The 72089-nt window shown below is 33.9% G+C and overlaps 1 pseudogene; it reads left to right on the top strand.

Annotated features, from left to right (window-relative positions):
• Positions 1 to 53325: 53325 nt before the first annotated feature.
• Positions 53326 to 53426, top strand: LOC126028580 (uncharacterized; annotated as a pseudogene).
• Positions 53427 to 72089: the final 18663 nt, after the last annotated feature.

The following is a 72089-nucleotide window of genomic DNA, read 5'->3' as shown; positions in this document are numbered from 1 at the left end:
CTGTACCAAATCATAAAACCAATAAATATAGATGTATTTTTATTTATTAATTTATTTTAAATTTTATTTAGCATTAGTAAAATAGATAAACACACGCATATAACATACATATATACAACATGTACATAGAATACATATGCATAGAAAGCTAGTCTTTGGATATATAATTTAAAATTATAGATCATATCAATCTAATACAAATACTGATAAATGATATAAATTGTAATTTTTTCTAAAAAGATGTAAAATGTTGGTGTTAGCACATGAATTAGATATTATATGTATTTTCATTTATATGCTTCCTAATAACATCTACCTATTTTACTTTTCATAATACTGGGTATGTAAGTTATTTCTATAACATGTAAAATATTTTCATTGACTATATTTTTGTTTGTTTTTTAGAATATATTCAGTGGTGGAATGGAGTAATATATGAAATGCCAGGAATTGAACCTAGATTGGCAGAGTGCAAGGCAATGAGGAGCGATGGCCAGCGGTAGGGTTTTTGCTTTACACACAGCTAACCTAGGTTGGACAGCTGTTCGAAACGCCAGTGTCCCATATAGTCCCTGAGCCAGGAGTGATTTCTTTTTTTTTTTTTTTTTTTTTTTTTTTTTTGGTTTTTGGGCCACACCTGGTGATGCTCAGGGGTTACTCCTGGCTATGCGCTAAGAAGTCGCTCCTGGCTTGGGGGACCATATGGGACGCCGGGGGATCGAACCGCGGTCCGTCCTAGGCTAGCGCAGGCAAGGCAGGCACCTTACCTCTAGCGCCACCGTCCGGCCCCCAGGAGTGATTTCTGAACGCAGAGCCAGGAGTAACAACTGTGCATCACTTGGTGTGGCCCAACTCCCCCCAAAAGTTCAAGGCAACGGCCCTACTTTCTGTATTATTGCTCTGGCCCCTATAAATATAAATTTATATGTATGTATATATATATATATATATATTCTAATACTATATATCAACAACAGGGTATAAGTAATGATCACCTTTTTAAAAAAAAAATAGACAATACAGGGGCCGGAGAGATAGCATGGAGATTCGAATCCGGGCATCCCATATGGTTCCCTGAGCCTGCCAGGAGCGATTTCTGAGCGTAAAGCCAGGAGTAACCCTATGCAATGCTGGCGTCACCAAAAACCAAAAACCAAAAAAAAAAAAGAATATTCATTAAGAAGAATGCAGCTAAGCTGATACACATCATGGGTGCTGGAGAGATAACATGGAGGTAAGGCGTTTGCTTTGCACGTGGAAAGTCGGTGGTTCAAATTCCGGCTTTCCATATGGTCCTCTGAGGCTGCCAGAAGCAATTTCTGAGCATAGAGCCAGGAATTACCCCTGAGCGCTGCTGAGTGTGACCCAAAAACAGAAACAAAAAACAAAAAAAAATAGTACTACAATTTAGAAGTCTCAATTCTCAGTCTAGAATTGACAATTTAACAAAGAATATATTGAATAAAACAAGTAAATATATAACATGAGATTTTAATTTAATTTTTGATTGACAGAAGTTTCCTTTCACTTTCTCTTATTTTAAACAAGACTTTTGAAACCTTTTATTCTCAATATTTTGTTAATATTTAGAAGTCCTCCTTTCTTTGTTATACTTTCTGACATATGGCTATTATGTCTAAGATCAGTGGAGATGTGTGGGAGGACACGCAAAGCAAAGGTTCTATTCCAGTAAAACATCAGTTACATACAAACTACAAAAAAAGGAAAAAGAAGATAGCTACTTGCAATTCCATTTTCTGCTGCTCAGTCAGGCAAACCAAAGGTAGTTTCTGGTTGTGAAAGCATCCTCTAGTCATTGCACAGAGTCACTTTGAAGGAATCACCTCTGGGGGAAAAAAAAGAGCAAAGCAAATATGTGTTAGTTGCTCACTCTCTGTATATATTTATGTAACAAATGTATATATGTGTATACATACATATATGAATTATTTAAAATTATATACTTTTTGAGTATAAATGTATATAATAAATATTATTTTATAAAAACTATAGCAATTAATGTTTTAGAACTGTTTATATATAACTAAAAGCAATGATATATGTAGGTAAAATATTTTAAATAGATGAAATAATCAGAGCTAGCTGTAATAAATGTAGTTGCTTCTCTTTCTCTGCTGGAGTTCTAGCAAATCCTTTACTATGCATTTCTCATTTCTATTATTATTCATTACTTTTCCTATGCTGACTTTTCTAACCCTAAAACAGAAAATTTCTGATAGACCTTGACATATTTTCACTTTCATTTAAAAGAGCATAAATGCTCCCGCATGCACACTGATGGAAATTAATTTCACCTAAATGCTCTTAGTCTATCTATCTGGAAATGTAAATACTCCTAACTGTAAATTTTGTTGCCAAAGGTATTTCATTACTGAAACAGCTCTACCAAATTGTGAAAAGGCATCAAAGTTCTGATGAAAAACTAGTAATTTGCTCTTTGTCAAATTATCTATGAGTATCAAATGTACCATTGCATTATTTGGAAAATTTATCCACTTCCTACATAGTTTTCCTCTGTAGCATTGCAGTAATGTTAAATGATGGAAAGATGATCGTATCTGATGAGTAAAATTAAGCCCCAGAATATGCTTTATGAATGGTGATGAGCATTATGAATTTAGAAAGGAATTCGTGATTGCAACTATGAACTTTAAACATCATTCACTCACACACTGAAAACAAAAAATTACATATTAATTAAATATTTTAATACTTAAACTTTCATTTCCTCTCTATATTTATATATTATTTTATATACTATTATATGCTATTATATATATATATATATATATATATATATATATATATATATCTTTGGGTCACACCCGGCAGTGCTTAGGGATTCCTCCTGGCTTTATGCTCAAAAATCGCTCCTGGCAGGTTCGGGGGACCATATGGGATGCCAGGACTTGAACCACCGTCCTTCTGCAAGAAAGGCAAATGCCTTATCTCTACACTATCTCTCTGGCCCATCTTAATATATTTTAATTTTAAGGATATATTTTGCTATTTAGCACTTATTTTTAAATTTAACCCTTAGTTTATTTTAATATATATTATTGATATAATAGTTATGTTCAATAATATATGGCAGTTTCTCTGAATATTGAAGTTTGATAAGTATATAGGCATGGCAACTATCACAAGTATTTTATTGATATGGCTATACACACAACTAATTAATACACAAGTATCTACTCTTCCACAGTGAAGCTAGTCTGTCAACTCAGGCATCTACTATACTGTTTTCTTCCACTATCAGTTTTCTTTTTTGTCTTTTTGTTTTTTGGAGCACACCTGGCTGCACCTAGAACTTACTCCTGACTCTCCACTCTGAGTATATTCTTAGTGAATACTGGGGATCAAATCATTGCATGGAAAACATGCTATACTGTCTCCAACCCCAATTTTCATTTTTAAATAACGTTCACTTTTTTGAGCACTTTATATAAATCAAAATATACTGTATAAAGTGTTTTCTTATAACTATCACAATGTTTTAAAATTTTTTAAAATACCTATAAGATTTATTGTGTTCATATTACTAATTTGTTCTAACATTTAAATACAAATGTGATGTTTGTCCATTTATTTCTTCGGAAGCATTTACAATATTTTCAGATTACTATTAACATGAAGAAAGTCATTGCAATTTATGTGTGACTTATATAAAGTAGACACAGTTTTTCATTTTCCCAGGGTAAATATGGAGTCATTGAGCCATGCTGCAAAAGTAAATTCATCTTTATACATTGTGAAAATGATTTTTCAAAAGGAATCCTGGTAATCAGTAACAGTTGTAAAACACTTACACTTTTCAGACATTTAAGAAATGTTATGAAGGGGCCAGAGCGGTGGTGCAAGAAGTAAGACATCTGCCTTGCCTGCTCTAGCCTAGGATGGACTTCGGTTTGATTACCCAGCGTCCATATGGTATCCCAAAACAGGAGCGATTTCTGAGCATGTAACCAGGACTAATCCCTGAGCATCACTGGGTGTGACCCAAAAACCAAAAAAAAAAATTATGTATAGGTGCCAGAGAGATAGTATGGTAGCCAGGAGTAAGCCCTGAGCATCATCAGGTGTGGCGCCTCCCCACCCCCCAAAAAAAAGAATTAAAAAAAAAAATTACACCATATTCTAAGGATATAGTTAATTCTAAATCTTAGATCCTAACACCACTACCACAAAACACTGCAGGGTGTGAACCCTATAAAAGATAGCAAATAAACAACCTCATTTTACAAATACATATAATACTTTGATCACTGTAAAATTTTATTTGTAACCTCTGAATAAACTTTAAAGTACAATAACCTAACAATTGTAGAATTCATATACTATTTATTGCTCTCATAGATAAATAAATATTTTATCTAAATATATTGCTCTCATCTTTCCTGAATACTCATGATCCTGTCTTTTTTTGTTTGTATTTTTTTTGTTTGTTTTTGGGTCACACTGGTGATGCTCAAGGGTTATTCTTGGCTTGCTATGTGCTCAGAAATCTCTCCTAGCTGGGGACCATGTGGTACGCTAGGCTATTGAACCATAGTTCATCCTAGGTAAGCCATGTGCAAGGCAAATGCTCTCCACTGCACCACTGCTCTGGCCTCGATCCTGTTTTTTTTTTTTTCATCAATACTATCTTTTTTTAAAGACTATAATTTGATCACTTATAGAAGTCACTTTTAAATGTTTCTCTTTATTTGTATTTTGGGCAACAACCAGCAGTGTTTAGGGCTAATCAAACTGAGGTCAGGGGTGGGAGTGGTTGGTAGAGTATAAGTGGTGGTGGGATCATGCAACTTACTCACAGCACACTTACTAACCCCTTAATGGTTCTTCTTGATTAAATGTATATTCCTTATAAGTCTTTGAATAGTGGGAAAAAAATGGATATCTTTACATTTGATGGAGTGACAGAAAACTTCAACTTGTCCAAACACAGATGATACTCAATATGATCACTTGAATAAGGTAGTTTTTGCAGCATTCTTCATAACTTTGTTAGTCTTTTGTGCTTTATGAAAAATATATAATTTGGGAAAGATGTATTTGAATATGCCTATTCACATGTCATCAAAATTTTCATATATGTTGATACATATGCTAGTTAGTACCTATTTTATTCACCATATAATGTAACAATAAAATTGTTTCCAATTTTTTTGTATGTTTTTGACATGCTCCATCATCCTGTAAATACATTCTTGCTTGTGAAAATATATTCTGGGTTTATCTTGAACACCATCTTATTACTCTTTGAATCATCAAACTATAAAGAGGCCCACTTCCTCATAATATCTAGTAGTATTTAAAAAGTCATCACTTCACTGATCTCTTAGAAAAAGACATACATTCCAGGAATTTCTAAACATTTCAGGAATTTTCCTGAAGTTCTTTTTAAATAAGGTGGGTGAGTCATGGGGGTGGGGAGCCTAAAGTTCCTAAAACTGTAAATTTTGCCCCTGGACTTGGGCTCACTATACTGCAAAGATAACTGAAACCTCTCCTGCCTAATTGGGATATAAAATATTAATTTTAGTTTAACAACACAAAGTGACAAATTAACAAGAGCTCTCTAGAAAACAAATGGGAATTCTCTGCTATTTTATAACAGCCTGGAACAGAAATGCTAAATGTTCACTTTAAAAACCTAAACCCTTTCTAATTTCCCCCAATACTTATTGTGCTTATGCAAAAACAAAAACAAGCAGAACAAACAACCAAATAAAAAAACTTGCCACATCAGACCCTCCTTTGTCTATCTTCCTTTTGTTTCTTTTCTTTTTTCTTCTTTTAATTTCATTTATATTTATAGCTCTAGGCAGGCTCCCACCAACTCTTTTCCTTTTTTTTTTTAAACAGAAACATCTTGTTCTGCCTCATATTTCCATTTGATCCCTTGAGCTCCACAGTATGGCCCATCACAGGTGCAGAACAGAGAGGAGAGTATAAGGATAGATATATTAAGACTCAGTGCTATGAGCCTCCAAATTTATACATTTTCAGCAGCATATTCAAGGCAAACATCTACATTTTTAAACCTTATTTAATTAAACAAAGCTGAAGTTTGATTAAACCATGAATCTTGTGTTATGAGCCCTGTTTGCTTCTGGGTCATTAGCCCCAGCCCTCCCAGAGATCCTGGGGCGAATTTCCCTAATTCCATTCAGGCATTGTGCTGGCCTAGCCTTGTTTTGTTTTTCTACCTTCAAATCTGAACTGTGAGTGGCACCACTCTGGTTCACACACTAAGTGTAGAACCAGTGGAAACTGAAGCACAGGAAGGGGGAAAAACTAAACAATCAAAACATTGTATAAAGGAATCTAACTTAGTATTATGCTAAGTTCCTTCCAAGTGGGTAATTTCTTTCTCTTCTGCTTTTTAATTTACTGTTATATTTAATTTAAATTCTAAGTTTGATAACATTTTACTACTGAATATTTAAAAATTTAGAATATTGGAGAAGCTGGAAATCATCAGCCAACATAGTAACCTACTGTTCCTTATTTATCCCAGTTCTCCCAATCCACAAGTCCCCAGGACTCCATTACAAAGGGTTCTAATAGCTGACTGGTAAAATAATTTACAAAAAACATGATGCTTGAATAAGAGCAAAGTAATAACTTCATTAGGGAATACACTGGTCAAAGGGATTGAGGTGACTTACCCAGAGGTAAAAAAAAAAAAAAAAAAAAAGCAGGTCGTCTCTTTAGGGTTCACTAAGAAGGTATCTTTTGGGGCCAAAGAGATGGCATGGAGGTAAAAACGTTTGCCTTGCATAGGGAAGGACGGTGGTTGGAATCCTGGCATTCCATATGGTCTCCAGAGCTTGCCAGGAGCAATTTCTGAGCATAGAGCCAGGAGTTAACCCCAGAGTGCTGCCAGGTGTGACCCAAAAACCAAAAAACAAAACAAACAAACAAAAAACAAAACAAAAAAAGGTATCTTTTTTGTTTTGTTTTGTTTTGTGCCACACCCTGCTATGCTTAAAAGTTACTTATACTCTGCTCAAAAATCACTCCTATTAGACTCAGGGGAACATATGGGATTCCAGGAATTAAACTGAGTCCATTCCAGGTTGCTTGCAAGGCAAAAGCCCTACTACTGTGCTATATCTCTGGCCTCTGAGGAGGTATCTTTGAGATCTCTTTAGAACGTTTTTCCTGTGCTGCCAAGGAGCCCTTGGGAAGAAAAATGAGACAATAAGGCTTTCAGTCTATTGGGTTCTCACACTAGTAATACTGGGAACAGGAGTTAAGTGAGCAATTGTAGTTGGAAAGTTTAGGTACAGAATTTGAATGGTACAAAAAATAAGTGGAAATTGATTTACAGTTGATTATTAACTGTTTTTTCTAACATGAACTAAGGCTTTTTCCCAATGAAATTTTTACATTGGAGGAATATTCTATTAGAAATAAATAGGGATTTTAGCTTAAAAGCTAATCCTCATACATTTCAGATGAGGAGATTGAAATCAATTGTCCATTTCTGTCTGGGCTGCTTCAATATCTAAAAATAGAAAAATTTACAAGTGTGCTGAGCATGCATGCTTGAAAATCATCCTTTCTCTCTGCTTGGGCTCTTTATAGAGAAATAGTAATAGAACACTTACCTAGAATTTGTACTGGTTTTATTCATGTGTATGCCTTTCATGTATATGATTAACTATGGGGAAATCCATTATCAGTATCCCCGCAAAAGAGCACCCTAACCCTGGCCTGATATTGAGTAAATTAACTGATTACAGCTATAGCACAATGTTTAGAAAAAGTTTACTTTCAATTTCAATGTACTTTGTTATTAGTACATTATTTGGATTAAGGAAGAAATACTATGTGACTGGTTCATTTAATCTTTATAGCATTTTTTTTTACCTCAATCTACTTAAAAAATGATGGTGATGAAAACCCTGTGAGTAGGGTTTTATAATACGATATAAGAATGAGATATAAAGGAAACAAGATTTTTCTAATATACATAGATCTTGCTTTCCCCTACCAACCACACCCATACCCACATCTGACAAACTATTTTAGCTGATAATAATTCCGAGAGTCAAAAAAATGATACCCTAAAACCTTAACCTCACCTAGAAGTGATAACAATAGAAGGAACAGCTAATCTGTTAGTAGCTTCTCCTTTGTTTAACCATGACTGAACATTTTAAGCTCAAATTACATTCTGCCTTAATACTAATATGACATTTATATTGTTCCCCCCTTTAAAATAGAACTGAGAATATTCTTTTTACTATGAATTATATCTCATATTTGGAAAGAAGTGTCTAAAATGAAAATAACTCTTCAACTTTTTTATCCACAGAGGTTTGTGGTGATATATGGTGGACACCCTAATTTTGCATTTTGGCCTTCAACCTTACACATTTCCTTTTGATTAAGTTTTCTTTTAGCACCTAAAGCATATGAACATTGAGGTCACTGAAACAGATAACTGTGCACAACAGATTTATAATATAGCTCCAACTTACGGAGTATGTTTTACAAATTACTATTATCTCTCTTCCTTTTATTCCTCTTTTCTTCTCCTTTTTCTTCTATCCTTTTCTGTCTCCAAACTATATACTATGATATCATAAAGTCCATGCTGTCAGTTTATTTTTAGTAAAGGAAGCTCGATGTACAAGACATGGCAGATGACACTCCATAGGGCAGACACTTTTTATAATACTCACTATCATTTGCTTAATAAACTAGACATGAAAATTATGCTTATCTTAAAATGTTCCAGCAACAATTTAACCCTGAAAGCTTAACTTAGCAAAGTTTTCCCCTGTCACTGATGAAGTGCCCAGAAATTGAAAAACCTTCCCACTCTAAGGTGGGAATATTTTTCTTTTTTTTTTATATTTTTTCTTTTTCTTATTTTTTCCATACCTCTTTTCTTCTTTATTTCCCTCCTTTTTTTCTTTTCCCCCCTAATCTATATTTTAGCTATTTATCTATCTTTTCTTAATGCAATTATTTTTTAAGAGCCCAGACCTATCCTATGAGGGTCAGGCCTCCAGCAACTTGTGAAAAGAGCTCTAATGTCTGTCTATAAGTAGGCACGAGTTTTTATACAGTGGACTCCTCTTTGTCTGCCCAACCTATATTATAAACAACCTATGCCTAAACTGTATATAGCCTCTCATATATTATTCCCCTTCCCTCCCTTCAGAAATCCTAATATCTTCCCCCATCCCTCTCTATGGAACCCTCTTTACCCTCAGTCTTTAACTCATTAGGTACCGAAACTGACCCTCAGCCCCAATAAGCCACAACCCAACTCCCAGAGCAAAAGGACACCCTATCAGTTCCACATTGCAGACCCTGGCAAGCAGCTGAAACCACTACTCCTTCAGACTCATTTTCTGTGGCACCTCTTCTCACACACATCTCCTAAATGTGGACTGTTGCAAGCTACTGAATTTAGCCCCAGATGGGGCCCCAGCTCAAGGATACTACCGGATCACTTATTGCTGCAAACAATTTCTCAAACCCAACAAGACCACGAGTGGGATGGAAATGGGCCTTGAATCTTACCCCTTCCCAAGAACGTCTCAAAAGACTTACTGGGAATATCTATATTTTCTTTGTATGTTTAATACCTCAATAGTTAAGTTTCTTAGTGTATTTATTTCCAAATGTAAAGATAGTCTCCATTCCCCTTTTTTCTTCCTTTTTATAAAAATATTTTTAATTTCTCAATTTTTAAATTATATATATAATTATATATACAAATATATATATATATGTATATTTCACTTGTTTGAGTTCTACTTGGTTTGAAATTCTAGAAAAGTCTTGCTTGGGATAAATGCTCAGGTCAAAGCCAGGGCACAGAGATTGTATAGCTTGTCATTCTTATCCTCAAATGCACCATCAGTATAATATAGCACTTTTTCCTTGTGCGTAGGCATACTAAAACAAGTGTAAACTTATGTATAGAAACAAGCTCTTATCTACTAGGGATAAGAACCCATACATTTTATAATATAGGAGTGCTTCCCACCCTGAACATTTGTCATGAGGACTAGACTTAGACTAACTGTGATCCTCCAACCCGGAACCACAGGTACCAAAAGTAGAACCAATGCAGTTTTCTGCAACAGCACCAGGAATCAACTCCCCCTTTCCCCCTGGGAATGCCTAATATCACCCTGGCACTAGCTTGCGGCTGGTTGATATAACATCCTGACGATGAATAAATAGCAACAACTAGACTTAAGAGCAGGTTGCTCTAGCTCACCACCTAATGGTAAGATGAAATCAGAAGACCCTAAGTCCTTGATATGCACAAAAATCAAGATCACTAATTATAGAAGACTAACTTTGACAACAGCAACTGGGCAGAACTTTTTCCTGGGTCCAGTAAGAAATACCCTAGCTTAGACTTTAGCTGAGGATTTAAACAAAAAGTAAGAACTCTAATTCCAGAAATCTGACTTCGACAACTACGATTGAGCAGAAATTCTGGAATCATAAGAAAGGCTCTATCTAAAGCTTCGTCCTAAAATCTGTGCAAAACCAAGATCATTATTTACAGAAAACTGATTACAATAACCATGACATACAGAACTTCTAGAACCATAAAGAAAGACTCTCTCTTAGACTTTGCCTTATGGCAAATATGTGAAAATATTAATATCTCTGATTATAGAGGACTAATTTTGTCAGCCACAACAGTGCAGAACATTTCATTGCACCATAAAAAGACTTTGGGATTCAATAATGAGCATATCTGAAGCTGTAGTTGTTCCCATGACTGTACGCTTCAAATTTTCCCCAATAATTAATATGCCTATGAAAATAAGAGAAAAGAAAAAAGCACAAAACCTCATCACATCAGCCCTCCTTTCTTTTTTCTTTGTTGTTGTTGTTTAGTAGTGTTTATTGTGGCTGTTGTGTATTTTGTTGTTTCTTCATTTTATCTCTCCACTCCCCCTTTCTTTTTCAAAATAGATATTGATATTTTCTAGAGAGATTCCTCCCAGCTTATTTTTTATTTTATTTTATTTTTTCCCCAAAGATCCATAGAACTTGAATCATCTTTTTCTGCCTCATAAGTTAAGGGAAAAAAAAAAAGAAAGTGGATGCTGTTGGGAACAAACAGCCACATGAACATTGAGTGGAAATAAATAATGATCAGGCCTAAATACCAACCCAAAGTCAACGACAATAGAATTAAGATCTACAACAAGTTATATACAAAGGGGACCGGTTACACTAGCAGTCCAGGGTGCAAATGGGGGAAGTAAGGGATGCATGCTGGGAACAGGGGCAAAAGGAGGTCCACACTGGTTGTGGGGAATTACTTTAAATCAGTGTCACTATGTTTCTTAAATATAACTGTGAAAGACTTGTAATTCACATGGGTCTCTATAAAATTTATTTTAAAAAAGCATAAGACAAAATTATTCTGGAAACTTTTTTCCTATTAAATATAAAATAGAAAACTTAATTTCACAGTTTTGTGTTATCTGTGTAAACACACTAACCAATGGTTTAACAATGTCCTTTTCATCCTCCTCATGTATCCCTCTATAATTAAAAATAATCTTAGTGACATTGTATATTAAATTCCAGTTTTGCTTTTTGTTTATATAATAGGGATCCCTAACCCAATGATTAATGGGTCGGTGTTTAAACAGTTGACAAATTGAAGGGCAATGCATGTTTGTTGGCACCATTGTCTTACGCCTGAATAGTTAGCACATTTCTCAACTAGTCAAATAACTATAACTTAAAGAGACCAAAAGAAGAAATTCTGAAAGGACATAAGAGTTTTCTTGGATTTCTTTTCCTCAGTACAAGGTGAATGACAAAAGTCTGATCAGAAATGTATCAGCTACGTTATACAAAACATTGCCAAAAATTATAGCTGCTCAAAAAAAAAAGTAACTGTACTAGCTGGCCCATGTGTCTTTTAACAACTACATTGGTTTAGAAGATTCAGTGGCCAATAAAAGTTCTGTGCTTGTCAAACATGTAACTTCTTACACATAAAATAATGATATGGAGGAAGTAGAAATCAACTCAAAAGACAGAATAGCTACAGGGCATAAAGAAAATGAAATATATTCAGCTAGCCTTTCCCCGATTAATAGTTCTTTATAAATCAGGATTTCAGAGAGATAGCTCAGTGAGCTGAGGCACAGGCGTTAGATGAAAGATGCCTGGTTTCATTCCTAGTACCACATGCTCCTCTGAGCATTATTGGGTCACTGGGTGTGGCCCCCAAATAGAAAGAAATTTCAAATAACAATTTCAATTATTTTCAGTTTTGGGGTTATTTCTGGCTTTTCACTCAGAAATTGCTCATGGCAGGCTCGAGGGACCATATGAGATGCCGGGATTCGAACCACCATTGGTCCCCGGTCGGTTGCTTTCAAGGCAAACACCCTACCCCGATGCTGTCTCTCCGGGCCCAACAATTTCAATTTTTAAAAGTACTTCTATATTTTTGTTTCCACACACTAAATTTTTATTTGTGAAAAAGATTATGTTCCAACTTACGTTCTAGGCTAAAAATAAGATTTTTTTCTTTGCATTTCTTTTGCTTTGTTTTGTTATTTGGGCCACTCCCAGCAATGCTCAGGGGTTATTCCTGGCTCTGCACTTAGAAATCGCTCCTGGCAGGCTTGGGGGACCATATGGGATGCCGGGGGAATTGAACCCAGGTCCATTATAGGTTGTCCCTGTGAAAGGCAAACGCGTAGCACTATGCTATCTCTCTGGCCCCAAAATCATATATTCTAAAAAAACATATTGCTAGATACTTAAGCCATTCCAAAATCTGCTTTTACCAGGAGATTGTATTCTACTGTACACTCCCATAATGAAATTCATAAGAAACAACTTTAAAATCATGAAGACTTATACTGTGTTGATTACAATTCTCCTTTAAGTTCTGTTCATGAAATAGTTGACTCTGCAATACTCTCTATATTACGTATTACTCAAGATTCATATTTGAGGGGCCGTGTAGGTGGCGCTGGAGGTAAGGTGTCTGCCTTGCAAGCGCTAGCCAAGGAAGGACCACGGTTCGATCCCCCGGCGTCCCATATGGTCCCCCCAAGCCAGGGGCGATTTCTGAGCACATAGCCAGGAGTAACCCCTGAGCGTCAAGCGGGTGTGGCCCAAAAACCAAAAAAAAAAAAAGATTCATATTTGAAAAACTCATTATGGGAAGATATGATCTTAGTTAATCAATTACCAATATCATTTCCAGCTTTAATATAAACTTTCTCTTCGCACTATTGATACAACTGCTTATGTTTATATGTAAATATCCTAATAATGCTAAAAGTCGAATGTTATATGTTTAAGCAGTTTGAATATAATTTATAATTAAACCTCATTTTGTATTTATAAGTGATGCTTATGTTTGTGTTTAATTTTAATAATTAATTTCAAGTATTGAATATTTGATCAATTTGATAAATGTTTATTATATGTATTTACTCAATTTTCACTTATTTTTAGTTTGGTGTCAGGGCTTACTGTTGGTTATGAGCTCAAGAACAATTCCTGGTGGTGCTTGGGGGACTATAGAAAGTACTGTATATTAATACTTCAGAGAAACTTCTGTACCTTCAGTAATTTCCCCTACTTTTTATATTCACTTTTATTAGATAATATTAAATAGTATATTGAATATGTATTGCATATTGAAGACGATAGGTACCCAAATTTATTTGTGTACTATTCTTAGCTATCACACTCAAATGTAAGTAGTATAGATAAAGAAAAATATAAAGAATATTTAAATAACATAACCATACTTAGTACTTCGTAGCATCATCTTGGCTTCTATTGAAAAAATTTAGTTATGCCTGATGAACTACACTTTACTCTTGATTGTAGATAATCTTTTCCTTCTGAGTTTGTGTTTAGTGACAAGAATTGCACATTTGCGAGATAATTCTGTGTGTCAAAACAGTCAAAAATCATATATTTAACACTTGCCCAAACATTTCCTCAAATGAATTTATTCCATCTGTTCTTCAGATTCATGGACTAGCTGCATTGCTCATAATGGATTTGGAATACAGAACCTAGTGATAAAAGATTGGCCTGAATAAATTTTAAGAGGAAATGAATATAAATATAATGAGTAATTTTAGTGCTAATTACTGCAGTACTTCCAGTACATGAATTCTTCTCAAGGGTAATGTCTTACACTTATTACAATATTTTATTCATCAGCTATCAGTTATTTCCATTTTAACATATTTGCTTTAGATTATGTAACTCCCTATTACTTAAGAACAATTATTTTAACCTAATATTATTCACTGTTTTTCACATTTATATTTCCACATATATTGATCATTCTCACTCTGCAGGATTTCACCAGGGGGCTAACGTGGATGTAATAATGAGTGAAGGGGATAGATTCACTCTTAGCTGACAGAGAATTTTCCACCCTCAGCATTAGCAATGTGATATAGTGGATTGGAGGACAATGGGTGTAGAGAGAAGTGAGAGCAATCAGCTGACTTTCATTCATTGAGATGGAAGAGCCTGTCAAAGAAACCAACAACTAATCAGCAGTGGACACTGATTGATTGTTTTTTCCTGCATTCAAATCTATCATAGTGACCAAGTAATGTCTACTATTTACCAAATAGATGGATAAACTGGAACTAATATATGGTTTAAAAGCAAATAGATCATTAATTCTTTTTAATATGTGGGGGCTAAAGCCTAAATCTTTATTCAAATTGCTACCTTCTCCTAAGAAGAGGTGGGATGGGAGAGAAGAAATCTATGGTTGACTAGGCAATAATAGTATTTTTACCGGCAATAAATTTGCTGTTTCAGATTTTATTTCAGCTTGTGCTTTACAATTGTCACTTGCTATTAAATCTATTGGGGGATTTATTAACGTGTTAATTAAAATGGTTGAAGATAAGGATAGATGTACTAACGGAAGCAGAGGGCTACATTTTTACATTTATTTCAGCAGTGAAAATTATTTCTTCATCTGACTTTATACAGATATCTTTTTCATGAGATGATTTTTTTAAAAAAACAAGCAGCCATTGAGTTAATTACATTTTATTATTACTTGGCTTCCAATTAACTGTAGGCCTTACCATAAAATGCCTTCTTATGACTTATAAATGTAAATTATTTTTACCAATCATCTTCAAAGAGAGAGATTTTGAAACATGTATTGTCAGTAGATATTTGAGGCATAACTAAAGAACATTCCAAAGTCCTTATTAAAGTAAATAAAATTTGACTAACAAGGAGAGAAAAAATAAATATGTTTAAAGTGTATATCACAGCTCAAAACGGGGTTAACAAGGTTAATGAACTAGTAAATTTCTTTACATGTCAAATGTATTAAATTATACAGTATTATAAACTGCTACATCAATTATTTATAAGAATTTATTCCAAATATTTACTTAGATAGATTTGCAGGTTCAGTGATTTAATTGCGAATATAATTACTAAAATTAATCTGGTCATCATTTTTACAATGATAAAAATATAATTCATAATATTTAAATTCAAAAACTACATTTTTTGCTATACTTAGAGCAAAGTATCTAAACTTTTGAATTAATTAAGAATCTAAAATATACATATGATAGTATAAAGCCCTTTCTTTTTAATACTTTTATGGGATTACATAATGTGGTTTTTATTAATGAAGTATATTCCTTTATTGGAGTTATTATTATATTTTAATATAAGTTATAAACATAGGTACATTAAGTATATTTAAGTTTTTATGATATCATATAAAATATTATCCAAATAAGTATTTAACAAAATAAAAATAAAATTATTAATATTGTGAAAATATATGGAAATATAAAAACTAATTATAAGAAAAACTATTACATTATAAGATATCTTACCTTTATTAGCATTCACTAACAAAAGAATTGATGTTTCATGATTTTATGATAATAATTTTGATATTCATCCTTAGAAAAGATTGTAAAAGTTGTGCAAGAAGGAAAAAATAGATACCTGTTGTGACACAAATTGTGACAGGTTAAGTTTTGGTAAGAGCATACATTAACTATGAACAGTAGAGAAAATACTAAGCAAAAACTCTAATCTGTTTATTATTTCACAACTGTACACATAATTCAATTATAATATTATATTTAGAAATTGAGCAATATGTATCATATTATGGCTTACATAATGAGTTTTTTACATAAAAGATTCAAATACTTAAAATATATAAATATTCAAGTAATGAATACACTCATTGGATCTCCAACTAAGAACCAAATCTCCAGACAGAACTTTATGTGCATCTCTAGTTACTTGAGTACTTGATATTTGAAGTCAATATTTCAGTAACAATATATCACTATTTGAACTTATAGAAGTTTTATTACCTGAATTCAAAACACAAGAAATTAGAATAACAAATAATATTTATATACAGAAACATTAAAATAAAGAATGCTAGAAATATGAGCTACTTTTAGCTTTTCTATTTTATATAAATTTATAATAAACATAGTCTTTATTAAAGAAAATTGAATATATATTTGAATAAATAATTAATTTATAAATTAAATTATATTTAGTGAAAACATAATTTAATACACTTTTGGTCTCTCATTCTGCTTGTATAGGTTATATGTAATCTGGATTCTTATCAGATAATTTACAATTGGTCTTGTTTTTCATTTTATAACTTATGTCTATATTAGGTTAAAGTCTCCAAGATTTTGTATAAGTATCAACATATTTTACTATAGGTGAGTTGGTCCAAACCAAGAAATTCAGAGACTATTAGGCTAAAAGGCATAGGATATAATAGATAATCTGCAATTTGTTATAATTTATATTGGGTCATGTTAGGTCCTTTTATCTGCAGAGTCATGAGAACCTCCCATACAATACACTGATTATTGATCTGGTAGAAAGCTAAAAGGAACACACATGACCTGATGCTAAGATCCTCCACATGAAAAACATACACAAAAAAACAAAGCTCCTGTTACTAAAATTAATATCAATTTGACACATTTTCTCATTTTTGTCCTTTATGGAAAGTGGTAGGAAAAAAGCAAAACAGAACAAACATTGTTCAAAATGTTTTCTACTTAAAATCGACAAGCCGATAGTAGAGGAGAATAGATAAGAGATATTGAGTCAGTTCTGAAACTACTCTATCTTTGGAACATTTAGCGAATGCTAATGTTAATTGAACAATTAAAGCCAACCATGAAAATAAATTATGTAATTTATCATAAGTGTATAGCTAAATATGGACAAAGGACAGATAGATGACAACATTAATTTGAAAACAATGGTAAGTTTAAAATCTAAAGAATTCCCGTATTAATAAAATATTTTGAGGTGTGCAATAGTGACATTTGCTTTGATTTAATGCTTTTGTCAAAAAAAGAAATAGAAGATAATACTGTCAAAATTTTTCCAGATAAACACATTAGAAACTCAATATAAGCACATTTTTTAGTAGTAGTGATGCTTTCCCTGGATTGGGCTGCTAATGGTATGGAAGTAAAAAGATTACACTGCTAAAAACATGTACTATTTCTTCCAGTATTTCTTCCACTTAGTTCTTTAATATTATCCTAAACTTGATTACCAAGTTTTAAACATTTTTTCTAAAAAAATATGAATTATATTAAAATAGAAGTCTTTGTACTATTCTTCAAGGAAATGATGCTATACTTTATACTTCACATTTACTTTAGCATATGTCAAAATATTTTTATTCATTTAGGATAATTAAGAGCACAAGATTATATGTATACTACATGATTTTGAATTCTAGCTTTTAAAATGAATACCTAAATAGAACTATAAAAGTCATACATTTATTATGCAACTTATGTTATTCATTGTTGGAATATGAGTAATTTCATAGAATATTTAAATAGTTCTTCAAACAATGTATAAATTTGTGTTTCAAAAATGTTCCTCGGGATGTGAAAAGGAGCATGCACAGTACCTGTACTTATTCCCATGACGGTATGCTTCAAGGGCAGGGAAACCCTGTATCTTTAAGGCCAAGGGAATTTCCTTTCTAATTTCCTCAGTATTTACTACAAAAAACAAAAACTAAAACAAAACCTTGCCACATCAGCCCTCCTTCCTTTTTTTATTTCCTTCCTTCCTTCCTGCCTTCCTTCCTTCCTTCCTTCCTTCCTTCCTTCCTTCCTTCCTCCTTCCGTCCTTCCTTCCTTCCTTCTCCTTTTCTTTTCTTTTTTTTTTTTTTGGTCTCATGGTTATTGTTTGGTTGTTATATTTGTTGCTGTGGTGCTCTTTCTGTAGTTGTTGCTTTGGTCTTTTGTTTGACTTTTGTTTATTTTGTTGTTTATTTTATTTTTGGTTTTTGGTTTATGTGTGTGTTTTTGTTATGTTTTTCATTGGTTTTCCCCTTCTTTTTAAATTGATATTTATAACTTCTAGATCAGGGGTGGCGAACACGCGGTTGCGGCTCTGGGCCAAAATGAATGCTGCTCTTTGCCTCTTTATCATCTTGTATACTGTGGTTCTTTGCCAAGTTTGGATTTTGTTCTGCTGCTTCTGAGGAGGGAGGGACCTCTGAGGAGAGATCTCCGAGCACGCAGTCCTGCCCTCAGGCTGCGTCCTCCAGTCTCCCATCCCTCGGAAACAACTGCACCGGCCAGCGAGAGGGGGACCCATGTGGCACATGTTGGGTCACATCTTGCCTAACGTTAGTTCTTAGTGTGGAGGACGCAGCACACCCTCACCATCACTGCAGGATTTTGACCCTCACTCAAAATGGCAAAATGCAATATGTGTTTAATAGATTATTGTTAAAATTAGATGCTTTTGTGTGAGTGTTCATCTGTTTTGGCAGGTCGCTGCATGGTGTGGTTCTCTGACTCTCACAGTTTAAAATTTTGGCTCTGTGTCGAACTTGTTCGCCACCCCTGCTCTAGATAGACTCCTCCCGGGTTTTTGATTTTGTTTGTTTATTTTATTTTATTTGTTTTTTTTTTATTTTTTGTGTTTTTTTGTTTATGGTTTTTGTTTTTTTCTTTTTTCATTTATTTTTTTTCTTTTTTTTTCAAACACAACCATATAATTTGAATCATTTTGTTCTGCCTCATAAATTGAGGGGAAATAAAATGGATGGTACCAGAATCAAACAGTCGTATGAACATTGAGTAGAAATAAAAAATGATCATACTTAAACACCAAACTGATGTCAATGACAACAATCGATACCCAATCATCAACAAGCTATACACAGAGGGGACCAGTTATACTAGCAGTCCAGGGGTGTAAAGGAGGGGGATGCTGGGAACAGGTTTGGCAGGAGGACAACACTGGTGATGGGAATACCCCTGATTCAATGCCACTATCTACCTTAAATATTATTGTGAAAGATTTGTAATTCACGTTGGTCACAATAAAAATTATTTAAAAATGTGTAATACCTTTAATAACTTAGTGAGTATTTAGCATGAATATGATGCTTCATATAATGATCCTACAATACTCTCTATCACATTCTGGTCAGAAGTCATTACTTTTATGTATTTGTGAGTAAACAATAGCTTGTAAACTTATATAATATTCAAAGTGATACTTCAATTAATATTTTTTCAATTAATATTTCTAATTGATAGAGCTAATGGCAGTGTAGAGTATTCTTGCTCTTAGAGAATGCTTAGCTCTTAGTGCTTTTGGTAAAAATATTCATTCCTTCTAACATAATAGCTTGCTGCCATACTCCATAAGAGTACATTTACATATCATAACAAGAGTCAATAGCAGAAACAATCTATTGTCTGATGGCTTATCATCGATGATTCAGACTCATATGCTAACACCTGACATATCCTCCTGACACTCTCACACTGCAATCTTCACTCCTGCAGTTCATTTCCACCAATTTTCAGCTCGATCTGCAAAGTGTTTAGAGTATATTACTAATGCTTTTTTGGTTTTGATTGCTTATTTTGTTTTGAGGACACCACAGTGGTGCTCAGAGTTTACTTATGTCTCTCTACTCAGGATCATTCCTAGTGGTCTTGGGAGACCATGTTGATGGCAGGGATCCAATTCAGGTCTATTACATGCAACAAAAGTGACCTACCAACAGCACATGTCCTAAAATGATTTTTTGGTGAAAGATTTTAGCCCCAAACTGGGGATTCACTATGACTTCTAGAAAAAAATCTTCAATAGAATGTTAAATTCCCATGTCCAGCCTATGTGATTCCTAAACATCTGCTATTTCATCTTCCCAAGGGAAAAAAATGAAGTCTATATGGGTACCTCTCTACTAGTTGAAATGTATTTCCATGCTTATGTTACTACTAGTCTAATATCTTTTGTTTATTTTATATTCTGTTATAATTTTCTCAAATGCTGCTCACATATTATCATACCTTTATTGTATTTCTACATAAATATATGTATATTTGAATCAGCATGATAAACTGTGTATCAAAAGTCTGCTGATCTCAATTTCTATTTGGCACAGAATGAAAAAGAGACTGAAATAGAGAGAAAAAAGGGGAGATGAATGTAGCACTTGAATCATTCTTGCTTTAAAGAGCTTTAACAAAGGTTGTTAACCTTTATTCCTGCCTATTAAAATTATCTTTGCCAAATGATTATTTTCGAGGTCTGGTGGCAGGTGTATTGCTTCTAAGCTCACTGATCCTGCAGGGAAAACCACTATCCCACAGCTGGCTTTGTGACTTGTACCATAGATTAAATTGCTTGGTTAGAGGGGAAATCAATTGCTATTTTTACAAAAACTTCACAAAATGCCTGCAATCTACAATCTAATCAAAATCTAAAAGCTCCTTGTAGATTAGTTTTATTGGCTCACTTTAAACTGCAGAACTGACGACATTTATCAAACAACTTGTATTCCTTTATTTCTTTCAAATACAGTACTAACTTTTTTGATAGTTACAAAGAGGAAATGAGTAGTTGTGAAATTGCTTACCTTTGAAGGATTTTTATCATCATTGTATTTACTTTTAATGCCAGACTAACATTTGTATTAATAACTTTATATTTCTGTTTCTTTGAACAACTATTTTAAATGTATTTGTGAGTGATTAGAAACAATAAGGTATCAATCATTATTTACCCCATTTTTTCTGGAATAGTATGAAAGGAAATCAAGAATCGATTCATTCATAAACATTTATTGAGTATTTACTTTGTGTCACACTAATTGATGATTATGAAGTAAATAAACTAAAACTCACTTCCAAACTACCAGCAAGAGGCTTAATATAGTACATATTTACTCCCAAATATTATTCATACTATTTCATTGTAATACCGTGTACGTAATAAGTGCTACATCATAGATGTATGACAACATGAGATATAAATTGTAAATTCATTATTAACTATTTCCAGCTACAAAATAAGACCCTCCTCTTCATCTTTCTACACAGAGGAGTAAGAGAACACAAAATGGTGGTCAAATTCTCTATCCGTATTTTCATTTCATTAAAATTTTTTAACATTTTAAATGTACTGTATGACTATTACATGGCATTTCACAAATGAGAAAATTTTCTTTTCTGCTAGTTGTAGACACATTTTATAATTATCTTCAAGTTATTTTTAAACAATATCATTTTAAATGGGTAACATTCAGAATGTTGGCACTTCCATTACCAACAAGGGCAAGATTTAATTTAGATACATTTAAAGTTGAGAGAGCAGGAACTTTCTGTTTCTGCATTTTAGTGTCAGCACTTCAGATCCAGCTGATTGAATTATAAATGACTGAAGAAAGTACAAGCCTTGCAACACCTATTTGAATTGTAGATATCTTTCCTTGGTCTGGTCTCTTTATGACAGAAATAAACTATAAATAAACTTGTATGCATGATTATATTGGAAAAAATGTTCCAAATCAATAAATCTTGAAATTATTAATGGTTATTTCCAAATCATATAAGTACTAAAAAAACAATAATTGACATGGGGGAGCAGTTGTATAAATGTCAAATATTTGAGTCTTAAGAGTTATAAGTTACTGCTGAGTTAGGAAGATGTTGCTAGCTCAAGTTAAGCTTCTAGATTTTTTTAGAGTATGTCTTTTTTTAATTGGTAATATATTGATTTTTTTGTTTATTTTTTGGGGTTACACCCGTTGACACTCAGGAGTTACTCATGGCTGTGCGCTCAGAAATCGCTCCTGGCTTGGGGGACCATATGGGATGTCAGGTGGAACTGCCGTCTGACCTAGGCTAGTGCCAGCAAGGCTGATGCCTTACCACTTGTGCCACCGTTCTGGCCCCAGTATATCAATTTTTAAAAGACAACTTATCCTAGTTCAGCTTAATAGTGTTAAGCTTATACTTGATGATGTTTATGCTTTGGAATACAATGGTATTGCATGTCCACCACCAAGTGCCAAGTATCCTCCATCATCGTCATTATATCAAGTCTAGTTCCAATTCTATCTCAGTTTCAACAAGCTCTGATCCCCTCACCTCTAAGCTCTGTTCAAAGTTTAAGAGATTTGTTATCATTAGGTGTAGCCTATTATTTTCTTTTAAGTAATTTTATATAGTACATATGAATGAGGCTATTGTGCATTTGACCTTTTCCCTTTGAATTGCTTTACTTAACATGACATTCTTTTTTTTTTTTTTTTTTTTTTTTGGTTTTTGGGCCACACCCGTTTGACGCTCAGGGGTTACTCCTGGCTATGTGCTCAGAAATCGCCCCTGGCTTGGGGGGACCATATGGGACGCCGGGGAATCGAACCTCAGTCCGTTCCTTGGCTAGCGCTTGTAAGGCAGACACCTTACCTCTAGCGCCACCTTCCCGGCCCCAACATGACATTCTTTTACTACATGCATAGGATGGCAAAGGCAAGATTTTATCTTTTGTTTTTTTTTGTACCCAAATAGCATTCATTTCTCAAAGAAAACATGGAACTGGCAATAATTATAAAAAAAGTGTTTAGTGACAGTTAATTGTCATGAAAATAAAAAAATCAAAGTGATAATGAGATATCACCTCAAACCAGTGAAAATGGCTTATATAAAAAGATTAAATAATTACTTTGTCATAATACAGTTGCTATTTATTAAAATTAAAAACAGAATTCACATGTTCACAGCAATTCCTACTTTTGGCATTTATGTCCAAAATATAAATATATTAACTAAAATTATGTTTGCACTTCTTTGTTCATTGAATTGCTACAAACAATGGTAAAGATATAGAACCAAATCAAATGTCAAAAAACACCTGTCTTCTTTTTTTATTGTTCCAAAGCTTCTTTTAAACAACAAAACTTTTTTTCTTCTAAACAACCACTTCTATTACTGTTATCAGAATAAAAATGGCATAAAACAGTTGCATTTTGAAAACAACTCAAAATATTTTCTTGAGTTTTCTCTAACTTGAGAATTCACAAAAAAGGCAAATTTTGTTTTGGTGTCATCTTATGAAATTTTTCCCTCACACATTTTCTCTGTTACTTCAAGTCTCCTCACATGTTCATGGTGTTCCTGTTATAGTGATATTATTTGTTAGCCTGACACAACATGCTGCATCTCCTCACTGTCTTTGAAACTAAATTAGTAGTTCTCCATTATTATGTTTGCTTTTTATAGTGTTTACTTCATTACTCAAGGAAATACAATAACATTCTAGTAATCTAATAAGATTAAAAAAACATCAATTAACTATAAATCTTTCTGATTCTGGACTCTGGTTCTTTACAAATAGATATTTAGGTAGAAAGTAATTTAGTTAGGTTTTGTTGGATGATTAATATCTACATTGACCTATGATTTAGCAATGTACTATTATAATAAAAGGAACTTATTCAATTGTTTAGTTAGGATGAATTTAGTGAGATTATTAACTATCTTCTCAGATCATAATCCACTGAAAATAGAAGTGAATTACAAACAGAAACAGAAATAACATTAACACCTGGAAATTATACAGTGAAAAACAAATGTGTAAGGTATATATATATATATGTATATATAATATACATAACTGGAATAAATGTATAAAGTAATTATATTATAGCATTTATTTGAATGATTATTACTCAGGAAGGTCTTATATTTATTTATATTTTTGTGGCTTTGGACTACAACTGTCAGTGCTCATAAATCTCAGCGGGCTATTTGCTCATGAGTCACTCCTGGTGCCAAAAGAACCTATATGCAAAGCCATGTTTTGAACCTGCATTTGCTTCATGTGAAGCAAAACCCATCCCTATTTTAACCTCCAGACTCGATATCTTATTTTTAATGACTAGAAGTCTACTTTAAATGTGGAGTTTGTTTACCCATGCTTTTAGTCAGATTTAAATGTGAAGAAAATGCCAGTTAGTATTTATAAATATTTAGATTTAGTACCTTCAATGGGGGCAATTTAGGCAGTGCTCAAGTATTATAGGGTCAATCCTACAAATATATTGCCCAACAATATGGGCTCCAGCCATGTGATCTATCCTCTCAGTGCCCATACATTAGTTTTAATCAGTATCAGCTATTCCTCCTTAAGACTAACAGTGAATATGGGCTGGAGAGGTGGCGCTAGAGGTAAGGCCTTGCGAGCGCTAGACTAGGATGGACTGAGGTTAGATCTCCTGGTGTCCCATATGTTCCCCGCAAGTCAGGGGCAATTTCTGAGGGCATAGCCAGAAGTAACCCCTATGCGTCAAATGAGTGGACCCCCAAAACAAACAAACAAGAAGACTAACAGTGAATAAATACTTTTATTAAGGGAGTTAGCAGCCATGATATTTAAATTAAAAAAATTACTCTGGCCCCTTTTACACCTGCTATAAGTATCATTATCTTGCATTAAATTTTTAGAAAATATCTTTATTTTTCACATTTTTTAGTCTGATTAATCATCTTTTTACATTTATGATGTTACTTACTCCAGTATAAAAATATCAACTCTAAACACATTTCAAGCTAACTGTTCTTCTAGGGCAATGGTCCTCAAACTACGGCCCGCAGGCCACATATTGTATTTATTCCCATTTTGTTTATTCACTTCTAAATAAGATATATGCAGTGTGCATAGAAATTTGTTCATAATTTTTGTTTTTACTATAATCTGGCCCTCCAACAGTCTAAAGGACAGTGAACTGGCCCCCTGTTTAAAAAGTTTGAGGAGTCCTGAGAGATGGCTTGCTGGGCTGAAATGTATGCTTTGTATGCAGAATCCTTATATTCTGTCCCCATTACATTATGGTCTTACTGTAGTAGGAAAGAAACTTACCCACTGTATACCAACTCTTTGAAATTATTTTTTTAATCTCTAATATGATGTCAGGACATTTGCACACTTAGTAAAAAAGATAATGTAGATAATGTAGAAGGTCTGTTAATCCTTCTAAGTGAAACTTAAAATAAACTCAATTTTATATAAGTATTCAATATTTAGGAAGTTTTAATATTTATGTGTAAGAATATATTGTTAGGGGCTGGAGAGAGAGCATGGAGGTAAGGCGTTTGCCTTGCATGCAGAGGGACGGTGGTTCAAATCCCGGCATCCCATATGGTCCCCCAAGCCTGCTGGGGGGTGATTTCTGAGCTTAGAGTCAGGAGTAGCCCCTGAGCGCCGCTTGGTGTGACCCAAAAACCAAAAAAAAAAAAAAAAAAGAACATATTGTTAGATAGTTTAACTACCATGTAAGTATTTAATCTAATAATAAAATGATAAGCTTCATAGTTGATTACTTAATATTTTGCTTACAGTGCTGATGTATATATTTTTACTTCGAGACATGTTTCTTTATACATGCTATTAATCTTTAATTGGTGATGGTGTTATAAAATGCCCTCCCCTCTACAACTGTCAATGGACTGGGACTAGCCCCACATTACTGTCAACGGAGTCAGATATAAAAGGGGAAGCCTGGTACAGAAGTGATAGCACAGTGGTAGGGTGCTTGCCTTGCACGGTGCTTACCCAGGATGGACCTGAGTTGGATCTCCGGCATCCCAAATGGTCCCCTGAGCCTGCAAGGAATGATTTTGGTGCACAGAGCCAGGAAAAATCTCTGAACTCAGTCAGGTGTGACCCAAAAATTAAAAAAAATAAAAAAAAAGGAGGAGTAAGCCTGACAGTTAGAAATGGAGGCCTAGGAAGAAACTGGGGAATGCCTACGGGGCTAATAAGCATTAATTAGATGCTTCTCTCTCTCTCTCTCTCTCTCTCTCTCTCTCTCTCTCTCTCTCTCTCTCTCTCTCTCTCTCTCTCTCTCTCTCTCTCTCTCTCTCTCACATGCTCTCCCCCTGGGCAAACTTTAGGCCAACATTAAAAAGGCTATGTTCATGCTTTCTCTTCTCTCTCGAACTGATTCATTTTGTTATGAAGTTGATTTAAAAAAAACCAATATGTTATTTAAAATTCTTACCATATAATTAATTTTTCAAAGTATCACTGAGGGTTTAATCCCCACCTTAGAGATTGTAATTGGTTTAAGGTAAGCCTAAGGATTTAAAGTTACATAGAGATAAAAATTACATCTCTGGTCAATACATCCATGCATAATTTTAATCAATTTTAGTTTATCCAGCTTCTCTTGAAAAATGTAAATATTCTATAATGCAGTATAAAAATGTTTTTGATGTGTATACAAATATAAAATCTTTAGCAATCACCATCACTGACACATCAGCATTACCATTTTCCTGTATGTGATTATATTTCAAGAATAAAATTGTGGGAACTAGAGAGGGAGCACAGTGGGTAGGGCTCTTTACTTGCATGTGGCCTATCCTGGTTTGATTCTCACGATTTCTTATGATCCCCAAAGCCTTCAGGTATAATTTCAGAGCACAGAGCCAAGAATGATCTCTGAGTACTACTAGGTGTGGCCCCAAAATAAAACAAACCAAAAAAAAAAAAAAAGAATGAATTTATTATGGTTAAATTTTTTTTAAATTATAACTTGTCATATGTGAATTATAAATGGCTTTTAGAATATTATATGAAAGTGTCTAAAACATTTTATATAAGATACACTGATATACTCTTTCTAGGGATGTGCTAATTTAAGATAAAGCAGTTCAATTAATCCTGTTTAAAAGCTGTAGTTTTTCCCACTCCTAACAAAATTCATTAACAAATAATAAATATATTAAAACATTCTTTTACTTGCAGTCAGAAATTGCATTACATAAGCTTTCTATTGGTTTTGTTAACTTTACATTTTATACTGAAATTATACTCCTATCTCTAGTACCCAAACAAATATAACAATCATGAATTTTCAACACTATAGTTCTTCCAGTCACTTAGAAGTGGCAAATTGAACCTAGTAGTTATCTTTTAAGTGATGATTTTTTAAAGCTAAACATACTTGATCATCTTTGTATTAACATAACTTGTATTTTAGAAATAATTGATATTTAATGTATCCAGATTGTATCACATGATCATTATATAATGACAGGACGATCACAAAGTTTAGGGTCAATTTCATATTCATGTTAAATACAACTTCAGGAATTTTAAACTGTTCATTATATGTTATAGCAATGTGCCAGATAATTAATATTACATAGATGAATAGAATTCTCAACATAATACTCAACCTTTGCAGTTTAAATTGGTTTAGAACTTAAGATGTGATTACTATTAAGCAAATAAATATTTTTGTAAACAACTTTTTATATAGCTTACTTTCAAATATAATTTAAAAAAATAAATGGGTATTTCTATGATTAAGTACTTGGATCAACCTCTTTGCCCTGGGTTGACTTCTGTATTCCTCTTTCTGTTTTATTTCAGACCCCTGAGATTAACTCCACTGATCTTCCTCTTTATTTCTGTCACCTTCAACTATTTATGTTGTTGATGTACAATCAGTGGAGATATCAAAATCTATTTCTCTTTGTAGGTTTTCCTTTTTATCAATAAAATAAAGGTGATAAGAATATCATTATTCTAGACTGGAGAACTATGTTGATTATTTCTTTCATACTTTTCAAATTAAATTATAGTCACATACAATACCTAAATACAAGATTGGAGTTTCAGCAAGAACAGTCTCCGAGGTCTGAATCAATCCCAACTATTTTACACCAACAAATGAAAACATACAACCACAAAGTCTGACAACTTCAATGTGTAACATTTATAAATAAAAGACAATTACAAGACTTTCAATAATACATAGAATATACATAAAATATGAAAAACAAAAGAGCATACATCAACAATTCCTTCCTTTTTTTTTAATTTTAGCACTCAGGGGTTACTCCTGACTCTATACTCAGAAATCACTCCCAGTAGGCTCGGGGGACCATATGGGTTGCCTGAACTTGAACCGTCATCATTCTGCATCCAAGGCAAACACCCTATCTCTATGCTATCTCTCCGGCTCCAACATTTTCTTCTATACTAGGTACAATCTGTGTTTACCAGAGGGAGGAAATAGTAGGCCAAGAGGGGTCTTTGGGATGGTGGGAAGGTATTGCAACTTTGGGGATGAGAGTGGTGATAGTTACAGACAGGTATAGTTATGTTATATAAAATTGCATATGAATGAGTTCAGAGACAGTTAAAATTCAGGTTATTTAAAAATTAAAGTATTTAAAAAAGTATATGCAAACTTTTATACTTTTCATAAAGACGTTTTTTTCTCTTGCAGCTTGAAACATCCCTGGTGCTACTGGGCTATTGTCAACTTTACTCTGTCACTTTATGTCATATGGAATAACATGTTTAGTATTTCTTGTCCTGAGACTCAATAAACACCTACATTTATTCCTGAACTAGGAATTCTGCAGCCTTATTTATTTGTACAATTTAAACACATTTTTCTCCATTGACATTCACAAAGCATGGATTTGGTACTTTTATCAATGTTTACTGACTTAAATCTGGAACTATACCTTGTAAAGATAACTAAATATAACTATTTACACAGGTTTACACAAGACTGTAATGCATATAAGGGAAGATATTTCTTTTTTTTTTTTTTGGTTTTTGGGCCACACCCGCTTGACGCTCAGGGGTTACTCCTGGCTATGTGCTCAGAAATCGCCCCTGGCTTGGGGGGACCATATGGGACGCCGGGGGATCGAACCGCGGTCCTTCCTTGACTAGCGCTTGCAAGGCAGACACCTTACCTCCAGCGCCACCTACCCGGCCCCAAGGGAAGATATTTCTAAAACCAAGATATTTTTTGTGATTTATTTTTTACTTACTTTAGAAATTATTGTTTATATTTGGATGAAAATGGCAAGTGGGAAAATATATTAAATGGGTGACTGTGTGGATATATTACAACTATATACTGAAATAATACTAGTTGGCAAGCAATCTCACCTCTGAGATGGCCTAGGAAAATTATGTAACAATTTTAGGGCTATTTTCCTGAATAGTCAAATGAAAATAATAATGTTGGAATTAAAAGTAAATTATGTACCAGTCTGGATGCCTCAGAGGCTGGGTAAATTACAAAATAATTATTTTACTTGTTTGAAACAAGAATTGATTACTTTGAAAACAAGTACAGTTTGTTAGCAACATGCAAATTTTCTATACATCTGTAACATAGAATATAAAACTGAGTTATTTATAGCATTGTCTTTGTAACTTTATATAGAGTATCTTATTCAGACTATTTTGAAAGAAGAGAGGGAATGACTATTATAAAGCTTACCCCAAAAAAGCACTGTAAAGTAAATCATGAAGATTAAAGTTCTGGCTTTTCCAATTTTTATGCTTCCTTGTAAGACTCCCAAAAATAAGTTGTCCAGTTTTACTATTATCATCAGATATTTTACGATGTTTGTACATTTATGACACATGGCCTATATGTCTCACACAAATTTAGCTAATAAGTCTTAGTTTCATGTAAATTTCAGTACCTCCTTTTTTAATTTCGTAACTTCCAAGATTACATAGAAAAAATTTTTTATGAAATGTCTTCTTCATATACATGGCTAATAATGCAATAAGAGCAAAGCCTTGCTTTTAAAAGCTTTATACATTTACCTATTTAGTTTTTTTTTTTTTGGTTTATTCGTTTTTGTTTTGGGACCACACCCATTGATGTTGAGGGGTTACTCCTGGCTATGTGCTCAGAAATCGCTCCTGGCTTGGGGGGTACCATATGGGACTTGGAGGGATCGAACCGCAGTCCAACGTAGGCTAGTGCTTGCAAGGCAGATGCCTTACCTCTAGCGCCACCGCTCCTGACCCTACCTATTTAGTATTTTTAATATGTCAAAGAATTTTCACTGTGATTTGAATGGTGAATTACATTTTAGAAATTAATACATATCTGCCTATTGTTTCTGAGTGATACATATCATAATAGATTTGTAACATAAATGTTTATATGTACTATGGTAGAAAAAATTTTAGAAATTTATTTTTAATTTTTTAACTGAAATCCAACTACAGACATGTTTATAATCATGGTGCTTAAAAAAACTCTATTATAAGAAAAGAAATTAAAATTAAAGCTTTAGTTCCTTTTCCTTTTTTCTCTCCTTCTTCCTCTCTTCTTTCTCTTCCTCCTTTTCTTTCTTCCTCTTCTTCATTTTCTTCTTCCTCTTTTCTTGTCTTCTTTTTATTTTCTTCATTTTCTTCTTTCTCCTCTTCTTCCTCTTTCTTCTTCTTCCTTATTTCCTTCCTCTTCCACCTCCACATTTTTCTTTCTTTCTTTCTTTCTTTCTTTCTTTCTTTCTTTCTTTCTTTCTTTCTTTCTTTCTTTCTTTCTTTCTTTCTTTCTTTCTTTCTTTCTTTCTTCTTTCTTTTCTTTCTTCTTTCTTCTTTTTCTTTCTTTCTTTCTTTCTTTCACTCCTTCCTTTCTCTCTTCTTTTTCTTTCTTTCTTTTTCTTCTTTCTTCTTTTTCTTTCTTTCTTTCTTTCTTTCTTTCTTTCTTTCTTTCTTTCTTTCTTTCTTTCTTTCTTTCTTTCTTTCTTTCTTCTTTCTTTTTCTTTCTTTCATTCATTCTTTTTTCTTTCTTTCTTTTTTCTTTCTTTCTTCTTTCTTCTTTTTCTTTCTTTCATTCATTCTTTTTTCTTTCTTTCTTTTTTCTTTCTTTCATTCTTTTTCTTTCTTTCCCTTTCTTTCTTTCTTTCCTCTCTTTCTTTCCTTCCTTCCTACCTTCCTTCCTTCCTTTCTTCCTTCCTTTCTTTCTTTCACTCCTTCCTTCCTTCCTTTCTTTCTTCTTTCTTCTCTTTCTTTCTTTCTTCTTTCTTCCTTTCTTACTCTGTCTTTCTTTCTTTCCTCTCTTCTTTCTTTCTTTCTTTCTTTCTTTCTTTCTTTCTTTCTTTCTTTCTTTCTTTCTTTCTTTCTTTCTTTCTTTCTTTCTTTCTTTCTTTCTTTCTTTCTTTCTTTCTTTCTTTCTTTCTTCTTTCTTTCTTTCTTTCTTTCTTTCTTTCTTTCTTTCTTTCTTTCTTTCTTTCTTTCTTTCTTTCTTTCTTTCTTTCTTTCCTTCCTTCCTTTTTTTTCTTCCTTCCTTCCTTCCTACCTACCTTCCTTTCTTCCTTCCTTTCGTTTTCTTTCTCTTTCTCTTCCTGTCTTTCTTTTTTCTTTCTTTCCTTCTTTCTTTCTTTTTCTCTTTCCTCCCTTCCTTTCTCTTTTTCTTTCTTTCTTTCTCTCCCTCTTTCTTTCTCTTTCTTTTTTCTTCTCTTCTTCTTCTTCTTCTTCTTCTTCTTCTTCTTCTTCTTCTTCTTCTTCTTCTTCTTCTTCTTCTTCTTCTTCTTCTTCTTCTTCTTCTCCTTCTTCTTCACCTTCATTTTTATTTTCCTCTTCCTCTTATTCCCACACTTCCTCCAAGTCCTCTTCTTAATATTTTCTTCCTGAGTCTCTGGGACTCCTATTATTCCTATTTTTTTCTGTTGAGTTTATCAACGACTTTTATTTTATTATTTTTTTTTTGGTTTTTGGGCCACACCCGGTGATGCTCAGGAGTTACTCCTGGCTATGCGCTCAGAAGTTGCTCTTGGCTTGGGGGACCATATGGGACGCCGGGGGATCGAACCGTGGTCCGTCCTAGGCTAGCGCAGGCAAGGCAGGCACCTTACCTCTAGCACCACCGCCCGGCCCCGACTTTTATTTTCATCTGCTCACATTTTTTCAGTAGTTTATTCATTGTCTGATCATTTGCTTTAAGGTTTTTTTTTTTTTTCCCAATCTCTTCCACTGTATGGAGTTGATCTGCATCTTATTCTCTGGCTCACTGACCCTGTTCTCAGTTGCTCTTACTCCCTTAGAAAAGCTTTCCATTGACATTTTCATTTCATCCACTGAGTTTTTCAGATTTGTTGTTTGAGTTTGGTGTTTTCTGAGTCATTCATCGTGATCTGTTCAGCTCAATCTATTCTTGCTTTGAGTTCTTTGAGCATCCTCCATATTAATACTCTAAACTCCTCATCTGAGAGACTTTTCAGGTCATTTTCATTCTCTATGCAAGGTGTTGTCATGCATTGTTTTCCCATTGCAACACTTGTATAGTGATTTTTACTCTGTGTTGTGCTGGGGTTCGTGGGTTAGAAGATGTGCATTGCAGCGGAGCAAAGTGGAGACTGAACTCCTCTGGTTCCACCTTATTGGGTCCTTATCGGTTTTGGGCCCTGGAGATTGTGTTGTATGGTGTCTTCTTGGTGGTCTTGGGCAGATAGGGAGAAAGGCAGCAATCTTTTATAATGGCTCTACTGTGCCCAGTCACACAGTAGGAATCAGCACCCAACTTATTGGGTGGGGCCCTTACCAGTTTTGGTGTTTTCTTGGCTGTCTTGGACAGAAAAGCAGACTGGGAGCAAGGCGGTAGTCTTTTATAATGGCTTTTCAGGTTTGGGCCCTGGAGATTGTGTTTAATGGTGTCTTGGCTGTCTTGGGGAGAAAAACTAACTTTAGAAAGTTTCTGATTAATTTTCTAATTGTATGGTAGATTAGATTATGTATTCATTTTTAGTGTATAGTTTTTATTGAAAGAAATTTTCTTAGAATGTCATGAGGGGAAAGAAAGAGAAGAATCTGTGCAAGAGAGAAGATGGGCTTGAAATGTAAGCAAGCTGATAGAATTTTAGGAAACTTCTTTTTCAAATATCTGTCCCTAGAAATGTGCATCAAAAATATTCTAGGCTTTACCTATTCTTTTTACATATTTGATTTGTTTTGTGAAAAAATACCTTCTCACTGTTTGGAAATGTGTATGGCTGGGTTTCCCTTTTCTACTAAAATGTATTTGTGATAAACTATGTGAAATTTTGACAACTAATGCAGTATCTCTATGAGAAGCATTATAAAGAATTCTCAACATATTATAAATTTATTTACCATATTTGTCAGCAATATGCTATCCAAAAGATTTCCATCAATAAATGTTGCACATGCCATTAGAATTATGTCCTTGTGATTTTAACACAGATTCTTGAAATGCACCATTTTGTAAAATCATTAATGTACTACTGTAAAATATTTTTGTTCTTTTATTTTGGTAACACAAACTCTCCTCACAGCAGTAGTGAGAAATCGTCCCAAACATTGTCTGGTATGGCCCAAAGATGTGTCTGCTGATGACCTAGTTCCGTATATAGAGCATGCAGTGAAACTAAAGGTGCTAACTGGGAGACCATATTATTTTGCCATGAGAAAATTTTCATATCCACTATTTCTGAAAATGTGACAGACTGGTCTAATACTCACAAAGACACAAAAATTATAACTGTCAGCAACAATATACTAAAACACTATGCTTCATAAATATGTGAAACCCTGATGCCTATACATTTATAGTCAATCAGCATGTTGTTTTGAAACAGGTTTTTCATTGTCTTTAATATCTTCAAGTAAAAAATTTTTTATTTATGCCCATTTGTTATTTCTTTTGTTATTTACTCACAATGTGGAAAAACGACTAACTTCGAAAACACTTTCCTGTTGATACCTAGTCAAATTAAAAATAAAAAAAAATCAAATTAAAAAGGGCACACCTTTTTATTACTATTTATAAAAGTTATGGTAAAGATAGATATAGAAGTCACTGAAATGATGAATTGAAAGACAAATTGGTGGATAAATAATATATGATATGTTTCTTACATAGTGGAATACTATTTTGCATAAAAAATATAAAACTTAACTTTACAACATATAGACAGAACAAGACAAGGTCATACTAAGAAAAATAAGCTATAAAAAGAAAGGCATAAACAGTACATTATCAATCAGATATGACCTATAAGCAAATCAAGGAAACTGATAAAGCCAACAAAATTGAAATTATTTCCTTTTCCATACTTAACAGGGCTTCTCTATTACCAATATCCCCCAAAGAGTAGAATAGTTGGGACAACTAATGAAGCTTTATTGACTTAGTATTATTACCAAAATACATATACTACATTATAATTTATTTTGTCTATCTACATTTTATAGATTAGATAAGCAATGCTATATAACTGAATATTATGTTAGCATAAATAATATTTTATTACTATTTTCTGAACTTAATCTAGTTTTCCAAACCCTAGAAGGCACTAATTTTATACCTCTTAGGTTTAACATTTTTAGAATGTTACAGAGTTGTTGAAATAAGAGTACATAATTTTGTACCTTTTCAGATTATTTTATTTTTCACTTAATAAGCAAATAATTTTATCTGAGATGTTTTTTCCCTTTATTTTTATCAGTGAATTCTATTATCTTTTTAGAAAACAAGTATAAAAAAGTCCTTGACATAAGATTAGCAATTAAGAGAATAAAGCTTATTGATGACCTTATATGTAACACAGGTGTGAAAATTTTTTCCATTATATATTTTTCTGAGACAATTTAGCCTTTTAAAGGAATTTCAAATGCAGTGGCACACTCCATGCTGCTTAATTTGTTTCCATTTATACCATATCTCATTTCTATGACCTTTTTGTGAACCCAATTATATATGGCAATATAGAAAAATGTAATATTCAAGTGTTTAAGAATATTTGTGACAGTATGAAAACAGTATAAAGAAATACAGACTATTGAAAATCAAGACCAACTTTCAAGATTACAATCCCTTCAAAATTCTTCAAACTCGAGATAGATCACTAAGGCTAAGAAATTAGTTTGTCATGGTAGTACCTGGAAAGAAAATTTATTATTCTAAATAAAAACTAAGTGAAAGTAAGGGCCAATAAAGATTAAGACATAATGACACAGTTGTTAAAGAATCTACATTACTGGGGAAAAGTGTTCAAAACAAGTGAAAGAGGATCAACACAAAGCCAATACTATCTAGTATACAATAAAGAAACTAGCAAAACAAAAACAATGGTTTAGTGAACATCTATGTAATCAGCCTTTTATTACAAAGGCCTATAATAATGTCTGAGGGAGTTTATACACAGATACAGGTGAAAAATATGATTGGAATCCAGAGACTCCGGTGGCACCATTTACTAACAATATGTTTTAGTCTTCAAAACTTACTAGGTATAAAATAACCTCTCAGCTTCTCTGTCCACAGGAATTCTTGGATACAAAGTATAGACTCCTAATTTGACACATCGGTGCTCAGACATACTAGATACCATATTCAGTTTGCATTATGAAAATATCTTGATAAGACACTCCAATATACCCATTTTTATGGTTTATGTCCTCTCTTATTAACCATAAGCATTTGATCATTCAGACTACTGAAACAGTCAACTGCGAACCACAGACTTATATTACAGACTTATATTACTCATCGAACACATTTGGGCAAATTAACAGTTCCTTCTCTCTCTCTCTCTTTCTCTCTCTCTCTCTCTCTCTCTCTCTCTCTCTTACTTCTTTCTTCTCCCCTTCTTTTTTCTCTTCTTCCTCTTCCTCCTCATCAATTCAATCTATGTCATATAAAGGCCACACTGATAGTTTCTCTTTAGAAAAGAACTTTGATACATAAGATGCAGCAGACAGGGTAGCCATCTACATAGGTAGGCCTCATTACCACGTTGTTTAGTACTTGAGACACCATACCTAGGGTTTTTCTAAACTGCTTCAGCCATTTTCTAACCTTGAAACCTTCATTTAGCAAGGCCCAACTCCATCACTGACAAAATATCTAGAAAAAGGGAAAACCTCCCAAGTCCGACCCACCAACCCAATCTCTTGAATTTGATTTATTAAAATTTTTAAATTTATTTTTACTATATTTACCTATTTTTCTGTTGTTCTTCTCTCTCTTATCTTTTGCTCTCCCTTCCTCTCTTTTTTAAGCAAAACTAATCTAGGTATTTATCTTAATTCAACCAGTCTTTAAGAACTCAGACCCATTAGGTCAGATCTCTAACACTACCTTAAGAGTAAATCACTGATGTTTGTCTTTTTGTGGGCATGAGTACATAGAGAGAGGACTTCTCTATGAGAGCCAAACCTAAATTGTAAAGAAACCATGCCTATAGTGTATATAACCCCTCCTATATACTAACCCTCTTCCCCCACTTCAGAAATCCTTCAGCCCCAATCCCAATTTGATATCCCACCTTATTAGTGCTTTATACCCTAAGTTCTTAACCCATTAGGTATCAAGATGATTTCCTGCCCCAGTAAGGCATCACCCAGCTCCCAAGTGAAGGGACACCCATTCAGCCCCATATCTCGGCCCCCAGCAAGAAACCATAACAAACACCCCTGTGGACTCATGCTCTGTGGCCCTCCTTCTCACAAGCCCCCCCCCCAATTGTGGATTGTTGCTTGATATCAGATTCAGCTCCAGAAGGACCCCAGTACAAGAACTATACCCAAGCCTTTTCAGCCGCAAATTATTTCTCAAACTCAACAAGACCAGGGTATGTAATGAAAATGTGCCCTGGATCCCACCCCCCACAACAATATCTCAAAAGGCAATGGGGAAGCCTATATTTCCTTTATAAATTGAAGACCTCTATAATATTACCTCTTAACCTGTTTATCCCCAAATGTAAGTTAGTATCCTGCATCACCTTGCTCCCTTAATTACGTTTTAAAACTCATTTTTATTCATTTTCCTTTATATATGTGAGTGTTTATATATATGTATATATATTTGTCTTGTTTTTGTTTTTTGTTTTCTTACTTTTCTTAACTTCTCCTGTTTTGGTTCTTGTTGGTACAAAAACCTACAAGGAAAAGTCTTGCCTGAGATAAAAGCTCAGGCTAAAATCAGGGCACAGAGATGATGGATCCTGACACTCTCACCCCCAAATGCACCAGAAATGCAATATAGCACCATTTCCTTTTGCAAAGCATACTAAAAAAAGGGGAAATCTTACATATAGAGACAAGCGCTTATCTACTAGGGATAAGAACTCATACATTTTACAATACAGGGGTGCTTCCCAACTTGAACATATGTCATGTGGTCTTAACTTGTGAGTCCATGTGATTAGATAGCGACAGTCCAACCTCGAACCCTAAATCTCAGGCATAGTTCTGACAAGGTTCTCTGCAAAAGCTCCAGGAACCAAACCCCTCTGGGACATTCTTAATACTTCTTAGACACCAATATGCACCAGTTTTGATATGTCATCCTCACAATGAGTAAATGTCAACAACTAGGTCTAAGAGCAAGGTCTCACTACCTAACAATAAGATGAAACCAGAAGACACATCATCCTTTGATCTGTGCAAAAGCCAAGATTGTTAACTACAGAAGACTGACTGACAACCTTGACTGGGCAGAACTTATCCTGGGACCAATATAAAAGACCCTAGTCTAGGTTTTGGCCTACGATCTGTACAACAACCAAGATCTCTAATCCCAGAGGTCTGAATAGACAACTGCAACTAAGCAGATCTTCTGGAAACATAATGAAAGACTGTATTCTAAGCTTCATACTAGGATCAATGCAAAAACCAAGACTGATTAAAATTACAGTGTTGGAACAGAACTTCTAGAAACTTAAAGAAAGACTTCACTCTAGTTTCTATCCTTTGAACTGTGCAAATACCAAAACCTCTAGTTACAGAGGCCTGGTTTTATCATCCACGACTGAGCGGAAAGTTTCCAGACAGCACAAGAGGAACTAAGGAAGAGAAAAAGAGCATGCATAAAGTCTAGAGTTATTCCATAATAGTATGCTTCAAGGGCAGAGAAAACCTTTTTCTCTTAGGACAAGGAAATTCCCTTTCTATACTCCCCAATATTTGTTGTGCTTAAGCAAAAAAAGCACTGATTATTTTTGTTATTGTTGTTGTTATTGTTCTTTTCTATCTTTTGTTATGTGCTTTGTTTTGTTTTTATTTCAGGACTGTCGTTATTGTTTAGTTGTCTTTATTTCTGTGGTGCTTTACAGGTTCTTCTGTTTGATTTTTTTGTAAGGTTTTTATGTTTTTCTTACTTTTTCCCTTTCTTCTCTTAAATTGATTTTTATAGCCTCTAGAAGGACTCCTCCTGTGTTTCTTGTTTGATTTTTACACACACACCCTTTTTTTCTTTTTCCCTTTCTTTTTTCTTCTCTCTAAACAGAACCACATAACTTAAACCATCTTGTGCTGCCTCACAAATTGAGGGGGAAATAATGGAGGGTACCAAGACCAAACAGGTGTATGAACATTGAGTAGAAATAAAAAATAATCATACTTAAACACCAAATCCAAAGTCATGACAACAGAATCGAAACCCAATCTACAAGTTAGACACAGAGGGGACCTTTTATACTAGCAACTGGGGATCAAAGGAGGGGATATGGAATGCATGCTGGCAACAGGGGTGGAGGGAGGACAACACTGGTGGTGGGAATTCCCCTGATTCAATGTCACTGTGTAACTAAAATATTACTGTGAAAAATTTGTAATCCACTTTGGTCAAAATAAAAATTATTTAATTAAAAAAAAGAATCTACATCACCAGGTAATGCTATCATTTTCTGAAGCTGAGAGTTTGGATCATATAACATGTTCCAGGAAATGCTAACAGCATGATGTCCATTAGTATCTTTGACTAACCAGAAAATGTCATCCCAAGTCTTAATCATATTTGATAATGTAACTGAATCAATATTTAATACCTACCTAAATTATGTGTTTATCACCTAGCACAAAATATGGATTATCATGCTGTTCAACCCAGTTTAAAATTGTTATGCACCTGTGAATTGTTTGCATCATTCTTAGGTTTACAGTACATTAGTTTTTATTTTTTTAAATGTTTTGATCAGACCTATATGTAGTTTTATACTATTTAACTCAACATCCCTAGAAAACATTTTATTACATTAAAAATACCAGTAACAGCAAAATTACTGATAAATATTTACTCACAAGCTAATGAAATAAGGAACTTCCTCGTATATTAACATATTTACTATAATTGTATTCTAGCAAGAATATAACATTTTATTTTAAAATTGTGTGTGTGTGTGTGTGTGTGTGTGTGTGTGTGTGTGTACCACGCACTGCTTAAAGGTTTGGAGCCCCAATCTATGTTTCTCCACCAACTGGACAAAGGTTTCAGTGCAATGCCCTGTAGGGCTTAGGAAACAGGCCTCAGCAGTGCTGAGAGCATATAGTGCCATACATTGAAAGGGTACATGGGGCGTCAAGGGCTCTAAACATGATGCTCATAGGACAATGAAGTTTTTCATAGCTAAAGTAGACATAGTAGACATAACCAACATGTGCTCTAAACACTGTACAATTACTTGGCCCTTAAGTTTTTTTTTTATGTAATATGTACCAAATAAAACACTGAAACACAAATGTCATTTACTTTAGAGCTGATTATTAAATTGAGGCTATTGATTTTTGTATAATTAAAATAGTATGTGTGCTTATATTTTAACCTATGACAAAAGTAACAAATTAATGCCATATACTATAATTTTCAATGAAAGAACAAGATACTCCCTAATTTGCATCTGGGTTTCTAGAGGCTAAAGACTGACTCAGATAAGGCTGATACAGGGAGACTTGGTGCAGAAATAGGATCAAGTTGATCATGTGGAATAATGAGAAGTAAATTTAAAGCAAGAAGCAGCGAGCAGGTTCTGGCATGATGACAGGCACACAAAACTGCAAGTTAAGCTTTGAAATTGCAAAATATTCTGCTTTAAAAATCTGTAAGTGGGTTTGTGGTACTGCTGCTTTTAACTGAGTAAAATAAAAACACTGTCATGATATTTAGTTTCCTGACATAGTGTGTAATATATCAAAAATCCTTCCTTAATGATTTATTTACATAATAAAATAATTATGATCTAATTTTATTTCATATTTTATCAGAATGTTTTTTTAACTTTACACCTGTGTTTTGAACTCTGAACTATTTTTCTGAAGCCCAATATCTCTCTTCAAATAATAATCCCCTCCATGATTTTACTAACAATTTTACTAAAGAGTGCTTTTTTGTTATATGGCTCCTGAAACAGACACTTTTCCTACATACAAACTGAAAATGCAAAATGAAAATGTAAAAATTCAAAGGAATGCATAAGCAGTTTTGTATTTTTCCATCACAATGTAGGCAATAAAGTCTCCTATACCGAATACTGTATTTATAGAGTGCATATAAACTGTCTTGGTTACAAAACACAATGTTTTATTTTCTTCCAGCTGGCATCTGTTTCTAAAAAAACCAAAACAATTTAATGTGCTGTTGTCTATACATAATCATTTTTTAATGCACCCTAAAGTCCACTTTTATAACAAGCCTCATACTAAGTTTCTTTATTCATTGGAGCCCTATGCACTGGAAGTAATAAAAGAGCATTAGTAATACAGACAGAATGAAAAAAAATAAACAAAATCATTTGGTTTGTAAATTATGCCCTATTTGGCTGAGTAGTTATTTATAAAAGCTTTGTTTGATTTAGGTGTAATGTCAAGAAAAAGAACTGTGGTGGAGCACAGTTTAGAGGCAACACATATTTTCACTTTTTTTTTTATTATCCAATCACTTTGAATTTAATATTTTAATTTTTTCTGAACTTAGATATGGTAGTTATTATAAAATGCTCTTAAAAATGAAGCAAACTTATGTTTGTTGCAGGCAGGGTTACTATGACATTGTAGTTCTATAAAAACTGAGTGTAACTGTTGTATTAAGTAATAAATATGACCCTTTAGATGGGTTTGGATGGAGGTGGATGATGATGGAGGCCTTTCTCATCCAGCTCAGGACCACGTGGTTCCAAACCCCTCCTGCTGGCGGGTCAGCAGGTTCAGGTAGAGGCAAGTAAATCATCCACAGACAGGCTTCAGGAAATATCAGCTTTATTTGCCCTGGCCAACATGTGTGGCCTATAATCTTAAAACTATTTAAGCACATGCCATCCTTAGCTTGCCCTGAATCTCAGCTTCCTTCAGCCATCTCTTCTCCTGCTACCTTCTCCATTCTCCATCCAGCCAAATCCCTTCACCCTTCTGGCCAAAAGCCTTTTGTTACCCCCCAAAGACCCCTCCCAGAAATGGGAGGTCTATTTGCAGGTAAGGTTACACAGGAGGAAATGGGGGTGTGTGGTTACATGTAACCTCTTTTCTTTCTTATTCATTAGATAACATTGATATTAAATCCACCTCAGATCAGGATGCTTATGCTCCAAAGAATTCATTTGCTTTTGTGATTTTTTTAAATTTGCTTAAGATGGAGACTGAAGTTTCTTCACCATTGCTGAAAAGATAATTTCTACATATAGAAGACCTTGATGTACAAATAGTATTTTGATTCTAGGATTTAAAAAACGCTAGCTATTTAATCACCCACACAGTATATCACTTACATTAACAAGCATGGCTTGTAGAACACAGTCAAAACAGAAGTGTATTTTTAATTCCACTTGCCACTTAAAGTCCTGCTCCCCACCAGGCTTCTGTTCCTCTAGGTAAAAATTCTATGATTTTATGCTCACTGCAAGATGTTTTATTTTAGAAAGTTTTAGAATATTTAAGCCAGATAATTTATCCTAACATTAAAAATCTAGAAATTTTCAGGCCCATATATTAATTATTTTTATAATTCAAAGACAAAACTTCTGTTTCTTTTCTTTTTTATTTTTCAGTTTATGAGCCACACTCAGTGGTGCTCAGGGGTTACTCCTGGCTCTGTGCTCAGAAATTGCTCCTAGCAGCCTCTGGGGACCATATGGCATGCTAGCAATCAAACCAAGGTCTGTTTTGGGTCAACTGTGTGCAAGACAAAGTGCCCTACCGCTGTGCTATCTCTCAGGATTTGTTTCCTTTAAAACATCTTCTATAATTAGAAATCAAGACCCTTATTGCATGATAGAGAACTTCATTTGCTTTTTCTTCTAAAACACCAGATCTCCTTTTCCATTCACATACAATATAGTAGTATTACAAGTATTTAATCTGACCAAAATGACTTTACTTTTACAAACTTTAGAATCTTTTTTCTAAGGTGAACCTAAAGTGAACTTTAATAATTATTTTTGATATTTAATTTGCATTTTTATTGTTTATAAATGATACCTCTTTATAGCCTGATATTTTCATAATATATTGGGACCCTAGAAATGGATTTTCCTGCACTGATGGGTTTTTGAGAATTTTATAAAAGATTTGCAAACAGCACTTGGAAGATTAAGAAATTAGTTTAGAGCCAGAGTGACAGTTCATTGAATAGGGCTCTTGTCTTGTACGTGGTAGACTTGGGATCCCCCAGCATCACCAGGAATGATCCCAGAACAAAGAGCCAGGAGTAAGTACTTGAATGCTGCTGAGTATGATACCCAAACAAAACAAAACAAAACAAACCTAGTTTACTGTATAGTTTCAGGCCTTTTCTCAATGTGTAGATTTCTTCCTTTACTTGTGTATGACATAACTTTTCCTTTCCTGTGCTGCCTAGTTTCAAGTATGACTACTCTCTCTCTCTCTCTCTCTTTCTTTCTCTCTCTTTCTCTCTCTCTCTTTCTCTCTCTCTGTCTCTGTCTGTCTCTGTCTCTCTATCTCCATCTGCTAGTTGTCTCTCTCCATCTGCTCCCTTCAGCTGTGATTGCTGAATCTTGTCCTCATGCTGTTCTAGTCTCTATTCAGTGTATGCTATTTTGCTTTTAAATCTTGAACAGGGTCGTCTCACAGACTGTACCCTAAAGGTTTCCTGTCATCCTTTTTGGGCTCCTTTTCTTACATATCTGGCATGGCATCTGTCTGAGCATAAAACCTCTGCCTGATTCTGCTAGTTTGTGCCTGTTAGTGCCACTCTCATCCTGCCCTCTGTCAAAGCTATCTAGTCCTACCTACTTTTTCAGTCTACCTTGAATGAAGGTTGAGAATTGGAAGAGAGAAAAGGACTATCCTGACTGGGCGTAACTTTTATCCACTGCCATCTCCCACTCTCCCAGGCTGCCTTCTACCTGGGTTAGATTTAAAGTGTTCAACTGAATTTATTACTTCATTTTGTACCTATCCTTCTATTCCTGGTCCGGAATTAAAAATATTATTTTTATCACTCATCCACTGTCATCCATAACTTTTTTTCTTTTTTCTTTTGGATCACACCCAGTGGTCCTTAGGAGTTATTTCTGGCTCAACACTGAGAAATCACTCTAGTAGTGCTCCAAGAGGGACAAAATGGGATGACTGGAATGAACCCCCCCCCAGACAAAAGTGTTCAAGGCAAATGCCTCCCTGTCCACTTTCATATCTCTCTGGCACTTCCTTTGGTTTCTTAAATCGTAAAGGGTACATCATCTCTTAATATATAGAGATTTGTCACTTTGGCAATATTTAAGTTATTTTGTACTAAAGTTACTATGAAACATTTATGACTCCTAAACATATAAAATGCTGGATATTACCCAGAAATAAGAATTTTACAAGAAGTAACTTTACCTCAGAGAAACTATCTGTATGTCACTGAAAAAAATTAATTACAAAATACCTGTTTTTTAATTTAGTGAGGCAGACTTTCTTTTATTACTTTTTCTTTGTTGCCTTTTCTCCTTCCTACATCTCTAATAATCACACCTAGATCCTTTGAAATCATGGATTTTTTTTCTCATTTGATTTTGTTTCCTTTTTTTCTCCTCTATGTATTACATAGTACTGACATTACAAAAATTTACCTTTATACTTCTAATTTATTTCACTAAATATTACACAGGGTACCACAAAAAATAAGGGTACATGTAATCTGATGATGAGATAATGAGAATAAAATTTGGGAGGTTATAATAATTTTTTCAAATGATCAAATTCTGGATTTCTCTCTCTGTGCCCTTAGAAATTAAACTGAGTGTTGTCTCAAGGAAAACACCCATCTGTTGATGCCCCTTTGATATTTTTATCATGGCCTTTAGAGGCTCCTTAGGCTTTTCCTTTTCCAATGGGAATCTATCTATCTCTGGGTGGTGCCTCAGTTTCTCCTTATTCAAAGGCATCAGTATTTGTGTTACAATGAGGTATGTTCTTTATGTTTTAGGTTACTTTAGGACTAAGCTTTTCTTCTTAGTTTTATTATTCTTTAAAATACACTTCTAGCTTTCCCACTCTTCCCAAACTATCTGACATAAATACTTACTTCTAGATTTCATGTTCTTAAATATTTAAGGGTGTATAGGTATGGCTTCTATAACTGCTTCTATGATGGGCAAAAGGTTAGACCTGTCTATATAAGAAAGCAAATATCATGCTAGATTATGTCGTATTTAAAATGCCCAGGTATTGCTTTATTAGGTCTCAAGAGTTGTTTGTCTAAAAGAGAGGAGGTCAACTTCGGTGGTGGGAATTCCCCTGATTCAATGTTAATATGTACCTAAAATATTACTATGAAAGATATGTAATACACTTTGATCAAAGATAAAAAAGAGAAACCAGAAATAATAGACAACAATGTAAAAGAAACTTAGCTATTTCTCTAACTGCATTCACCACTCTTTGTGTTAAGCTTCATATAGTGGGTGGGACCTTACATCCCTCTTCTCTATTGTCTCTGAGTATTATTACAATAATGTCTTTTTATCATGACAATGTTAATGAGTGAGTGAAGTAGAATGCCTATCCTGAATACAAGCAGGAGGTGTAGGAGGCAGGAGATGTGGGGCATTGGTGATGGGAAGGTTACATGGTGAAGGGGGGTATTCTTTTAATGACCGAAACCCAACTACAAACATATTTATAATCATGGTGCTTAAATAAAGATATTATTAAAAATAATAAAAAATATAAAAAATAAATTAAAAAGGGCCCGGAGAGATAGCACAGCAGCATTTGCCTTGCAAGCAGCCTATCCAGGACCAAAGGTGGTTGGTTTGAATCCCGGTGTCCCATATGGTCCCCCGTGCCTGCCAGGAGCTATTTCTGAGCAGACAGCCAGGAGTAACCCCTGAGTATCGCCGGGTGTAACCCAAAAATCAAAAAAATAATAATAAATTAAAAAAATAAAGAAACAGTCCTGGAGGAGAAAAAAATTTTTTCCCATTGCCCAAGGAAGACAGAGTGTTTAAGAAAACAAGAACATAATGTCACAGCATAAGGTTGTGTTTCTTTTTCATTCTAATGAGTTTACTATAAAAGAGAGCATTAGTTCCTATTTCTGCTGACCTTCTATTACAACAAACAAACTAAGAACATGGAGTACATTTTGAAGCTCAGGACACAAAGGAAGGGAACTATTCTAGCTAAGCTAAATTTTCATCACAGATTTTTTTGGTTGTTGAAACATTCTGATTTACCTGAAACAAAGCCATTCTCCAGCTTCCTCTTTCCTTCTCACTAATACCTTTGATTTGTAAAAATCCACTAGACTAGATTAGTTTGATAGCTACTTTAGTCTCTCACTCAAACCATCCCCATTCTGTTGGTTGGATTTGAGCTAGTCAATAAAGAGCGATTTCAGTTTTGCAAATTGAGAGACCACAAAAGGAGAAAATACTGAATTCCATGCTCTTCTCCTTTATGACTTTCTTAGTTTATTAATTTTCACAGCAACACTGCTTCAGACCTGATCAATCAGGATCAGAAATATGACATGTGGGCCATTTTTACACTCACTACTTCCAATACTGCCAATCGTATAGGTGTATAGGTGCTACCAATGGAGGTTTCTGGGCCATTTATGAGCAGTTGGGGGGACCTGACCTGAGCACTCATGAGCAGTTGGGATTCTCCAGAAGGGAATCTGCTGCTTTTGCTCTCTCCACCTCTAAACAACTGGGAGATTTGGACAGTGAGTCCTGCTCTGGCAACGAGATAAGAGTCAGATCTTGACCTTATCCAGGTCTTTCAGGTCCATCATTCTTTCAGAAAATAATTTCAGGAAAAAATAAGCAGTGAAGTGAAAGTAGGTTTCGTTCTGAAATTCTAAGTAAGGAAAGAGAGGAAGAGAGATAAATGCACTCAAGAGAAATTACAGACTTGTCCAAAGGTGAAGAGAACACCCCACTAAACATCCCCATATGCAATTATGAGAGTTAGAAAATATAGATATATGTCTTTAGAAAATATAGATATATGTCTTAAGAGGGGAGATGTGGCATATATGTGCATGCAGACACCGTGTGCATGGGCTGACAACACCCATGTGTTCAGCACCAAACTATAAACTCAGAGAGAATATCTGTACATCTCCTTTGTGTCAAGTTTTTTAATTATGGTTTTTTCTAACCTAGCTCACATGGGACTTTCAGTTAAAAGTCCGTTGCTAGGGTGTTTGCCAAGGGGGAAAGAGTAGAGATTATTTGATTTTATTTGATTTTCTTTTCCTTGCTTTTGTTTCTGGTAGAGCTTTTCTTATAAGATCTTATTCCATGGGTACATTTTGTTAACCTTAGGGCTAGTGACAAGGGTAACCTACAAATTCCAACTCTTGGATTTATAATGTCCCCATTTTATTACATTCCAAGAACTCATTGTCATAGGATGAAGGTTCCCTTTCTACACTTCTGCTTTATTGAGGCAATTGAGATAATATAATGAACTTCACATATATATGTAAATCAACAAGATATGGGAAGAAACAAGGAGAAAAATACCCACAAATATAGAAAACGCATAACTTCACATATCAGAGGCCCCTTAGGAATTGTCTTCTCTATTCTTTTTTTAACATAATTTTAATTTTAATTGTAGTGGCTTACATATCGTTCACAGTAATATTCCAGGTACATATTTACATTGAATCAGGGCATTGTCTTCTCTATTCTAAAAAGTTAATTTATTGCTTCATTACTTCAATGTTTATATTGCTACCTGAGAAGTTATTTTACTCCATAATAATGATCCTGTGTGTGGCCTACCACTCCAAATATATACTTTTACATTTATTTGCTCTTGTTTAATAAAAATGTATTGTTCACCTGGTATCTGTCAGCTACTAAAGATAGAGCAAAGACCTCAGTGTTTTCATTATTATAGATTTTACAATTTTTAGGTTTTTCTGAAGTGAAGTGAAATGAGATACATAAATAACAGAAGAGATGACTTCTCTGGTATACATACAATCTAGGATATATACATATATTTGTATATAATATGCATATATATGTATTATACACAGACAAATAACCTCACATGCATACGCATACTTCTTTATTAAATTTCTTTCTGGGAATATATAAAGAAGTAAAGCAAGAAAAAAGGCAAAAAAAACCCAGAATATATATAATATGTTATAAACTTTACATTCACATTTTAATTATAAGAAGGAAAAGAGTAAAGTTGTGTTTCTTTTTCTTTCAAGATCATACTTCTAAATTTTATGTAGTTTGTTAATCAGTACATAATAAATAACACTGAAATACATGACAATGAGTTAAGAGCTCTAAAAATTTAATTGGCACATTTAATCATTTTTATTGCATGTGCACAGTTTTCCCCTTCATGTTCTTTTCTCCTGTTTTGTAACTTGAAATGAAGAAGTGTTTCTAGTTGCTTGCTTGTAAAATAAGACTCATCTACTTAGTATAGAAAACTGCTCCATTGTAAGAGATAATTCCTTTTTTTATGAAAATAAGACTTCCTCAAGAATTGTAGACTTTATTATGATATCGATATCTAATATATATCACTTGATATTGTCATCATACCACTTTTCCAATGGCTTCTGTATTAGTGATAGGTTTTAATGCTGTGGGTTTTATCTATCTTAAAGCTTTTCTTCTTGTTCTTCAACAAATTTTTCATTTTTACCATGAAGCTTTCTTTGATTAACACACTGAAGGTGCTTAATTTGATACCATTATTGTGGAACAGTTAGCCTTAACAGTACTTGACCTCAGTCAGTTCTGAAGATTACAACTGATTTAAACTGACGGACTAAATTTTCCACATTAGTCTGCATCACATTTTTATACATCAATAAAACAGAATTATTCTAAAGGCAACAATTTTGTCAGTATTCTAAAGAAATATATTGAAGATAAATAGCAGAGCAGTCTTAAATTATGGAGCAACTATATCTAAGAACCTAACAGTACATCACAAAAACTTGTTATCTTTTTTAATTTTTTTAATTTTTAAATTTTTATTGTGGCCAAAGTGAATTACAAAGAGGAAACAATAACTTGATCCAAGAGCAGAACATCCTAATGGTAAGATGAAATTAAAAGACACATCACCCTTTTATATATGCAAAGACCAAGATTACCAACTTCTGAAGACTGACATTGACAGCCAAGGCTGGGCGGTACTTACCCTGGAACCAATAAAAAAAGATTCTAGCCTAGACTTCAGCCTGGAATCAGTACAAAAACCATGATTTCTAATCCCAGAGGTCTGACTGTGACAGCTATGATAGAATAGAACTTCTGAAATCATAATTTAAAAACTCTATCCCAGGCTTTGCCCTAGGACTTGTGCAATAGCCAAGACCACCAATTATAAAAGTCTGACTACAACAACAGTGATGGAACAGAACTTCTAGAACTATAAAGACTATTCTTATGCTTAGCCCTATGACCTGTGTAAATAAATACAAGATATCTAGTTAGAGAAGCCTGATTATATTATCCACACTGAGTAGAAAGATACCTGGCACCATTAAAAGACCTTGGGAAGAGAAAAAGAGCGTCTACGGAGCCTGTAGTGGTTCTCATAACTATATGTTTCAAGGGTGGAGAAACCCGAAATCTTTTACAATATGTTTAAGAGATAAAAATAAATAGTTATTATAATAGGAAGCTCCTTCTAGATATCAAGTATTTATTCTTATTATTTTAAAAAACACTTTATTTCTTTTAGTGAACTCAGAAATCACTCCTGAATGTGGCATAGAGTAAGTAGTAAGGCACCTATCTTGCTAGTGCTAGCTGGACCATGGTCTGATCCCTGGCAACCCCTGTGGTCCACCAAGCCAGCAGCGATTTCTGAGCACATAGCCAGGAGTAACCCCTGAGTGTCACTGGGTGTGGCCCAAAATCCAAAAAAAAAAAAGAAAAGAAAAAAAAAAAAGAAAAAGAAATTGCTCCTGGCTTGGGAGAGCATATGAGACTCTGAGAGATCCAACCATGGTCTGTCTTAGGTCAGCTGCATACAAAGCAAACGACCCACTGCTGCACCACCACTCCAGCCCCCCCATGAATTAATTTTGCTTTATTTTCTCAAAATGCACAAATAATTTACATGTAAAGAACACTTTTATGAAATCAATAATTTAATATTACCTCTCTTAAAATTTTACACAATCAACCCTCTGGATACTCTTCAACATTGTCCTCACCACTCTGATTATTTCATACGGCAATTAAATAATCTACTCATTTCCACAAAATTGAAAAACTTTATCTATCCACAGTACATTCCTTATTTACACTTACAGGCTTACTACTTATAGTTAACTTTTTTCTGTATTATATAAATGTGGAAGGCTTAAAAATATTTCATCTCCATATGTAATTTTAAATTTTTTAAACTTTATTTATATTTATCGGTTGATTGGATTTTGGGCCACACCTAGTGGTGCTCAAGGGTTATTCCTGGATCTTCACTCAGAACTCACCCCTGGCAAGTTGGGGGAACACATGGAATGCTGGATTCGAACAGGGTCTTTCCCAGGTCAGTGGCATTCAGGCAATGTCCGACTGCTGTGCTATATTTCTGGGCCCCATGTGTAATTTTTTAATGTTTAGTTTTATAAGTCTATAAGAGATGCTTTTCTGAATTTGGAGGGGGGAGTTTGGGTCACACCCAGGGGTTACTACTGGCTCTACACTCAGAAGGATTCGAACCACAGTCCTTCTGCATGCAAGACAAACACCCTACCTCCATTGCTATCTCTCTGGTCCCTGAGATTTTTGTTGTTGTTGTTGTTGTTGTTGTTGTTGTTGGGCCACACCCAGTGACTCTTAGGGATTACTCCTGGGTATTCGCTCAGAAACCGCTCCTGGCTTGGAGCACCATATGAGCTCCTGGGGGATCGAACTGCAGTCCGTTCTAGGCTAACGCTCATAAGGCAGACTCCTTACAGCTTGTGCCACAGAGTCGGCCCCGCATTTCTGAGATTTTAAAAGTAGTTTGAAGAAGTTTTTAATGTGTAATTAGGCATAAATGTGATATTAATTTTACTGTACAATATATAATTATTAAATATGTAATATTAAAAATATGTCCTGTATGACGTATATAAACAAACCAATATTTATTATTGTGTATCATGTGAACTATCTAGTGATGGTAAAGAAGATGGACAATCTCATTGCCTAAAATTATTTTTTACTTTTTTACAATATCAATCAATATACATTTTATTTTCTGTACCTATAATATTACTCATATTGTGTAGATTGATGATTGTTAGTCTATGTACATTTGTATAAACCTGTGTTTATCCTTAAATCTTTCATTGAATGCAATAATGCATAGAGTATGATTAATTTAAATAACATGAACAAGCTCAGTTATAATAATCAAGTGGAAAAAGTAGGCTTTTTCTTTCAAGTTTGTGTTCTGTTGTTTTTGAACACGTACCTTTCTCTTTCTCTCCTTTGCTTTTCTTCCAAGCAAATCCTATTGTGTCAGAATTAGGGCGATTTATTATTGTTTATTACTACCAGGAAGAGGAGAGGAGAGAGAGCAAAAGGTAGCAAGAGAGACACAAAATCAAAGAAAAAATGGTGAAAGGCACTGTCAGCTCATGTTGGCATTTTAGTCTGACCAGACCAGAAGAGAGCTCAAAAGGAATTTTCATCCCAAAGAACATTTCACCAAGAGTGGTAAACTCAGCACCTGGAAGAGAGTGTCTCAAAATTCCAAACTGCTTCGGATCCCAGGTAGGATATATGTCAAGGTGAGTAACTTTAAGAGAGCTTAGATAAAGCCCTAATAGGGGACTTTCTGAACCTCTCCTACACCTTGACATGCCCAAGGTATGTCTTTCTGTCTTTTCATTGCAACTGAAGTTATGGACTTCTGAAGCTCCAGATTTCCATAGATGATAATTATCAATCCAATTCTTTCTGGACATGCAACCATGTTTTGCTAATAATTTCCTTCTGAGGACTTTTTTCTTTTATACTGTAATGGGGGTAAATGGATTCTTCAACAATTTGCATTTCCTCACCAACATCTCTAAACGAGGTACATGTTCTCTACCTCCCAAATTCTGCTTTTAGGATGTGACTTTATCTGTCTGTTGATATCTTGGACTATCAAAAATAGACTAAATTATGCAATAGGAAACATCATAATCAGATTTGATTAAATAAATAAGAAAAGTTACAGCAGCACTGGTGATCAGAGAAATGTGTAATTTTTACAATTTACTTGAAAATCTTAAGTTTACCAAGATGGTGAATCTTCAAGATGTTGCAAAGAGGTAGTTAAGAGCCTTATTGGGGGCTGTGTGTTATATAATGTGATTTTGCGTTTGGAAAATTAGTTTCATGTTTCTCTTAGTCTGATAATAAGATAATATCATGGGGTCTAACTGTAGATCTTAGCACAAGAAATATAGTTCTAGCTATAATTGTAAATATGTTAATTATTTTCTTTTTCTACTCTTATAGTGAGTAAACTGTATTCTGAATAACAAAAATATGTTAGAACATTCCCAAAATTGTTGAGTTTATGGCAACATAGGATTTTTTATTCTATACTTCTTAAATAAATATTAATTCAATTATATATAGTCTTAAAACTAGAACATTTCAAAAGAAACAGAACTTTCTTACAGGCCTAAAGAAAGTTCAATTAGAAATAAGGCTGCTGAGGATAGAGCCATAGCATAGCAGTCGAGCAGTTGCCTTATAGGCAGTGGAACCAGGTTAGATCTTCAACATCCCTATGGTCCTCAGAGCCTGCCAGAAGTGATTTCTGAACGCAGAGCCAGGAATAATCTCTGAGCGCCTCTGGGTGTGGTGCTCAAACAAAAGCAAACAAATAAACAAACAACAAAATAAGGCTGTTAGGGGCAGAGTGATTGCACAGTTGGGAGGGCATTTATCTTGCACATGGTAAACCTGAGGTCAATTCCTAGCATTCCATGTGGTACTTCCAAGCCTGCCAGGAATGATTTCTGAGTGCTGAGCCAGGTGTAAGAACTGGTGGCCCTGTGGTGTGACCTAAAATCCAAAAATAAATAAATAAATAAATAATTAAATATGAAAAAATAAGGTTGTTTATAAATGGAATATGATTTAATGATACTAAGCAAAGTTATAATGCTATCAGCTAATTTTGAAGAAGGTTTTTGAATTTTTTAATAAACATAAAATACTTCAAATGTACCTTGATAATGATATCTAAAATTATAATGACATTATAATGACTCGAGGGAGAAAATGGGGAAGCCAGGATTTAATCCAGGTGCTAGGCCTGTGCCCTGCCTGCTTTACTAGTACTACATTTTTTTCAGAGGCCTACTTCATACATCTATTAATAGAGTTACAAATTGAAATGTAATATTCTTTAGAGGGCAGGCGGGACCATAGAAAGAGAAAGTAGAAAATATTTAAGAGTCTCAGCTCGGGGCCGGGCGGTGGCGCTGGAGGTAAGGTGCCTGCCTTGCCTGCGCTAGCCTAGGACGACCGCGGTTCGATCCCCCGGCATCCCATATGGTCCCCCAAGAAGCCAGGAGCAACTTCTGAGCGCATAGCCAGGAGTAACCCCTGAGCGTCACAGGGTGTGGCCCAAAAAACCAAAAAAAAAAAAAAAAAAAAAAAAAAAGAGTCTCAGCTCATTAAATATCTTAGGTCCCCTTTCCTCCCAAGAAAAAAACTCAAACTTGGCTTGCCAACTCAAATTTCGGTCCTTTACCTGCAGATTCCTTCCATTCCCTTTGACTGCAACTTAGAAACAGGGAAGGCAGGGACATCAGGCATTGGATAAGCAGATGGATCTCAGCAGAAAGCAGTTAAGTGTGTCGTTGGTCCTAGGTCGCTCGGGCAAGTCTACCAGAAATGAGGGTCCAGACCAGACCTGGATCGGGCCAGAGATACTGACCCCCCTAAAAAAATATAATGAGTGCTCGCTTTGGCAGCACATATACTAAAATTGGAACAATACAGAGAAGATTACCCTGTGCAAGTATGACATGCAAATTCGTAAAAACGTTCCATATTTTTGAGAACTATCATAACAATATCAGTAAGTGAGGAATGTAGAAAGCCTGTCTGGAATACAGGCGGGGGTTGGGGAGGGAAAGATGGGGGCATTGGTGATGGAAAGGTTACATGGTGAAGGGGGATGTTCTTGTTATGACTGAAACTCAATTACAATTGTGTTTGTAATCACGGTGTTTAAATAAAAATATTTAATAAAAATAAATAAAATTATAATGAAAACAAATAGACTTTATCTGTTGCTAAATATATGTTTATTTTATTTCTGCACAAAATTATTAAAACGCCAGTTCCTCAAATAATTGTGGCAAATAAAAACTGATTCAAATAAAGTAAATGCTGAGTTTCAGACTTAAGATTCTACAACCATAAAAAATAGATGCAGGATATCATTGTCTTACCTGTACTTAACAGAATTAGTTCTTGTGTTTTAAACAGAAAAACAAATGATTTGATATTCCAAGGTTGTTGTTGTTGTTGTTGTTGTTGTCTTTAATAGAATAAATATGAAAAAAGTTTTAGTACAAATAATTCTGAATTTAGACAACTTGTTTGAGAGGCCAAAGAATGAAGAAACATGTTACAATATCTAGAAATCTAAAATCTTTGGTAACTTGAATTTCTAGAGCTACTTAGCAAATGTAAAATGTTGGGCTTTGTTTGTTTGTTTTCACTTAACGCTTTGGTAACCTGAAATCATAGAATAGTGTCTTTGTTAAAACATCATGTTGTTATTAAAAGATACATGGTTTTATTTGGGGGGGGGGTTGGGGTCAGGCCCAGCAGTGCTCAGGGGTTACTCCTGGCCCTGTGCTCAAAAATCTCTCAAAGCAGGCACAGGGGCCCACATAGGATACCAGCCTAGATTGGCTGAGTGCAAGGCAAACACCCTACCACTGTGCTATCTCTCTGGCCCAAAACATACATTCTTTAAGCAAAAAAGGTTAATAAATGGAAATCTTTATTAAAGAGACTTCAGCCTGGTGACCACTTATGTTTTTTTTTGTTTGTTTTTTTGCTAAATTGTGTGTTTTAACTAACTTTAAAAAAAATCGTAAAAAAGGAAAAACACTTTAAAATATAAGCACCTAAAAGTTTCCCTTTTAACATTCACTAAAATCTGAGTGATCAGCTTTCTAAAATTAAGTTATAAATAAGTTTGCCAGTAAATAAAATATCTCATGATTATCTTGCTTCTGGCTCAAAGTCAAGCTTAATCATAGATATGAAAAAATTAATAAAAGTAATATGCAGTAAGATCTGTAGTAATGATTTTTATATATGTATAATTTATTATCTATGCATATTAAGAGGGAAAGAATGAAAGGAGTCAGATTTATTTGATATTTTGGAATTTCATGGAAAGTACTGCCACTTGAAATTGTTCATTCCTTTTAATATGTAATGCAACTAATAATATGGGTAGCTTGAGATTGCTTTGAAACCCTAAAGATGCTTATGTTCTGGTTATTTCTGGATATTTCTAAATTTGTGCCTTTGCTGAGTTATGTGAGATTTGTAAACAGATCATACACAGATACTTTAGGGTATAAACTTATCATAGACTAAAGATTGAGATTTTTCTACTAAGACAAAAGAGATCCAGAATATACTTCTTGTGCTCAAATTGTGTATGCTAAACTTCTATATATTTTAATAGCCATTCCCTTTAACTTTTGTTTCACAGCAAATGGAAAATTGCATCTTGTGGGTGAAAGTGAATTATCTCTTTTTTTACTGACACCTTCAACATATCTTTTAATAATTCACGGCAGTATTGTATTTTGCATAGACATAAGAAAAACTAGGTATACTATCAAAAACTATATATAGAGTTCCAGTCTAAATAGGGAAACAAAATAGCCATTAGGATTTTTGAAGCCTCAAGTCAAGAGTGATAAATCTTGAACATGGATTGTATAGTAGTACCCTGGCTATTTCTCATACCAATTTAACTTGGGCCCTCAACTGATAGAGAATTCTGTTCTGAGTTATTCATTAATGCCCATAGCAAGTTCTCACTGGGAACTTGGATGAAGCAATTGAAGGAGAATTATCACTGTGGTTATGACATGGGAGATTCTACTGCTCAAATAGTATACTTTATAAGTTCTTATTGTTATAGAGCAGGGGTCCTCAAAAATTCTAAACAAGGGGCCAGTTCACTGTCCCTTAGAATTTCAGAGGGCTGGATTATAGTTTAAAAATATGAACAAATTCCTAAGCAACTGCACATCTTATTTTGAAGTAATAAAACAAAACAGAAATAAATACAGTATTTAAAATGAAGAACAAATTTAAATTAACATACATCAGTATTTCAATGGGAACTATGGACCTATTTTTAGCAGATTAAAGGACATGTTTGCGACCGAGAGGAAGAATTAAGAGACAGATAGGGGGCCGGAGAGATAGCATGGAGATAAGGCGTTTGCCTTGCATGCAGGACTGTGGTTCAAATTCTGCAATTCCATATGGTGCCCCAAGCCTTCCAGAAGCGATTTCTGAGCATAGAGCCAGGAAAAACCTCTGAGTGCTGCCGGTGTGACCAAAAACCAAATAAATAAATAAATAAATAAATAAATAAATAAATAAATAAATAAATAAATAAATAAATAAAACAGTTGAAGAGTGCAGCTAACTCTCCCACACATGCACTTGAACAAGTCAACAACTAAGCAGGACAGGCAGCAGCAGCAAAAACACCCAGTGGGCCTGATAAATGGTGGACAGCATGTGGCTTTGAGCCATAGTTTGAGGTCCTCTGTTATAGAGAAAAATATCCCTTACCAGAAAAAAGGCAAAAGGCTCTTAAATTTCCCCCAAAATCTTGTAGAACACAGGGATTAAGTTTATTTAAATATACTATACTGAGATCTATAGCTAAAAATATGAGCAAATGCTAAGGAAATGATTCCTTGTTCCAATTTAACTATATCTGGTTTCAGGTCACTATCCTAGTTCTTATTGTGCCTATCCAAAAGAACTACTACTTTAGCTATAAAGCTTAAACTGTTGTTGCCCAGGAAATTTAGGTGTAGAGAAATGCATACTTGTTTTCAGGAATAGTTGTCTTTATATAAATAGACCTCTTTCAGCTAGGATCAAAATAAAATGGGCTATACCCTTTTAGATGGGGTTTGATCTAAATATTATTTGTTAAAACAATATTTTATTTATTTTATTATATATTTCTTTTATATTTGCACACATATGTATATGCATACTCAGCTTTTAGTTAGTGCTTTAATAATAGCCATGTCTACTTAATTGCCTCACTTAAAAGGAATTGCTCTTCCAACAAAGTTCAATTTTGACAGCACAAGGATAAGAACCTGCGTTTATATAACAGTTTGAAACTAATATCACTTTATAACTATAGTCATCAGAAACAAAGTTTTACTCTCTACCTTTTAATCTGAGGATTCACAAAACGCTTACTTTATCGAATGGAATCTAGGCAAATATCAACTAAGTAAAGGTGTGGATCAAACTTGTACATTAGAAACTTGTTTTATTCATTTTTCTATTTATTTACTTATTTATTTTGGTGATGGGAGGCCACACCTGGCAACACTTAGGTCTGAACTCTGAAATTACTCTTGGCAGGCTCTGGGAAACTGGGGATGGAAACTTGGTGGGCCATGTGAAAGTCAAATGTCCTACCCACTGTGCTATCACCCTGATCCGAGGAAACTTAATTCTTTGAGTGCTTTTGTGAATACTGAGATTTTTGTATAAAGAAAATTCTAGGACGCCTTAACCACATTAAGATCTAATAAAAACCATGTCTATATGTTCTAAAATAATTTTTATAACTTATACATAAAATATTTATTAATATAGGTAATTTTTTTCAGCAAAATTTAAGTTTTATTAGTAGAGAGTATAAGAATTAAGTAAAATGGTTTTACTATACACTTACTTACTTATTATACAGGACATTTTTAGCATTTCTAATGGTGTTAAGTTCCGTAATGGATGTAAATTTTTTTTGTTTTTTGGTTTTTTTTTTTGGGTTTTGGGGCCACACCCAGTAATGCTTAGGAGTTACTCTTGGCTATGCACTCAGAAATCGCTCCTGGCTTTGGGGACCATATGGGAAGCCCAGGATCAAACTGATCAATTACCAGTGTTTATTTCAGGATCTGTGCCTAGGGATCACTTCAGGTGGTCCTCTGGTGTGCCACTTGTGCGTCAAATTTGCCAGGGATCTAAGCAAATGTTCCCTTGCTATATTTATAGCTCTGGCCTTCTATGTGAAAACTTTATATGAGACATTTTATAGAAGGAAAATATTTTTATGTAAAGTGGTTTTAATAATAATTTTAATAATTTTATATTAGATTTTCACCCTTTTAGAAATGTATCTATTTATATTGAGAAATTAAAATACCTTTAGAAAATGCTCCTTAAATAAAGGCAATATATAATTTAAATATTCATTAAAAGAAATTGATATTTTATTGTTAATTATTTTATGTAAGGAGGATATCTTAATGTCTTAAATATTCTTCTGTAGCAAGGCAAAGTGAAAACTGTAAAAACACAGACTTTTTACTTAACTTTTATTGAGCTTTGGTTATAAAACTACCAAATACTATGGTAACTGAATTATATGCTCTAGTTAATTTCGTTGTTACAGAACTTATCTAAAATTCACACATAATAAAATTTTGATTAAGTAATGTATTAAATTTTATGCCATGCTATAATTTAGAGGTATAGATAGGGTTTGAACAGTGCCTTTTCATTTACAAAGTTGTGATTTTGATTATGTTGTATGTTCTCATTCATAAATTTAAAAGGAATTCACTCTAAAGTATTTTCTAAACCTTAAAGCTATTGCTTTTGGTGTTTCAGTTACTGCATTAGTGAATTCTTAGAATTGTACTCCAAAAATTGCCTAATAAATTAAGGTTCTTCAATGTAAGAAATAATAAGAAGACAAATATATATAACTAACAAAAGTTCCCAAATTACCATTACTACTTACTCTTTTTTATTATTGTTACTATTTTGGCAACCTTTGACTAAATTTTATTCTTAATAATTGTATTCTAACTACTCTTTATAGCATGAGCTTCACATGTTAAATGAATTAATTAAAATTAAAAACTTGTGTAAAAAGAACATTTTCCTTAGTATTATAATTATAGGGTAGTGTCTTGAAAACCTAAAATATAATGCACAACTTAGATACGTTCTAAGCTTATATAGGTGTATGTTGACAACAACCTCTTGTGAAAAAAATAGTTTTTCTAGGGAAAATATTTTACTAATAGTACTATATGTTAATTATTAAGTGGCTTTTAGGGTCAGAAGAATGTCTATTGTAACTTAATTTTAATTTAATTTTTTGTTTTTCTAAATTTAAATTTTGTTAGTTATTGGTATCAAAGAAAAATAAATTTTGAGAATTTTTTTCTTTTATGTTTTTCTATAAAGAATTACTAGTTTCATGAAAATGTCAAGATACTGCAATGTTTGTTCAAGTTCCTGAGGACAATAGTTTGGGCCTATGATTTCATTCTTCTCTCTATCTTTTCTAGTGTAGATGTTTCTTTTTTTGTTCCTTTAATTTTATTATTAAATGTTTCTGGCCTTTTTGCTTCTATTGCTAAACAGGTCATTATATTCAGGGCATATATAATTATTGATTTTATATTATAAGCAGTGGTCAATTTTTTCTATAAATAACAGGAAGATATCTTCTCTTGGTCATGGCATAAGATACTCAGAATATAAATCCTTCTTTTCTTTTCTTTAGAAAATGTTCAAAGCAACATTGCTTATATCCCAACTTTTATGTTAGTATGATGCTTCTTTCATGTTTTGTCTGCAAGGTAATAAATCTTGCAGGAGTAAACTCAGCTAAAATATTTTTCAAGCAATCTTAGGCCAGATAACTTGAAATCAGTTCAGAACAGTTTTGGGAAAAGCATGAGACATTTTATTTTGTATACCACCTGTCTAATCCTTCCAGGAATTGGGTCTGAATGCTAGAAATACAACAGTGCCTTAGGAATGAAAGTTAGATATATCGTCTTAGGCTTATCTTAATGCTAATTTTTTAAATTAATACATTTAGATTAGCTACATAAATAGTTTAAAATAAAACTATATATACATATACATATAAAGGGTAAAATAATTTTTTAAGTCAGGAATTTTAAATAGAACTTCCTTAGAGCAATGAGAACATATTGATAACCAGCTGGTGTCAGGCTATATTTGGCTTATGGAATATAGATTTTCATACAGCTTCTAAATCCATGGATACTATTTTGAGGACACTATTGTATATAAGACAAATGGCTGTTATATTTCTTTAAGCACTATCTTACTGATGAGAACAAGGTCAAATATTATCACAACACATACTAGTTGCTGAGATTCTAATTTCTCACTAGGTCTTGAAGGTAGTCTGAGCACTCATCTCTCCAAGGAAGCCTATGATATATTAAAAGAAGTGAGAGTTATCGGGGCCGGCAAGGTGGCACTAGAGGTAAGGTGTCTGCCTTGCCAGCGCTAGCCTAGGACAGACCGTGGTTTGATCCCCAGTGTCCCATATGGTCCCCCAAGCCAGGAGCGACTTTTGAGCGCATAGTCAGGAGTAGCCCCTGAACATCACCTGGTGTGGCCTAAAAACCAAAAAAAAAAAAATGTGAGAGTTACTAGTTGTTATTTTGTATTTTTGTATACTTTTGATGCAGAACTTTGTTTTTAAAATGTGGAAGATGCTATTTTAGAGAAGCAAACTATTAATAAAAAATGCATTGCTTGTCAATCCTTCAGTAAGTTAACAAAGAAGGCTCTAACACATCCTTGGTGTCTTTGTTCTTAAAGGCATGGCTGAATAAATATGAAGCTCCTATGTGCCTGATTTTTTTTTTATCAAACTATTGTAGCCTGGCTTTTTTCCCAACTCGTTAATTCAGCTATGAAAAGATTATTTTAGGGCTGGAGTAGTACAGCAAGTAGGGTGTTTTCGTTACACACCACCAACCTGGCTTCAATCCCTGGTACCATTTATGGCAAATGTGAGGAGTGATCCCTGAGTACTGAGCCAGGCAAAAGCACTAAGCAAACTAGATGTATCTCCCAAACAAAAACAAACAGAACCTCAAATATCCAAATGTACAATAAAAAGGTAAATAAAATTTCTTTCACATTTTTTCAGAAATTCAAATGTTTAATATTAGTCTTCCCAAGAAATGCTGGTCTTAGCATTTCTTAATATTAGCTTATTGCCTTACCACCTGTAAGTAAGTCATTTCCTATTGATTTCTTCTAAAACATGACAGTACATAACTGATAGAAGGACATATAAACATCTTCTCCATCCTGGGTCAATCAGAAACTGGTATTTGGATTAGAAAAAATTTGTTTGATTATACCAAAGAAAATCTGAATCACAATATGATTGAGGCTGAAATCACCGTATTCAATCTTTGTCAAACTGCAATAGAAAAGAAGAGTTGGTAACAGTTTCCTTCAAAAAATTTTATGTATTACTTTCTATCTATATTTTTATGTAAACACTTTGACTAGAAATATGATTGCAGTTGGGTTTCAGCATTATAAAGATCACCCCCTTCACCAGTGCAACGTTTCCATTACCAATGTCCCATATCTTTCTCCTCCCTACCCCTCCATCGGCCTATATTGAGACAGGCTTTCTACTCCTCTCATTCATTCACATTTTTATGATAGCTGTCAGTGTAGTTATTTCTCTAACTGTACTCACCACTCTTTGTGGTGAGCTTCATGTCATGAACTGGACCTTCCAGCCCTCATCTCTATTGTCTCTGAGAATTATTACAAAAATGTCTTTTATTTTTCCTAAAACTAATAGATGAGTGATACTATTTTGTGTCTCTCTCCCTCTGACTTATTTCACTCAGCATAATTGATTCCATGTACATCCATGTATAGAAAAATATCATGACTACATCTCTTCTGACAGCTGCATAATATTCTACTGACTATAGGTACCATGTTTCTTTAGCCATTTATCTGTTGAAGGGCATCTTGGTTGTTTCCAGAGTCTGGCTATTGTAAATAGTGCTGCAATGAATATAGGCATGAAGAAGGGATTTTTGAATTGTATTTTTGTGTTCCTACGGTATATCCCTAGGAGTGGTTTAGCTGGATCGTATGGGAGCTCAATTTACAGTATTTTGAAAAATCTCCATATTGTTTTCCATAAAGGTTGGACTAGAAGGCATACCCACCAGCAGCGAATGAGAGTTCTTTTCTCTCCATATCCTCTCCAGCACAGATTGTTCTTGTTCTTTGGGACATGTGTAGACTCTGGTTTGAGATGGTATGGCATTATTATTTTAATTTTCATGTCCCTGATGATTAGTGATGTGGAGCATTTTTTCATGTGTCTTTTGGCCATTTGTATTTCTTCTTTGGCAAATTGTCTGTTTATTTCTTCTCCAGATTTTTGATGAGATTAGATGTTTTTTTCTTGTTAAGTTCTGTCAGTACTTTGCATATATTTGATATTAAATCCTTATCTGATTGGTATTGGGTGAATAGCTTCTCCAATTCTGTGGGTTGGTTTTGTGTCCTAGGCACTATTTTCTTTGAGGTGCAGAAGCTTCTCAGCTTAATATATACATCTGTTTATCTCTGTTTCCACTTGTTTGGAGAGTGGTTTCGTCCTTAAAGATACCTTTAGTCTCAATGTCATGGAGTGTCATACCTACATGTTGTCCTATATATCTTTTGGTTTTAGGTTTGATATCAAGGTCTTTTATCCATTTGTTGTTTATCTGTGAAGCCATGTATACTTCCTTCAAACCTGAAAATGAATCTGACTGGGTGCAGTATTCTAGATGAATTCTTTCATTTCATTGAGTTTTGTCATTATATCCCACCACTGCCTTCTGGCCTTCAGGATTTCTTGTGACATGTCTGCTGTAAATCTTAAGGGTGTTCCTTTGGTTGTAGTTTTCTTTTTTGATTTTTATGTTTTTAGTATTCTAACCCTGTATGTGGAATTTGTCATTGTGATTAGCATTGTCTTGGAGTGCTTTTCTTTGGGTCTCTTTTAGCTGTTACTCTTTGGCATGTAGGATATGTTTGCATGCTGTCTAGCTCTAGCTTTTTCAGTAATGGTGTCCTTAACTGTTCATTCTTCCTGGGGATTTTCTTCATGGGTCTCTGGGACTCCAATAATTCTTATGTTGTTTCTGTTGAATTTATCAAAGAGTTCAGTTTTCATCTGCTCACATTCCTGGAATATTTTTTCCATTGTCTGCTTATTTGCTTTAAGGTTCTTTTCCAATTTCTTCTGCTGTATGGAGTTGTTCTGCATTTCATCTTCCAGCTCACTGATTCTGTCCTCAGCTTCTTTTACTCTGTTGGAGAGGCTTTCTATTAAGAATTCTATTTCATCTACTGGGTTTTAGTCCTGTTAATTCAGTCTGGAGTTTTCTAATTTCTGTCTTTGTTGTCTAATCAGCTCAACCTATGCTTTCTTTGAGTTCTAATATCCTCCATATTTCTACTCTAAACTCCTTATCTGAGAGGCTAATTAGGTGATTTGATTGTGTGTTATTTATAGCTGGAACATAACCTTTCAATAATATCTAGTAAGCTAATTTTAAATGAATGTTTTAAGATAATTTTTGTAAAATAACTTTTAGAAACATGTTTATAATTAATTTCACAGGGTTAACTAATGATTTCTATCTTTAACATTTAAATAAAACTATTTATGTTTAATTAATTATAAATATTATCATTTTCTCTTGAGTAACCATTACTATGATATTTAAGAAGTAATAAAAAGCTTGATTTGCTTATTATTTAAAGTTATAAATTAAAAGTGGTACCTAGATGTCCATAGTGGTCTTAGATAATCATTACTAAGATCAGGTGCTCAGGATCTATTAGAAGGTAAGAGATCTGGGGGAAAACCTTACACATACTTCCCAATGTCAACCTCATCTCATCAACACACATCAGAGAGGGTCCAGAGAGTAACCAATATAGCCCAAAGAAGAGTATTTTAACTGATCCTGTTAATGAGAGCCTGTCTAGAATACAGGCAGGGTTGTGGTTGGGAGGAGGAAGATTTGGGACACTGGTGATGTGAATGTTGCACTGGTGAAAGGAGGTGTTCTTTACATGACTGAAACCCAACTACAATCATATTTATAATCAATGTGTTTAAAGATATAATAAAAAAAGAAATATGGGAAATCCTCATAGAATCAAAGAAAATATAGCTCAAGCTGAACAGAACATAAAGATAGAAATCAGAAAACTCCAAATTAAAATGACAGGTCTGAAAAACATGGTAGTTGAACTGAAAACCTCAATGGGCTGCCTATTTTTTGAAGATTAGGGTTTTGATTTTTTTCTAATAAAGTAATATTTATATATATTATTGAATTTATAGGTTTATAAGCATAGGGTAATTTTAATGCAATAAAATGTAAAACATTTGGTTTTAACACACACAATGTGAAGTCATATCATTATATCTTAATATAGTATAGTATTTAATTAAATTACAAAATAATCTATATAATATTATTAATCTGATATTACTTACTATGATTGTATGTCTATAATAAAATATTTTTAAAAATATAAACATGCTATTCTATTTTTAGAACCACATTTGACAATTTTCAAACACCAGAAATAAGTTGACTCGTTTCTTATTTTTTTTTATTTTTTTTTATTTCATTTCTTATTTTTCATGAGAGCAAATTCTTCTTCCATTTACCCAAAAACTTAATCTTTCTCTTGGATCATTATTTTTTTTCTAGTGAATAATTCCCATTATTAACTTACAGCTACTATATTTTTCCTGAATGGAATTGCAAAAATACCCCTAATTTATCTTCATTTTTCATATTTCTTATCTTAACTTTTTTGTAAGAATTTTGAAAATAAAAACTTGAATTTCAAATTAACTAATTTTTAGTGTCTTTAAGCAATTTTAACATGAACATTTTAATCAGCCCTAATTTCATATTCATATTTTGTTATAGAAATGCAGCAGATTTTATAGCCAAAGGACAAAGCTATTTTATTTATATAGAAATATAGTTTAATGAATATGAAAACTCACATAGTAAGTATGAAAGTAATTTTTGTGACATTAGTGATAGGGAAGACTTATACATGTGTATGACATTTATATTATATTTATGGAAAAGTTCTTAGAAATAGGATTGATGAGAGACAAATATTTTAAATTTTTGCTTTGCATAACATTATTTTAAGTGAGTTAACAATAAAGAAAATTATTCTTATGTGGTTATATTGTTTTTATGATGATAAATACATTGAAGTTATCGGATTTGCCCTATATACTCGAGTATAAGCTTACCAGAGTATAAACCAAACCTAAATTTACCCTACAAACTGGTAAAACGTTGTGACTAGAGTATAAGCTGAGGTGGAGAATGGAGCAGCCTTTGGTAAATTGCAAAAATAAAAATATATACTCAAAAAAATTAAAATAATTGAGGAATCAGTAGGTTAAATGTTTTTTCAATATTTATTGCTAAAGGAAAACTGTAAACTTTAACAACAATAACTTTAAAACTTTAAATAAAGTGGAGGAAACCATAGCTTAATAGGTAATCAATCTAAATCACAAAGGTTAAAATCCTTCAAAACTGGATTTGTTTGTTTGATTTTTACCCCCCCCCCTCTTTTTTTTCCTTCAAACAGAACCACATAACTTGAATCATCTTGTTTTGCCTAATGAATTGAGGGAGAAATAATGGAGGGTACCAAGACCAAAAAATCTTTTGAACATTGAGTAGAAATAGGTCCAGAGAAATAGCATAGTGGTAGGGCATTTGTTTTGCAAGCAGCAGACCCAAACCAATGTAGTTTGAATCCCATCATCCCATATGATCCCCTGTGCCTGCCAGGAGCGATTTCTGAGCACAGAGCCAGGAGTAACCACTGAGCAGTGCCGGGTGTGTCCCCTAAAACAATAAATAATGAATAAATAAATAATAAAAATAAAAGTTGATCAGATTTAAACATCAAATCCAAAGCAAAGGACATCAGAATCAATATTCAATCTACAACAAGCTAGACATAGAGAGGACCATTTATCCTAGCAGCCCGGGAGGCAAAGAAGGGAGCTATGGAATGCATGCTGGGAACAGGGGTGGAGGGAGGACAACACTGGTGGTGGGAATGCCCCTTATTCAATGTTACTATGTACCTAAAATATTACTGTGAAAGATTTGTAATCCACTTTGGCAAAACAAAAAATTATTTAAAAGAAACAAAAAGCAAAAAAAAAAAAAAAAAAACCTGGATTCTTCCTCCTCATCTGTATGTCCAAAGCTTTAGCTGTATCTGATGTGAGGGTATCAGCATAGACATTGGCATCATCACTGAGTTTGCAGATATCATCATCACTTCTCTAGGTCTCATACAAAGTGCAAAATATTGTGCGTTAAATAGTTCAGGGAGCATACAATTCAGTTCAGTCACCTACTTCTTCAGCTCAGCCATGACTTGTGGACAGAGCTGAACCACCGCGCGATCTAGCGGAGGACAGAAGACGACTGGATACTACATGCATTTGAATTAGTGTGTGTGCACTGAATCAAATAATCTGTATGACACAAGTATAAGCAGAGATCGGTTTATATACTCGAGTATATACAGTAATTGTTTAATGTATTTAAGCTCCTTCTATAGTAGTATATACGTTTATAAAAATCTTTCTCTATAATAATAGTATATACGTTTATGCTGCTGAAGCAGCAACATTTTTTTCTGTTTTATAGATAGAATTAAATGTGTTATATTATCGTAGGGAATTTTTAATATTTAATTACTTTTCTGACAGATTAAAAATCAATTTATCATTATATTGTTCTGTATGAAAATGAAAATAATAGTTAGGGATTGGATACATTCTAGAATAATGCTAGTGACAAATGAAAAATTAGTGAAAGGAACATATTTCATTTATATAGACTTAATCATCAATACTATAAAAATAAAAGTAGTAATAGTTTAATGGAAAAGGAACTTTATATATTGGCTATAGTATTGTACACATGCTAAAATTATAGCTTTTTAAATTAATCTATTTTAAACTAATCTCTCTATGAAAAAAAAAACACATTAGACCAAGACAATTGAAAACTGGAGATAACACACTTTTGTCAGTTTTTTTGAATATAAAAGACTTGAGAGTACAAAATAAAGTACTTATAGTATATCTTTAATTTTCATGACTCAGTAATATATTTAATTATATCAGTTACTAGTAAGTGTTCTCTAGTTTATAAGTGATTACACAGTCTCTCAATAAAACAAAATTTTCCATTAAACTAATAGAGGTGAACTAAATAAACAATGGGAAGAATATGTGCTTATCTCACTCAGTGATGACAGAAAGTGTGCACAGAAATGTAGTTTAATCTACAGAGAAATGATCAGAAATCCAACTGTATAAAGGTTTTTTCTCAGGAGACAAAATGAGAAAATCAAGAAAAGAAACAGAGATAGATGCATTTACCTAGAAAAAAAAACAATACAAAACAGAAAAACAATTTCCACTGGGAAACAGGCTGCAATTAGGAAAGATTATTTTAGGTATGGAAATCTGCCCTGAGGAGTAGGTTGGAGAGGTAAGAACAACACCTGGCTTCCCAGTTCTCTGATCTGGTATAAAAGATATGAAACCATGGAACTGAGGATAATGATAAAGGCAAGCCTAAAAAAATATACTAACTAAAATCTAATACTCAACAAACCTGTGAGCAGACTTACTTGCCTTGAAACTAAAATTGAAATACCAATCGATAAATTGCCCAATACATAGGATATAAGAAAAAAAAACTTAGATTATATATATATAGTGGTAGAGTAAAAAGCAAAACAAAAACCTTTAGAAGTTATTAAAGAGATAATATAGCAGGTAGGGCGATACCTTGCACAGACCTGACCCAGGTTGGATCTTCAGCACCCTGTATGGTTTCAGGGTCTCACCAGTAATGATTTCTAACTGCAGAGTCAAGAATAAGAGCTTAGGACAGTCGCATGTAGGAAAAACAAAACAAAACCTTAGAAAATACACTATGATGAGAGTTAGCAGTAGGCGCTACATTGGTTATGTCCACTAACTTTATACAGTGCTGTATACATTAGGGCTTTTCAAATATATTCTGCCATGGTAAAGTCTTTTTTAACTGAGAAATGCAAAACAGATGAGAACTAACCAAAACACTTCTGGATCATTTTTAGGATTGACTTTTAAATTAATTTTAAAAAAAATAAATCCCCTGCTGGCTCATTGCTAGGCAGGTTTGATTCCTGAGTCCATTAGACAAGTTCTTTATCAAGGGATCATTCCCTTGGACACATATGTCATCAACAACTTGGACTCGTCACTTCTTGATCAGCTTCCTTGAGAAATATCACAGCAAACACTCCTCTAACCATTGCACTGCATGATGCAATTAAAAAACTCAATATCTACCAAGTCTCTAGAAAAGTGAATCCTAAGATTCAAGATAAGCATATTCAATTTATCACTATAGAAGCTTCCAAGAATTTTTACTATAAGCCCAGGCCAAAACCCATGCTAGATTTTATTTTATAAGTGCTACCAGATTATTACTAACACAGCTCTTCAGCTGTCAGTCAAACCTGCATGGCCTCAGTGTCAGTCATGGCCAAGCATTACAACTGCAATATATTGGCAGTAATTTGATTATTCAGCTCCTGACATGGTCCTCATAGAACAATGAACTAATGAAGAGAAAACGGAACTATCTCTCACTGGTTTTAAAATTAAAACCTGAAAGAAATAATATTATTCAGACCTGGTACATGCCTATTAGCAAAATCAAATCAACAAGTAACAGTGTTACTTATTTAAATAAGGTGATCAATGGAAATATTGTACAAACATTCTTAGTAAATTGAATAAATTGTTCATTAAAAACAAAAGTATTTTTATAAAAGTGTTTATAAAAGTGTCAATAATTTCATATTAAATATATTTTAATCAAAAACAGGATATAAAACTATAAATAAACTACAAAAATAAAGTAGGAAAAATGCAGTGTGAAAGAAGAGATAAAATAAAAGCATGATATTAGAATTACTACATTACAAATATTACTAAAAGTACTACATTGAAAGAAGATATTTGGAAATCAAAAATCATGACATTAAACTATAAATAAACTACAAAAATAAAATATGGTAGAAATAATGCAGTGGGGGAACAAAGAGGTAGAATAAAAGTATAATATTAAAAGTATAACTTTAGAAGCATTACATTAAAAGTATTAGTAGTATTACTAGAAATAATACATTTGAGGAGAATATTTGGAAATTTTGATACTGGTGGAAAATCCCCTGGTGATTTTAGTTGAGGAAGGAGAAACGCATCAGCCCTAGAAGGAAATCTGCCTCTTTTTCTCTAAAAACCTCTGTCACTCAGGAAAGTGGCTGTGGAAATCCAGTACTGTGGGCCTTTCTCTGGCAAGGAAAATAACAGTAGTCCTAGACCTTACCCAAGCTTTTCAAGTCTGTTGCCTTCAAGAACAGAAAAAAATTTCAGGAGATAAATAGTAAATTAAAGAAAAATAGTTATTATTTGAAAGTACTACAAGAGAGAGGGAGAGTGCAATAGATAAATTGCTCAAGATAGAAGTTGCATTCTTCAAAGGCAGAGAGGGGGCTCCAGTATACAACCCAGCATGAAAGCAAGAAAGTCCACATCTCAGGAGAGGATATGCTGGCAACATGTGCTCAGCTCCACATATCTATGTAACACATGTATGTATCTTTTTTTTTCCAAGTTGACCTTTATAGGATTTCCCCAACCTGCCCCATATGGGTTTTTTAAAGATAAAAGTCATGTTGTTAGAGTGGTTGCCAAGGAGTAGTTCATGGTTTTCTCTGCTATTTCTTTCCAGGCTTCAATTCCTGCTGGAACTTCTCCCTCGTGGTGTGTGTGTGTGTGTGTGTGTGTGTGTGTGTGTGAAATCATTTCTTGGCCTGAAGTGATGACAGGTAAGACTCTTGTCAATGATAAAGTATCTCTTCCAAATACTGCCTCTTAGTTTTATGATATCTCAAGAATTAATTGTCTTGGGTGTGGAGCAGGGCAGGGTTCTCTACCTACCTGTCTACCTCCTTCATTTTTGTGATGGTGTACTTCCAAAATTATTCATAAAACCACAAATTGTCATCAGTAGATACTTTTGTAAATGTATTATCTTAAATACATAATAATTTAAAACCTCCAGAAATATGTAGAATTTAAACAACATACTAATACATAAGTAGTGAGTATATCAGGAAAGCAAAAGAAAATCAAATCCAGAGTAGATATAAAAATGACAACATAAGGTAACAGAACATTTGTAACTCAGTATAGAATTACTAAAAGGAGAGTGAACTTCATCACTAGATAGGATTATACCTGGAAACAAGAAAAAGTTATGTAAGTAATGTAACTTCATACCTTAAAATATAAGATTAAGTGAACAAATGAAGCATCGGGTCACTATAATGAAGGCATTAATAAAAATGAGAAAAGACATAATAAAAATATAAAAAAGATTAAAAATTAGAAATGGTTATTTAAAAACCCTGAAAATGCATAACAAGACTCAATAAAATGAATAAAGATAATTTTTGTTTGTTTTTGGGCCACACCCATGTCACTCAGGATTACTCCTGGCTATGCATTCAGAAATCGCTCCTGGCTTGGGGGACCAGATGGAACTCTGGCGATCAAACCCAGGTCTATCCTGGATCAGTCGCATGTGAAGCAAACAACCTACCATAGTACTATCACTCTGGCCCCAAATATAAATTTTTAATAGATAAAATTAAAAATATGTAACTGCAAGGGAAATATAACAGACAATAAAACAACTTTGAAGAAATGGAAAACTCTTCAAACCAGATAAACGCTCAAGTCTCATCAAGAAGAAAACAAAAACCTAAAAAGAATTCAAAGATTGGCAGAGGTAGTGGCAGCAATAGGAGCTGTGTCTATAGGAGTACCAGTTGTGAAATCAGCAGTGTAGTGTTCCTGGAAATGCCTGTGAGCCCCCAAGCATAAAGCTCCCATAAAATCTGAGCCTAATGATGGGGCACTAGACTCCTGGATATGAAGCGGCAGCCATCATCAATGGAATATCAAGCTCTTAGGAGATTGCCTAAGAAAAAACTGGCAGCAATAATGGCCTCAAGCATTAATAGTGGTGCTGGAGCAATGAGTGACACCTTATCTTGGTTAAAAGCAGGGCTAGGAGCTGAGTAGCATGACAGTCTATTTGTGCAGTTGAGCTTGCAGGAGGAGAAGTGCAGCATAGGTATTGAAGGAATGTAGCAGAGGCAAAGCTAAGCGAGTTGAGGGCCCATGATATGGCCCTACGGGCTGTGACAATGTGGCTGGTAAATGACTAGTCAGCAGTGGCTGTGAGGCTATGCAGCTTTTCTACTTGTGGGCATTGTTTTGCCAAGTACATCCACCCATTCTTCTCTAGTGACACAAGCAGTGAGGGGCTCAAAACCGGAATACATTTTGAACTAAAATTTGTACACCCAGAGAAATTATACCCTGATACAGGCATAAGCAGAGACTAACAGCTGTGGTGACTGTAGGTAGCTTTTGGAATCAAAAGGGCAGAAGCACAGCTTCTCTGCTTTGCACTTTGGCCACAAATTTTGACTAATCAAGGAGTTCTACCACAACACATTAAAAATCTAACCACACTGCAAAGGTTGCAATAGGAAAGCAAAACAACCCCACCATACTCAGTGAAAGAAGATGGAGGTTCTAGGACCCACCTAACAAAGCTACCTGTTAGGCTACCTGTAGAGCATCTCTGAGAAGGGATTTAGGGAAGAAATGTGGAGGATGTTTAAAGAACTCAAAGAAACTATTGAATAGTTAGACAATAAAATTTAAGAAGATATGAGAGAACAAATGAGAAATTTCAAACATAAATGACAGAAATAAAAAACTTAGTTGGAGAAATGAAAAGCTCATTGAAAGGCCTCACCAGCAAAATAACAGCTGCTAAGGACAGAATCAGTGAGGTTGAAGATAGCTGCATACACTTCCATACAACATCAAAAGTCGGAAAAGTGCTTAAAATAAAACAAGTAAAAACAAGATGGAAAAATGGTCAAAATAAGCAAACTTAAGAAAATAGACCTTTGGGATATATGCAACATGAAAATATAAGAATAATAGGAATCAAGGAATCGAAGAAAGGAAGAAACCACCAATCAAGAAGAAATAGTTAAAGACATCACTGCTGAGAAATAAAGTTCCCAGAGCTGGATAATGGTTGCATTCATATCCTGGATGCCTGAAGAGTACCAACTAATAGTCAAATAAAAACATCCAAGAGACATCCTATTCATAATGATGAAAACCATAGATACATATTGGATATTGAAAGCAGCATGATTTAAAGGAATATTCCATACAAAGAAGCAAACAGTTGTAATAACCCAATCTGTTGGCAGGGATCAGAATCCCTCCTCCTGATGCATCAAGATGAAAAACATGCTGCCCCTTCAGGCCGGAGAGATAGCACAGGGGTGGGGCATTTGTCTTGCACTCAGCCAACCCAGGACTAAATGAGGTTCTATTTCTGGTATCCCATATGGCCC

This window comes from Suncus etruscus, chromosome 1, assembly GCF_024139225.1.
Source record: "Suncus etruscus isolate mSunEtr1 chromosome 1, mSunEtr1.pri.cur, whole genome shotgun sequence".
NCBI classification, from domain to species: Eukaryota; Metazoa; Chordata; class Mammalia; order Eulipotyphla; family Soricidae; genus Suncus; species Suncus etruscus.
The sequence above is the reverse complement of the archived record's forward strand: the minus strand, read 5'-3'. Positions and strand labels throughout refer to the sequence as shown.